The 72,089-nt window shown below is 46.2% G+C and overlaps 1 protein-coding gene across 1 annotated transcript; it reads left to right on the forward strand.

Annotated features, from left to right (window-relative positions):
• The first annotated feature begins 13,351 nt into the window (after nt 1–13,351).
• Nucleotides 13,352–50,469, forward strand: Kcnk9 (potassium two pore domain channel subfamily K member 9). The gene is made up of 3 exons (XM_051202561.1): nt 13,352–13,967; nt 43,965–44,876; nt 50,011–50,469. The coding sequence occupies exons 1-2, from the start codon at nt 13,685–13,687 to the stop codon at nt 44,831–44,833; spliced, it is 1,152 nt and encodes a 383-aa protein (XP_051058518.1). The 5' UTR covers nt 13,352–13,684; the 3' UTR covers nt 44,834–44,876; nt 50,011–50,469.
• The last annotated feature ends 21,620 nt before the right edge of the window (nt 50,470–72,089 follow it).

The raw sequence follows: 72,089 nt of genomic DNA on the forward strand, positions 1-72,089 counted from the left end.
TTTTAGAGTCTTCCCTTAGCACTTTTGCTACAGTTGGAGGCAAGTCTACTCTTATTCATCTTGGTTGAATTCTTCCACATGCCAAGGTCTGCTTCTCACTCCATCCTCCTCCCTGGCTGCTATGTGTCTCACATGTTTCTGGGTCTTCATATGTGGATATAGGTCACATGCAGGGGTGTGAACCCTCAGTATTCCCCCATTAGCTTCCTGGTGTATGTGAGACCAGAAGACAGGATGCTTTTATAGAGGTCACATTGTATAGCCCAGACCTGGCCGTGTGACATGCTATAGTCATTGAACATATTCAGAGCAGATTCATTGGTGTTTGGGGGTAGAAACTTCCAGAAACAATGTCAGATCTGTCACTTTCCCTTTCCCAGTTGGGGATAGCAAAGGCCAGAGGGAGTCTAGCATGGAGCTAGGGGGTGTTTCCATGAGCACAGCCACCTGCTGACACACAGACAAAAAAATGCATCTTTGCCTCATTAAGCCACTTATTTTTTTCTTTTAATCAATTTTTGCTACTGTTGCATCATCTATCCATGTTGGCGACTGAGACCAGTTAGGATACAGTCTGTTCTTTTTCACAAGTCTCTATTCTCCTGTCTGGCTCTGAGCCCATCCAACATTGTATACATTATTCACAGGATCCCAGGACCCAGATTGCATTGCTAGATATTCTTGGGGGAGGTTGCTGAGACGAATAAGCACTAGTGAGGATGCATGGGAGAGAAAACAAGGAGGCCATTGGAAGAGGCCAATGATGTGGGTACCATTCCATGGTAGAAAGTGTCTGGTTCCTGAGCCTTGATGTGAATCTTTTTCCTGCCAGCTTTCCATGGTGTTCTTAGAGAGAGAGAGAATTCATAGCTGAGAGAGACCCATGTTGGGTTGCTTGCAGGTCAGTATAGATGTCCCCCACCCCCAGTCCTGAGTAAGCCCTTTCATAGCTTCTGAACTAAACTCTTTTTGAAGTGTCCTTGGCATCAGCTGACTTCAGGGAGTGAAAAATCAGTGTTTTCCAAAGCTGAGACCCCACTTTTGAGATGGTGTCATCAGATTTCCCTGGTTGGGGTTTTATGCAAAAATCATTAATTTTGTAACTAGGATTATCTTTTGAGACAAACCTTCCCTGTTTAGTCCAGGCTGGTTTCAAACTGTTGATCCTCTTGTCTCAGCCTTCCAGGCACCATCATGACTGGCTAGTGATTCATAAAAGTTTTTTTTTTAAAGGGGCCAGAGATTTCAAGCACCAAGTTGTGGAGCGTTTGGGAGACCTGGAGTCACTCTGTGACATGAGTTATCTTGTGTCTACCAGGCCTGACCTAGGTAATGGAACCTAATCATCATAAGCAGCTGCTATGACTTCAGTAGTTCTGGTGGCTATGGTCCCTGTGACTGGCACCATGGAGGTCAGGGTGGTTGGGGATACCCAGCTGTGACACACTACCTCCAGCATATTTAGAGCCATCTGAGTTAGAACCACCAATTTGTAGAACCCTTTGTGCTTCTCGGTCGTAAATACTGTCACAGAGCTCTTCGGGCCTGGCCCATGTTGTTAAGACTAAGGAATGTGGGTGCTGAGATGTGATAGTCACCCAGAGAGGTGCCCGTATCTTGGTCACCCTCCCCCAGGTGCTGCATTTGTGGGCATTGGTGTATGTAGATTATGTAGATAGATCCAGGCTCCTCCCTATGCTAACTGTGAACTGTGCTATCTAGTCTTGAAAAGGCCTGGCCTCTGACCCTTTCTTTTACCACTTTCTGAGGATGCCCACATCCTGGCTCCATCTACTTCATGCTCCTCCGTAAGCATGCTGGGTGCCTGCTCAGAGTATTTGCAATGGGTTATCCCTCTCTGGTCGATGCCCTTTCTCCTGATCTACAGATAGATGTCACTCAAGTTTCAATTCAAGTACTTTCTGCTCAGGGGAATTCTTTCACTAGCTTACCTGTCACTATACATACCACACACAAACTCCATCTTCCTCGGGACTTTTAGGAATTACCCAATTGGAAAGCTCAGTTACTGTCCACAGTGCCATGAGAACTCCTTTCCCATAAAGGCAGATAAGTACCCTCCGATAGATTCTGGGGGTGGGGGGATGTGTTGTTGAACCGCTTAGTTACCCCCAGGGGACCTCAGGGCAACTTGGGGGCAGTTGCATTCGACTTTGGGCAGATCTGGGCTTCTGTGTGCTATGTTATCCTGGTTTGTCGAAGGGAGGAGACCCAACTGGCAATTGGTTTCTGGCCAGATGAGAAAAAGTGACGAAGCTTCCGCAAGTTCTTGCCATTAGCAGACATCTTCTTAGGCTCTGATTACAGCAACTCCAGGAGCTCGGCAACCTACAGCCTGGGAACCACAGGCTGACATTCTCTATGCTGAGGAGCTCTCTGGGACAGCCTAAGATGCATTCTGGCTGCCCTCGTGTGATCCCTCATGTCTTCAACTCCTGAATCTATGATTACCCTCCACCTTGTATCATCCATAGGCGACACCTGAGGCAGAGAACAGCTCAAAGATGCGGGCAGTAGTGCAGGGGTGGGGTTTGGGGGGGGAGGGTCCCGGGCCCCTGGAAGAACCTGGAGGCAGGAATCAATGCAGAGGCCTGGCTGTGGAGGAATGCTGTTTACTGGCTTTCTCCATTTCTTTTCCTATTCAGCGGAGGGTCATCTTCCCAGGGCTGGCACCACCCACAATGAGCAGGACCCTCCCACATTAATAAACAATCAAGAAAGTATCTCACTGGTTTGCCCATAGGTCATTTTCTCAGTTGAGTTTCTTTCCTGTTTAATGACTCTGTGTCAACTTGATGAAACAGAAACAAAGCAAAGTCAGGATGGGATCTCTACCTTGACTAGAGTCCTCCACCCCCACCCAACCTCCATGAAGCCTCCAAACCTCCTTCCTCTTCATCCCAGAGAGGCCCAGCCCATCCCTGTTGTTTTGCCATAGAGAAAGTGAGAAAGGGGGAATCTTCCTTTGCCAAATCACAGGAGGGGCAGGGGACAGGTGGAGACCATGGCTGGGGCCTGACACAAAAGCCTTGGTTGCCCCACAGCCTGAGTGGACTCTGAAGCCCTATTCAGGGAGATGCTTTGAGGACAGGCATGGATCCTCTGGCGGGGTGGGGGAGTCCCATGTCTGTCTTTCCTGCTGGCCCTTCCCAGATGTTATCATCTAGTGGCCTTAGCTCATTGAGGGGATCCGATTTCATCTCCAAGTTAAAGACCAGGAAACTTGATTGTTGTGTTGTCTTCTTTGGGTCTCCTAGTAACTTCCCAATAAATTGTTTTTAGGTTATTTTTTTAAATCTTAAATGATGTTTTTATTAATTGAGAATTTCTTTTTTAAAAATCTGATGAGATTTTTTTTCTCACATAATATATTCCGATTACAGTTTCCCCTTCCTCTACTCCTCCTAGCTCCACCTCACCTCTCCTCCCGTCGGGATCTACCCCCTTTCTGTCTCTCATTAGAAAACAAAATATCAGCTGGGCGGTGGTGGTGCGCACATTTAATCCCAGCACTCGGGAGGCAGAGGCAGGCAGATATCTGTGAGTTCCAGGCCAGCTGGGTCTACAGAGAAATCATGTCTCAAAAACCAAAAGAAAGAAAAGAAGGAAGGAAGGAAGGAAGAAAACAAAATGTCTTCTATGGGATAATAATAATAAAATAAAATATAATAAGATTTTTAAAAAAAAAAAGGAAAACCTAACCCATCAGAATTGGACAATACAAACAGAAGGAAAAGAGCCCAAGAAAAGGAACAAGAAATTCACTTATTTGCACACTTATGGGCCCCATAAAAACAATAAACTGGGACCATAATATATACACAAAGGACCTGTAGAGTAAAATAAGGGAAGGAAAAAAAAGATTAAAAATGAAAAACCCTGACAGGACGTTATGAGCTAAAGAACCTTCAAAGAAACTGTTGAGTTCATGGGCTATTAGCCATCTACTGCCCTTAACAGTAGTTTGTTTCCCGAGCGAGACTCCCTTGAAGGGAATTCAGGTTTGTTTCATTTGCAAGTGGTTCTCAGTGAGAGAGGGACAGGGGCTGTGGCTACTACTCCTGTCAGCTCTAGGACCCCATGTGGTGCAGACCAGTGCAGGCTTTGTGAATGCTGCCCCATTCTCTGTGAGTTCATATGTGAGTCAGTGTGGCTCTCCCTAGGGATTCCCTGAGCCCTGAGGGGATGGGTATCTCCCTATTAGTGTCTCTCACTCTATTCAACATCTAGCTGTGGGGCTCTCTATTGAGCTTCTCTAGTGATGACCGGGCAAGGCACTGGTCTATGAGTATAGCAGAATGTCATTAGGAGTCATTCTATTGCTATGTTGTTTCTTTTCTTTTTTTCTAGAACAGTAGTATTTGGCTCTCTGGATTATCCTGCTTAACCAAGCAGTGTCAGGCACTGGTTCCATCTCATGTAGTGGGCCTCCATTCAAATCAGACATTGGTGGGCACGAGCACATCTTGCAGGCAGGATACTATTGGAAATCAAAGGGTTTGTGGCTGGGCTAGTGTTTACATTTCTTGTGTAGCATTCCTCTACCAAAGATGCTAACACATGGGCGGGGCGGGGGGGGGAGCACTGTGGAGGCCTCAGCTTGACTTCTTTATTTGTCTTCAGCAATGGGGCCTTGCTGTAAGCTTGTGGAGAGCAACCTACAGTCTTGGCAAAGGCCTACAAGATTTTGTGGTTCCTGTGAGACCATTTTGGTCCACAACTCGACTAGATATAATTCAATCCCAGTACAGGGAGGTTTCATTTAGATTGCCTTCATATATATGGAAGCTTCTACTGTATTATGTTTCCATACTCTTCCCTTTCCCTCTCTATGTGAGCCTCCCATTCCAGTCATCTACCTCCCATCAACTCATAATTAATAATTATTCTTCTCTCTTCTCTAGGGAGCTATATCTGCCTCCTTCCACCAGTCTGTTACTTGATACCTAACCTCAGTGGTTCTATGGCTTATAGCTTGGTTACTATTGATTGACCTAACAGCTACTACCCACATATAAGTGAATACATTTCATATTTGTCTTTCTAGGTCTGGGTTACCTCACTCAGGATGATCTTTTTTTTTCTAGTACCACTAATTTGCCTGCAAATTTCATTTTTCAATGGCTGAATAATACTCAACTGCTGCTTTGTCTGAAAGACGATGTCCTTTGCCATATACAAGGTTTTCAGTTTCATTATTAATTGTTGGTCTTAGTGCCTGTGCTATAGATGTTCAGTTCAGAAAGTCTTTCTGTGTGCCAATGAGTTCAAGGCTTTCCCACCTTATGTTGAGGTTTTGTTTTGTTTTGTTTTTTTTTAAATCAATCTTGACTTGAATTTTGTGCAGGGTTATAAGTATGTATACATTTGCACCATTCTTCTACATACAGATGTCCAGCTTGACCAGCACCATATTTGAAGATGTTGTCTTCTTTCCAATATGTATTTATGGCTTTATTTTAAATTAAAAAGTCATGTGTTCAAGGTGTGTGGATTTATGTCTGAGTCTTCAATTCCATTCCGTTGATTACCATGTTTGTTTTTGTGCCAATACCATGCTTTTTTTTTTTAAGCCATAATAGCTTTGAAATTGGGGATTATGATATCTCCAGCAGTTTTTTTTTTTTTTGTTTTTTTTTTTTTTTTTTTTTTTTTTGTTATTGAGGACTGTTTTAGTTACACTGGGTTTTTATGTTTCCATATGAAGCTGAAAATAGTCCTTTTAAAATCTGTGAAGAATTGTGTTGGAGTTTTGATGAGGATTGCAATGAATCTATGGAATGCTTTAGGTAAGATGGCCATTTTTTTTTCTACATTAATTCTATTGCTCCATGAGCATTGGAGATCTTTCCAACTTTTGATAACTTCTTCCTTTTCTTTCTGCAGTGAATTGAAGTTGTTTATCATACAAGTCTTTTGCTTGCCTGGTTAAATCTACCCCAAGGCATTTTGTATTATTTGAGGTTATTGTAAAAGGTCTTGTTTCCATGATTTCTTGAATCTCTAGGGTGAAGCTTGCTTTATCATGGCAGATGATCTGATCTCTCTCTGTCTCTTTCTCTCTTTCCCTCCCTCCTGTCTTTCTTCCTTCCTTTCTTCCTCCCTCCCTCCCTCTTTCCCTTCCTCCCTCCCTCTCTTCCTTCCTTCCTCCCTTACCTTGCTTCCTTTCTTCCTTCCTTTCTACCTGTCTTTCTTTCTTTTTCTTTCTCTCTTGCTTGATTTCTTTTTATGTGTTCTTGGACGTGGTTTGCAAGTATTTTATTGAGATTTTTTGCATCTATGTTCATAAGGGAGATTGGTCAGTAATTCTCTTCCTTGATTGATCTTTATGTGGTTTAGTATTAGGGTAACTGTGGTCTTGTAAGATGAATAGGGAATTATTTCTTCTGTTTCTATTTTATAGAATAATTTGAGGACTATTGGCATTAAGTCTTCTTTTAAAGACCAGTAGAATTCTGTGCAAAATTGCAAAATCCATTTGGCTTTGGGCTTTTTTTTTTTTTGGGGGGGGGAGACTTATAATGACTGCCTCTATTTCATTAGTGCTTATAACTTAAATTGCTATCTGCTATTAATTTAAATTTGGTAATAGTATATATCAAGAAAATTATCCATTTCTTTTAGATTTTTCCATTTTGGTGGAATATAGGATTTTTAAAGATGTCATTATTCTCTGGATTTCTTATGTCTCTATTGTTAATTCCCCCTGTCATTTATAATTGTGTTAATTTGAATATTTTCTCTCCACATGGGTAATTCATTTAGATAAGAGTTTGTCAATATTATTGATTTTCTCAAGGAGTCAACACTTTGTTCCATTGATTCTTTGCATTATTTGTTTCTATTTTATTGATTTCAGCCCTGAGTTTGATTATTCCTTGCCATCTACCCTTTTGGGTGCAATTTCTTCTTTTTATTCTAGAGCTTTCAGGTGTACTGTTAAGTTATTAGTACAAGATAGCTCCAGTTTTTTAATATAGGTACTTAGTCCTATGAATTTGCCTTTTAGAACTTCATTGTGTCCCATAGGTTTGGGTATATTGTATATTAATTTTCATTTAATTCTAGAAAGTCTTTGATTTCTTTCTTAATTTTGGCCTTGACCCATTTTTCAATCAGTAAAGTGTTGTTCATTTTCCATGAGTTTATAAGCTCTATGCTGCTTCTGTTGCTTTTGATATCCATTTTTCATCTGTGGTAGCCAGATAGGATGCAGGGTGTTTGTTTGTTTGTTTTTTTTTTATCTCTTAAGACTTGCTTTATGTCCAATGAAGTGATCAATTTGGGAGAAAGTTTCATAAGGTGTAGAAAAGAAGGTATACTCCTTTGTGTTTGGGTGGAATGTTCTGTAAATGTTGGGTCCATTGAATCTATAACATCAGTTAGCCCCAGAATATCTGTTTAATTTTTGTCTGGATGCCCTGTCCATTGATGAGAGTAGAATATTGAAGCTTCCCACTATCAGTGTGTGAGGGTCAGTATGTGATTTAAGCTTAATAAACGTATGAACTTGGGTGCCATTTGTGTTTGTTGCAATGTCCTCTGTGCTACCACGGATCCTGGTTTGAACCAACAGGTATGCTAACTCTAAGATGAACTCCCCAGAACCCAGACTACCTCCTTCCCTGCCTGCAGCCCTTAACCTGGGGCAGTGGCTTCTGAAATGGGCTCCCAGGACCAGGTGCTGCTTCACCCCTTGGCGTTTCCATCACTGAGTGAGTTGGAAAACCCTGATCACAGTAATGCAGTGTGGGATGGCAATGCTTGTTAGACCAAAGCCCCCCCCCCCAAGAAGCCCCAGGTTCCAGTGTTCAACCCAGCGTTGGTGAGAAAGTCTAGCTGCAAAACACACTGGTTCCTATGCTGAGAAGAGTCTGGGAAGTACCCGGTAAGCTTCCTGCCTCACACTGGGGGTGGTTTTCTGTGGAACCTGACACTGATGGAAGGGTGAACTGTGCAAACTGCATGGCTTTAAGAGCTAGACAAAGGCTGGAACTGCTCTTGGGGCTCTGTTGCTTTGCCTGTTGGTAGAAAAACAACTTGAAGATGGGAAGGCTTATTTTGGCTCACAGTCCCAGGGTAGATAGTTATCGTCAAAAGGGCAGCATGGTGGCAGAAGCTTGAGGTGTCTAGGCATAGTCTAGCAGGGATGATTGCTAATGCTCAGCTCATTGTCTCCCTTTCGGTGAGCCCAGGACTCCAGCCCCAAGAGTGCTGCTGTTCACAACTAAGGTGGGTGGGTCTCCCTATATCAATCAACGTAACCTAGGTAACCTCTCACAGGTGTGCCCACAGGCCAGTCCAGTCTAGATTCTATCAGGTTGACAGTCAATATTAACCATCACAGGGCTCCCCAGTGGGAGGACTCCATCCACACCGCTCCTCCTTCAAGGTAAGGCTGTGAGAAAACTCAGCCTCACCCATGGAAAGTGGTGATGGTTCTTACCCTCTGCGCGCATTCAAAGACAAAGATGGAGATGGGATAGTGACAAAGCATTTGGCACTGCCAAGGATTCAGGGTGTTCAGGGAGCCATTGACAGACATCTCTGACTTCTTCCCTGGGGCTAGCAGGTGGCATAGAGCACTGTACCCTCCCCCACCCCTTTCCTTCCTCCAGCTGCAGCCCCTGTGGCCACACACACTGTAGGGAAGTGAAGGGGTACTGGCTGGGGACTTGTGTCCTCCCTTCCTTATTCATTGTGGGGCTAGGGTATGCTGAGCCGCTGGCCTCTGGGAAAGGGTTGGAAGAAGGGCTGCAGACATGCCCACTGTGTGTACGGAACAGAGCAGAACAAACAAGTAGGCGGCTGAGTCATAAAACCACGGTGTGTTTTATTAGCTAATAAGATGCATTTGCTTTTATTAAAGAGAGAAGCAACTTGCCAGGAGGTCTAGGGACTGACTCCTGAAGGGGCACAGGGAAGGCTGTCTGCCCACTCACCCTGTCCATCATAGCCATGTCCTTAAAGCCTTCTCTCCCCCCCCCCCCCAGCTCTTCCCTGAACTGCTTAGTCATGCCTAGGGCTAGTCAAGAAGCCCCGAGATCACACTCATCAGTCCATAGCCCTACCCAGGGAGGAGAGCACTCATGGCCTCAAGTGAGGGCGGGTGGGACAACGCCACACGATGGCGGGAAGAATTTCTGAGCTTAATTGGCAATTATCCAAATGATAATTTTCTAGCATTAAAGATATTTTTCTAGCATTAAAAAAAAAATCCCTGGGCTCAGTACCCAACCCTGGGAGTTGGGACCCTCAGAACCACGCCTGGAGCAGAGAGGCAGGTGTTATAGACATTCTTGTGATTTTTGGGCACAAGCTGTAGTGGTAGCTGAGCATCTCTCTCTCTCTCTCTCTCTCTCTCTCTCTCTCTCTCTATTTATCTATTTATTTTTAATTTCATTTTCTAACCACAGTTCCCTCACCCCTCCTCGTGCCCCCCTCCCCTGCCTCCTCCAAGCCCACCTCCCCATCCATCCCTCCCACAGCTGTCGGTCTAGAGTTCACAAGTTCCCACAAGCTTGGTTCAGCTGTCTCTATAGATTTCTCCATCATGACCTCCCTTGCTCATGTATTCCCTCCTTCCTGTCTTCAGCTGGATTCCCAGAGCTCTGCCAGGTGCTTGGGCTGTGGATCTCTGCATCTGGTTCTGTCAGTTATTGGATGAAGGCTCTATGATGACAGTTGGGGTATTCACCAATCTGATTACAGGGAAAGACTAGTTCAGGCCCAGTCTCCACTATTCTGAGCATCTTTCTTGAGAACGGGTGATACAGGCAGAATAGTCCACTGGCAGTCAAAAGACATTCAAAGACCGGGTTGTGGGGTGTGGACAAGGAACGTGGGATGCAAAACACCTGGGTTCCTGGAGGGAAAGCTGGAAAAGAGTCTGGGGATAGTTGGTTCTAGATGAGAGTAATCTGGTGGTCTTGGACTGGAGCCCTTTCCCTCACCTATCAAACAAGGGTTTTGGCATAATTTCAAGCTTAAATTCCCTTCCGTTTTTCCGAAGGACTGCAAGTAACTGAAGCTCCCTAAACCGAACACAAACGCCTCCACATAAAGCCTGGAATCGGTCCTCGGAGCTCAGCCCATTCCCCCATCCCCACCCCTGCACTTACTGTCCTTTGGGGACAGCCTGAACTTCACTGCAGTCTGTTTGGCTCCAAAGAGGGCAGATCTGTGGGTCGGAGTCCAGCGCCCCCTGGTGGCACCGAGATCCACAAGCCCTATGGGAGTTCTAGGAGGCTCGACGGCAGCGGTGACTCAGGGTGCCTGGGCTGCCAGAGCTGCGGGAGGCCTGATTCCGTTGTGGGTTGACCCACAGCTCAATTAATTACCAGTTGTTGGGAATCCTAGTCGCTCATCTGTAGTGACTCACCCCGCGGGCAGCCACGCTCACTTGCTAAGCACGGTGGTGGGTTGGTGGGACACACACACACACACACACACACACACACACACACACACACACACACTCGGATTCTAAAATGAATTTTGGAGAGCACCAGCTCTGGTGCAGCTCCCCAGTCGGGTCCCTGAAGACCCCAGGGAGACACCCCTGTGCTGTGGTGCACCCACAAACCTTTGAATTTGGGTGAAGAGCTTTTTACCTGGGAGCCTGTACGAGGCCCTGAATCCATAGGGCTGAGTCTGGGTAGACAGAGACCGGGCTATGGTCAGGGAGTCTGAAGAACATGGGGTTTCTATATCCTCGAACTCAACAGTTGGGTCTGATTCACAGACTCTATGGTCAGCTTCTAGCTCTGGCCTCTTAGCTATTGCCGGGGGGGGGGGGGTCACAGGATTCCAACATCTGCACTTCTTCCTTGGCTGGAAACAGAGAAGATAGCCTAGCGGAAGAAAGCAAGTCCTGGGGGGGGGGTCTCAAGAAATTGTTTTACTTGCCCGTTGGCAACAACGCTGCTCTAGGGGCGCTTTGCGAGAGAGACAACCTCTGGGCGACCTACAGTGAGACGGGTGGTTGGGGGATCTGGAAAGTCTAAACAGAGAAATCTGGGCTTCTTTCCTGTATGCTAAGACTAACTGATTCTTGGCGGGATCCTCCTGTCCCATCCCCAAGCCTGAACTTAAAGGGTGAACTTCCCGGGGGCTTGCTCTCCTCTGCCAGGGAAACAAGAAGTGATTAGAAAAACAAAACAAACAAATAAACAAACAAAAACAAAAAACAAAACAGGGAGGTTACCGGCAGCGAGGGTGAATGCGAATTCCCGTCCTTCCTTTCGTGAGGTGTGTGTGTGTGTGTGTGTGTGTGTGTGTGTGGTCTGCACTATTCGCCAGAGCTCTAGAGAAAAATAGCTGGGGTTGGCAGGCGCAGGACCACCGGAGATGCATCTGGCATCCCACCATGGGGACTGAGGAGAATGTCAAGCCACAACACTCCTCGAGGCAGTAGGGTGCTGCTGTGCCCTGTGGCTGCGGCAGCTGGAAGTGTGTGTGTGTGTGTGTGTGTGTGTGTGTGTGTGTGTTCGTGCCTGTGGTTAAGTGGGGAGATTGCTGCAGCACTCCCAAGGGCTCTTAGCCCCTTTCCCTCCTATCCCCCACTCTCTCGTTTCTCCGTTAAGACCCCAATCCGCCTCCACTGGCTGAATTCGTTCCTCATCTTCAGCTGCGGGTTTTTCAAACTCTTTTGCTAAGGCTGTATGAGCTCTTAGGTGAGCGGTGCTAGAAGAACCCCAAGCATTCGTGTTTATCCACCCATTCCAGCCAAAACCCACTAGCGGCTGGGTTCCTGCAGCCGCACCCTGGCGGCACCCAATTCTACCCCTACACCCCCCCCCAGGACCCCGCCTCTGGCCACCTCTCCTGGGCTCCATAGCAAGCACCCTGCGCAAGCAACATTAGGTCTGCTGCAGGAGCTGCCAGGCCAGCTGGCTGGGGACCAGGCGGGAGGTGGAGCGACCCGGAGGCTGCAGAAGTACGGGGGTGGAGGGGGGGGTAGGGCGGGAGGGAGGAAGGGAGAGAAGAGAGGAGAAGAGAGGAGGGAGGGAAGCCGGTCCTCCGGAGTAGCCTGCCCCCCCTCTCCCTCCCACCGGAGCGGGGCCGTCAAACGCAAACACGCGCGCACGCACACCCGCGAATACATACACCCCGGCTCCCTCCGGCGCGCACGCACAGCGCCTCAGGCAGACCAGAGCGGCGGCTGCCTCTCTGGACTCCTGGACGCCAGAGTCTCGGGATCCTCCCGTGGCTGATGTGCCTTTGCCGGTCCTTCCCCATCCCTACCCTTCAGTTCCTCTAAGCCCGCGGGACCACTCCCGCCGCCGCCGCCACCTCTCCCGCCGTCCCCGGAGGAGCTGGCCGCCGCCACGCAGTTCCCTCGTCGCCCCCGAGGTAGCCCCGTCGCAGCTCCTGTCTCGGGCTTCGCCCTGTTCCTGAGCTTCGCAGGCTGAGTAAAACAAACTTCGCAGACCGGCTGTCGCGCGGCGGGCACCCCGCGTGCCCCGCGCGCCCAGGTGGGCACAGGGCGTTCGGACTCTGGGGCATCGGGCTGCCTCTCCCGTTGCACCTGCTAGATAGACTCTCTTCCTGCTTGCAGGGGATTCTAGAGACATCTTCATTTAGCAAACTTTTCTGTTCCCCCAACCCAAGGGGGTGAGGAAAGCTAGAGGGAGAAGTTGGTCCCCGCGGGGCAACTGCCACCCTGGAGGCGATTAGCTGGGCCCCGCTAGCCGGGGAACGCATCCGTAGAGATGCAGAACCACTCCCCGGGTCGCCCTCTGTCCCGGCTTCTGATCCTGCCCCAGCCCAGCCCTCGGGCTCGAGGGGCCAGGGGCCGAGGACCACTCAGCCTTCGCGGAACGAGCGTGGGCCATCCATCCTCACGACCATCCGCACTGGGGCAAGCCGCTTAACCCAGGCCTGGCGTAGGGTGTCCCGGGCCCAGGATCACTGGCCTCCACGCGCTAGCGATGCCATAAACATGCCCACCCTCTTGCCTATCCCAGTGGTGATCACCACGCCCGCGGACCCCGTTGAGTTCGCGGAAACAACTGCACTGGGTGGGCCCGCTACGCCCGCAGAGCCCGTTGTGACCGAGGAACCCGGTGCGCCTGCAGAACCCTCTGCGCCCGCGGAGCCCGCGGAACCCGCTGCTCCTCCCGCGGAGCCCGCGGAACCCGCTGCTCCTCCCGCGGAACCCGCTGCTCCTCCCGTGGAGCCCGCTGCTCCCGCGGAGCCCGCTGTCCCCGCTGCTCCCGCGGAGCCCGCTGCTCCCGATGCTCCCGCGGAGCCCGCTGCTCCGGCGGAGCCCGCTGAGCCCGCGGATCACGCGGAGCCCGTTGCTCCCGCTGAGCCGGCTGAGCCCGCGGAGCCCGCTGCGCCCGCAGAGTCTGCTGCGCCCGCAGAGTCCGCCGAGCCTGCCGAGCCCGGGGCATCCGCTGAGCCCGGGGCGTCCGCTGAGCCTGCGAAACCCGCAGAGATCAGGGAGTCCGTTGTGGACATCGAGCCCGCGGCACCTGAAGGTGTTGAAGTTCGGGACAGTGAGGACCCCGAAGATGATGTCGTTTCCAGCATCACCTGCGGCGTCTGCTGTTACCACAGCTTACAACTTCGAATCCATCGCAGAGGAGGTTGCGTCCGTGCGGCTCTGCATTGGGATGGTGTGGCTCTTTTCCCCTTTGGCGGCTCCTTCTTCGCAGCCATGAAGAGACAGAACGTGCGTACCCTCTCCCTGATCGCCTGTACCTTCACCTACTTGCTGGTGGGTGCAGCAGTGTTCGATGCCCTCGAGTCCGACCATGAGATGCGCGAGGAGGAGAAACTTAAAGCCGAAGAGGTTCGCATCAGAGGCAAGTACAACATCAGCTCTGATGACTACCAGCAGCTGGAGCTGGTGATCCTGCAGTCTGAGCCCCATCGCTCCGGTGTCCAGTGGAAATTCGCGGGTTCCTTCTACTTTGCCATCACCGTCATCACAACTATAGGTAAAGCATGGGCGTGCCGCCACTGGGCTCCTGGGGGGTGTGCGGGGGGAGTCCTGGGGTGGTAGTGTGTGCTGTGTAAGGGTGGGTGTGGGGCTCCCAGGATCAAAACAGCTCTGTTTCACCCCTCAGGGGATGATTTCACTCCTCCAAGGGATCCTATCTTGTGTCCCACACTGCTCTGGTGTGTGAGCCAGGCTTGTGAACTCCCAGAGTCAGAGTGTTGTTGTCTTGAGGGTGGAGGCACCACTTTTGCGAAGAGTGGAGTGCTAAGAATAATTCCACAGCCGACACCCACCCACCGCAACGCCCCTGTGCGGGCTGTGCTTCCCTGAGTGGGTTCCAAGACTTACACTTACTACCTCTTGGAGAATTTGGGACAGAGCTGGCTGGGTGACAAAGGGCTGCTTATGGGCTGTAGGTAGTGGTGGTACTGATCATTCCTCACCCCGGGGGTTTTAGGGAGGCAAGATTTCGGCACCCATTATTCTCCCTTTGAGTCGTGGAGCGTGTTAGGACCCAGGAGAAGAGTTTCCTCCTCTTCATTGGGATGGGGTTGGCAGCAGGTGACCTGCAATGCGGTCCTGGTGGGTTGAGAAGGACAGTGCTTGTTTGTGGACTGTGAGTGTGGACCAATGGAGTCTGGATTCGGTTTGAAAACGGGGAGTTTAACTCTCTGAAAAAGTCTGTGTGTTAAAAGATGGGGTTGCCTATATATTCCCAAGCTCAGGGCACTGCTCTGAGCAGTCTCTGGTGGATCCTGTGGCTGTACCCTACTGAGGGGGTGGCAGGAAGGGGGTTAGAAGACCCCTCTAGATTTCCACCTGTGGGAATCTGAGTGCCACACTCCATCCCAGGTGATGTGGTAGATAGCATTTTGGCAGGAGGCAGACTGGTGTCTGTGGCTGCCCACCTGCCCTGTCATGGCAGCATGCCCAAGACCATCTCCTTGGTCCTGTGAAGCCAGAATGTTGACTCAAAGGTGGTCTCTTTTGCCCCTGATCAGAACCCATCTTCCTTTCCTGGACCTACCTCCAATTTTCCCATGATACTTTTTTTTTTTCTCCCAGAAAAGCTCTTTGTTGAGGGAAAAAAAAAAAAAAAAAAAAAAGACAAGATTTCAAGGTGTCACATACAACAGGGCACACCAGCCCAGGACAGCCTGTCTTTTCTTCTTGCTTGAAAGGACTTTTTAAGAGTTGCCTTTTAAAAAATATGTGCTAAATCGGTGCAGGGTTTTACATTTGGGGGAAGAAAGTCACCCTTCTGTTGTCCACATAACCAGTTTTGCCCCTGCTGGCCCCCAACCCCCCCCATTCAGGTGGCAGAAGAGACCAGCAGGTCACTGCGTCATTTCCATCTTTGGACTGTGGTGGTGGTATACTGATGTGCAAGTCATTGGTTCTAGTAGCAGGTATATTTGCTGGAAGGCGAGAATATGCCTGTGATACAGACAGAGGGGAGAAATCTCATGGTCCCTTACAAGTGGCTTTTGTGATCTAGCTCTGAAACAGGGGGTTTTGCTTTTCAGCCTGGTCCCCTGTAGTAAAACCAGCACTGTGTCCCCAGATGCGGGTGACACAGTGAGAGCTGGGGTTAAAAATGAGCAGAGTCATGCTGCAGCATTCCTTAAAAAACAGTTGAGGTTGAGGAAGCTCTCATTGGGGTATGCTTCATTTATGGATATGATTGGCAGTTCTGGGAATAAGCTCCTAATATTTGAAACCTCACAGGAAATGGTGTCAAGGGACGAAGGGCTAAAAGCAACTGTTGTCTTAGCCCCCTGACAAGGGGGCTCTCATAAGTACAGGATTAGGGCCACTGAGAAAGAAATATGTTAATTTTTCTCATTTCCTTTATTGAGTTTTCTAGTGATTTGAAGAAAAGATTGGAAACACACACACATACATACCACATGGAAATGCATACATACATCTACACTCTCATGCATAATCATATGCATGCATATATTCACATACATGCACATGCATGTATACATCCACACTCTCATGCATGTCCACATGCATGCACAATACATGCAGACAGACACAAATCCATACTCTCACATACATGTACACATATGCACACACATACATACACATTTGTACACATGCACACACAAATGCACACATACACACACATGTAAACATACATACACATCTACACATACATGCACATGTACACACATGCACATATACACTTACTTGCATTCACATATACACACATGCAGGCACATGCATGCAGGTAGATATGCATCCAGACACGCACACTCATATACACACATATCCACCTGCACCCACACGCTTACGTGCATGCACTCATACACACCTGCCTACATGCACACACATACACGTACATATATGCACAGACAGAAACACATGTCCTAAGGGAGCTGTGCTCAAGTGGGGAGAGTGGAATCTGGAGCCTGCACACAGTAAGGCTACATGGATGCCATTTTCTGACCTCCCACCTGTAGAAGAGCTATTATATAATAACCATTGGCAAGTGGCCTTTCCTTGTAGGCTGTGAGCATAAAGGGTCCCACCCCAGCTCTGGACATTGCCGCATTTAGTAAGTGCTGAATCCATGCTCTTGCTTTTGACTGACTGAGCCTCTTGCTGTCTGGTCCCTGAAGCACCAGCATCTGTAGGAAACAGAGCACCTTTGCAGTTACTTTGTTTCCTTTTCTTTTTTTAAAAGACATGCAAATGAAAGTGCTTTTGTGCCAAGGGTAAGAGCCAGCCCCAAGCCATGCCCTCAAAGGAATGGTCTTCTACTGGGCAATGACATCAGCAGAAGTGGTTTATTTCTGGTGTGTGTGTGTGTGCATATCAGTTTTGCACCCGAGACTCTGTGGCTATGGCAGGAGTCCTGGAACTGGCTAATAAAGGCTGCTTCCTAGATTCAGTTACTAGATTACTCTGTGAAGTGGATTTTCAAAATGTATATAATTACTACTTCGTTTTGAATCTGTGACTGTGCCTTTCTCAAAGGCTTTGGAGGCCATTTTGACTCATCCTGTGCATAACAACTGCTCTCTTACTTAGGTCTGGTCCTGCTGCCCATTCTTTCCAGTGGCTTTCAGGTGGCTGCCACTTGTAGCTCTCCTTAAGGGGGCTTTACTGTTTGGTTTTCAACTTGGGCTTATAGCCCGCTGACCAGATCGGCTGTAGAGTTGAAATGTGCCCTCCCCAGACCTATTGATGCAGGTGGGAGAAGCAGGCGGTGCTGGGGAGGGGCGCTCTGCAAGGCCATAGGAGGTTTATCAGAATAACTGGTACAAACTGAATACCTCCCACAGTGGGAGGTTCATGCTAATACTGCCCCACAGTCAGCCTCTTTGCACAACATACCAGAAATGGGGGGGTTTCCATCACACTTGGTTTTGTTCAACCTAACATCTGTGGTCTAGGCTGGCTACCTTCAGGATCATTAAAAAGGAGGATACACCAGATGCCATGAAGTGTGGAGGACGATTTAAAGGCTGGTTTGCCGGGGGGGTGGGGGGTGGGGTGGGGTGGGGGGGTGGAGGGTTGGCAGGGGGAGGAGGTTGGCTTGTGGGCTTTCTTCTCCTGCTACTGTTTTGGGTGAGTTCCTGACTCTCTGGGCCCATCTGAAGCTGAGGTTGCTGCCATAGGAGTGGAGGTGATTTAGGACCGGGGTCTACAGGTGGCGGTGGGGCCCCACTGACAGAAGCTCTAGGGATCCTGCCCTGTTTTAGACAGACATCAAACTCCTTCCTCCTTTCACAAGATGGACAGCATTCGTCACAGGTTTTGCAGGGGGTGCATGATTTCAGGTTTTTGTCAAGCATCTGCTTTGACTTGCTTTTGCTGCCCGCTTTGATACTCTGGGGACAGTATAGATGGCAAGATAAGGCAGAAGGTGCTGGAAAACCAGATAGTTGGTTGTAGTTGAGTGTGAAGCTCAGGTACAACTAAGCTCAGGGAAAGCCTTTACCTGTTCTGTGTCAGCAGCACACACACACACACACACACACACACACACACACACAACAGAGATGGACACACACAGACAAACACACACAGACAGACATACACAGACATACACACACACAGACACACACAGGCAGACATACAGACACACAAGACAAACACACCCACACACAGAGACACACAGAGACAAACACACACACATAAACACACACAAAGAGACACATACACAGACACATACACAGGCACATACACACACACATACACACACACAGACACACACACAGACACACACAGACACATATACACACAGGCACAATACAGACACACACACACAGACACACACACACACAGGCACACACACAGACACACATAAACAGACACAGGCACACACACAGACACACACACAGACACACACACAAACACATCCACACACAGGCACACACAGAGATGAACATACAGAGATAAACACACACAGACAGACATACACACACAGGCACACACACACACACACACAGAGATGGATATACCGAGACAAACACAGACACACACACACACACAGACAAACACACACGCAGATACATACACACACAAGCACACACAGAGATGGACAAAAAGAGACAAACACACACAGACATACACACACAGACACATACACATAGGCACACATACAAACACACACACAGGCACACACAGTCAAACATACCTGCACACAGAGACACACATACACACAGATACACAGGCACACACACACACACACACAGACACACACACACAGATAAACACATATGCACACAGAGACACACACACAGACAAACTCACATACAGATACACACAAACAGGCACATACACACAGACACACACACAGGCACACACAAAGATGGAGACACAGAGATAAACACACACAGAAAGACATACACATGGACATACACACAAACACATACACACACAGACAAACACACTCGCACACAGAGACACACACACACAGAGACAAACACGCACAGAGACACACACCCATATACAGACATGTACACACAGGTACATACACAGACATGCACACACACACACACAGACACACACCCATATACAAACACATACACACAAACACACACACAGACACACACCCATATACAGACACGTACACACAGGCACAGACACACATATGCACACACATAGACACACACACAGAGATACACAGAGATCGAGACACAGAAATAACACACACAGACATACACACAGAGGAACACACACATAGGCAGACACTCAGAGATGGACATACAGAGATAAACATACACAGAGATATACACACACACACAGATGGATATACACAGGTAAACACACACACACTGACATACACACATAGACATACACAAGCACACACACAGAGAAATATATACAGAGATGGAGACACAGAGATGACACACACACACAGGCATACACACATACACAAACACACCCATACATAGACACACACACACACACACACAGAGACAGACACACATAGGCATATACACAAACACACACAGACACATACACAGAGACACACACAGAGATGAAGACAGATATAACTACACACAGAGAGACATACACACACAGGTACATATACACACACAGACACGTACACACACAGGCACATACACAGACACGTACACACACAGGCACATACACAGACACGTACACACACAAGCACATACACAGACATTCACACACAGACACACACACATACAGACACACACACATACAGACATACACACACAGACACACACAGACAAACACACATACACACAGAGACACACACACAAACACACATACACAGACACACACAGAGACACACACAGGCACACACAAAGATGGAGACACAGAGATAAACACACACAGAAAGACATACACATAGGCACACACACACAAACACATATACACACAGACAAACACACCCGCACACAGAGACACACACACACACACAGACACGTACACACACAGGCACACATACAGACAGACAGACACACACAGGTACATACACACACAGACACACATAGGCACACACTCATATAGACCCACACATAGACACATACACAGAGATGGACACACAGAGATAAACATGCATACAGACATAGACACATACACACACACAGACAAACATACCCTCACACAAAGACACACAGAGACAAACACACACAGACACTCACAAGCACACACACACACACAGGTACACACACATACACAGACACACACAGAGATGGACATATAGACATAAACACACACACAGACAGACATACCCCCACACAGAGACAAACATACACACACAGACACACATACCCACACAGAGACAAACACACACACATAGTCACACATAGTCACACATAGTCACACACAGGCACACACACACACACACACACACACACACACACACACACATACACACACACAGTGAGAGCGGAGTAAGAGAGAGAGCATCCTCACCCAACATAGAAACCACCCACCTCACAGACTTAGTAGACTTAGCGGAGGAGGTTGTACCCTCTCTGAGGAGCAGAAGGGATGTGGAGGGGGGAGTGAGGGGAGCAGGAGGAGAGGAGGGAGGGGGAACTGGGATTGGAATGTATGTAAAAATTACATTAATAAAAAAAATCAAATAAAACCCACCCACCTCTCCGAGTCCCCCAAGTCCTGCATTACCCTGCTGTCCTCCAGCCAACCTCAGCTTTGTGGACTCTGATTATTCTTCTTCAGGTCTAAACTTCCTCTGTGCCCTGAACCTACAGTGTCCAGAACCATACATGCCGTACAGCAGGCATGTAACAGGGCTGCAAAACAGCCAGGCATCAGACTGGCTGATTCCTCAGGAACCCTGGAGCTCAAACTCCCTCCCTCCCTCCCTCGCTCCCTCCCTCCCTCCCTCCCTCCCTCCCTCCCTCCCTCCCTCCCTCATGAGCTTGTGGGAACCTTGTCCTGCTTGACAGGCGAGGAAACTGAGGCAAATTAGGCGATGCACGCCAAGGTTGAGTGCATCGAGAGGCCATATATGCAGATAGATAGGGTCTCCTTACTGCAGGCTCTAGCTGGAAATCATTCCAGGGGGGGCATGGTGGGCCTGTGTGCCCCACCTTTCCCTCGCCATTTGGGGAGCCTGCTGAGCCACATCCAGGTGATGGGTATCCTTGGAAGCAAGAGGGTTGGGGCTCTTCGTTTCTTGGCTGGTGGCTATCACCCTGAAGACACAGGCAGTGCCCCCGTAGACAGATCTGTTTTCCCAGGTCCTTCCAAGTCCTGGCCCCGGCCCCTCCTCATTCAGCTCAAGGCTCTCTAGCAAGATGGCGTGGGGGAGATCAGGGAAGCAGGGCTGTAGATTTAGGGTAGCATGACAGACACTTCTCCCTAGACATTCATGGACACTCCAGCTTAGTGCTCCGAGACAAGAGATGGGGGCAAGGGCCCCCAGGCACTGGTCATACGCACTCGCTCCGTCCTGGCTCACCTGACCTAGGGAGCCCAGAGAGGGCAGGGTAGGAGCAGGTGAATTGGGCTACGGTGTTTCCATGTACTTGCCACGGACGCCTCTATCCATGCATATGCACACACACTTGTGTGCCCATTCGCTTTGTAAACACAGAGCCACTCAACCGCTCTGCCACCCACCACTCTACCATTAATTAAATCTTTGGCGGGCTTGCCATTTATTGCCTCACCCAACACTGCCATCCACTTCCCACGTGCCACCGTCCTCACCCACCTGTCATCCATCCTCCATTGGCCGGTCTCCATCTAGTCCTTCACGCACTTGGACATTTATTTTATCACCCAGCATTGCACCACTCAGCCCTGCAAATGCCTGCCATTCAACTTCTCCTATTGGTGCACACTGCAGTCCTTGCATTTTTATGTTTTTGGATTGGGCATCTGATTTTGTGTCCACTCATCTTCTGTGAAGCTGTCATTCATTCCCCCCGTCCAACGCACTATCACTGGTTTCTACGCAAATGTGTCCATTCATTCCCTGGCCAGCCACTGTGTCACTCAGTCCTTGTACGTCGTTTCCCATCAGCCACTGCTTCATTCACTGCTCCACAGGGACCTCTCACTGTCCCTCATTCTTCCATGAAATTCCTCTGTCTGACGGGGTTATCACCGTGTTCCTTATAACCTGCCATCAATCGCCAACCTTGCATTTTTCAGCCCACTGAACACCTGTCGTTCACGCCCCATCAACTGCTGCATCACCCAGTTTATTTATTTTTTAACACATATACAATTCTTTCACCCATCTACCATTATATTGCGTCACCCGGACCTCCATGCCGTTGTCATTCATTCGCGCACCTGACGTTGCATCTGTCACAAGGTTACTGGGTGCCTATTACCCATTTCTCTAAATTGCCGTTGTGTGGTGAGGTCCTCAGTAGAACCAGCTTCCACCCCTGTCCCGCCCACACGCCGCTCACTTCTGCATTCACTCAGTGCTGCTCCACGCACCTGTCCACGCCCCCCCCCCACACTTCTTTATCCCTACCGGGTTCTCACTCACCTTCCTCCCTGCCATTGTCTCTTTCGTTCCGTTCCGTTCTCCACTCACCCGTCACTCACCCCTCAGCTTGCCTTGTGGAACTAAGTTCTCCACATACCTGCCACTTTCCCGGATCTACCACTGCCTTGGTTTCCCATGGCCTCGCATAGTTTCCCTCGGGCACGTCGGCACTCACTCATCGCCCCCCCCCATCTCCCGCTGTAGCCATGTCCTCTCCGTCACCACACACACACTGGCCATCCGTCCAGGTAGCTGTCACTCAACCCCTACCTGCCATTGCACCTCTCAGTTCTTCAACTCCCTGTCATTCATTTCTTCCATCCACCCACGGATCACCGATCCTTGCCAGTCGTTTCCCATGGGAGACTAGATAGCGCCGATCTCCGTGCACTCCGCCTTCACTCCCCCGACTTACACTGCACCTCTCTAAGCTAGCCGTTCATTCCCTCGTCTGTCAGAAATTGTTCAGTTCTTGCCTGCCTGCCTGCCAGCCATCTTCATTCCTGCCGTTGTGTTGCTCATTTCTTCAAGTACTAGTCATTCCGTTTCCATCTGCCAGTGTCCACGCAGTTCATCCTCTCAGCCGCCCTTCCTTCTCTATATACAACTCTACCACCACTTGTTTCGTACCTACCCCAGTTCCGCTGAGCTTCCATGTACCTGTTATTCATTCTCCTCACGCCATTTTGTCACTCAAAGCTTCCAGTGTCTCTGCCGTTTATTCCTCTACCCACCGCAGCTCCTGTTAGTCACCTACACGCCTCCTGTCATTCTTCTGCTACCTGTAATTGCATCGTTCATCCCTCAACGCACCCTCCACTCAGTCCTCTATGCACGGTTGTATCATTTAATCCTACACGTACCGGTCGTCTGTCCCCAGATGCACCATGTTACTCATTCCTCAACGCATCTGTCACTCACTCCTTTGTACCCCGTTACTCTCTCAGTTCACCTTGCAGCCGGTCATTCGTTCTTCTAAGAACCGCTACACCACCAGCCCGCACTGTGCATCATCTGTTCCCCTACACCACAGCATCACTCATCCCCAAACACCCCATCGCCACAACATCAGCGAGCCCTCTGTGTACCCATCGTTAACGATCCGATTCACCATGGTGTCAATCAATCCTCCACGCCGCCACCGTCATTCATCTCCCGTGTTCCTTGACACTGCATACTCACTCTGGCCCCTGCCATTTATTACCCTATACGGTCTCCGCGCCCCTGCCGCTCATTCTGAGAGCCAGTGATTGCACTCCATCCTCCACGCTCCTCACCCACCCATGTACCACATGTCACTCAGTTCTCCGGGCACTCATCCTTTCATGCGCTGCTTGTTTACATGGTTCTCCATGAAACCACAGCTCATTGGCCGCCAGCGGTTGCATCATTCAGCCGTCCACCATTTTCTTACTCCTCCGTCTGCCGTGGCCTCACCAGGCCCTCCGTGCACCTGTAATTTAGACCTTCCTCTGCCGCTACATCAGACTGCTGTGCACTGTCCACTTACATTTCCACTCACCGTATCAAGAAACAACATACGTGACATTTATTCTTCCCCTCTGACACTGTCACACGCGTGTGCTAGCCATTTCCTCAAGGGGCCCGGTGTCACTCAAGTCTTTACTCACCCGTCATTCTTCCACCCCGATGCCTCGTTTCACTGGGTCCTTGAATCTGCGCTCGTTACATTGCGCAACTCAAGGTCTGCGACCACTCCCCACCTATCAGGGAACTACTAAGCCTTCCTGTCCCCGCGGTCCGTTTATCCTCATTTTCCTGCGCACTTGTCATTCATTTCTCCTCGCCACTGTATCGCTGGCTCTGTCATTCATCCCTCTCTCCGCTGGTGCGCCACTCAGCACACGAGTCACCCGCCATTGTTTCCTACACCTGACATTGTATCTCCCTCTCCTTCATTTCCACACCAGCCATTGTGTGTACGAATTCACTCATTCTCCTGTCTTCCACTTTCTCTCTCCTTCCTCCATAAATGAATCACTAGCTCTCCTGTGGTGTTTTCTCATCCCTTCACGATCCTGCCATTTCTTCTCCTTCCCATCCTTTTCCATCCTTGTGACACGCCTTCTTCCCGCTAACTTGTCTTCACCCGCCATCTACCGTTTATTATGTTACTCATTCCTCACTTGTACCCACCATTGCATCACAAGTCCTCCTTGCAGCTTTCATTCGTTCCCCGTCTGCCTTTGTATGGTCCTGTCTCTCAAATACCGGATTCTTCCTCTACGCCCGTCATCCATTTCCTTATCTGAGACTAAATCACTAAGTTCTCCCATGGCATTCCTTCCCTCGTTTGTAACTTTATCATGCTTTCAGGTACCCGTCACTCTTCTGACGGTCACCTCTGTATCATTTAGCCCTCCATATGTTCACTCTTCCATCACCATTCAATTACTCTGTTCACCACGATCCTGAGTCTATGGCGCACCCAAGTAATCTCCTTCTCAACTTGAGGTGGTATTTGGGTCACTCACTTGTAGTGATTTTGAGTGGGGTATGATGGGCTGCTGATGCAGTACAGGGAAGGCTAAGAAGAGCCTGGAGTCTTAGCATAAAGAGGCAATGAGGATTGGGAGGCTGATTTAAGGAGGCATCCATACTGGGAGGTCCTGGAGTTAAGCTGACACACCAGGGAGATGAGGAAGTCTAGTAGCCGAGAAGCTTAGTATGGTGCTTGTTGGGGATGATGTTCAGGCCAGGGGAACCTAAACATAAAATAAGTAGAAGCTAGCATATGTTATTCTATGAAACGGCTATTTCATCACTGGGAATGAGAAGTAGTGAATGATAGTAGAGAACGCTTACAGAATATACAAAAGCAACAACACCTCCTCATTCTTGCTATTGTTCATGTGTGCTGCTAGAATCATCCAGTGATTATACATAGCTGCTTATAGTGTAGAACCCAAGAAACAATGAATTAAGAGAACAGTAGTTTTCTTTCTAAGTTAGGAAGTCTGGGTAACTAGCTTAGCTAGCTTAGCTCACATACTCTGAGTAACATATGGAGCATTAGCTAACAACATTTGTTCATTTGTCATAGTAGGTTACCTTGTATTTGCTTTTCTGTTTATAAACACTTGTTTTGCTTTATTTAGTTGCCCCCTTCCCCAGCTTCATGTGCTTTTCAGTAGGCTTTTTCCTTTCCCTTAAAATACCAAAGGCTATGTATTGTCCTCTGTTTACCACTTTGGCTGAATCTTATGGCCAGTTATTTGCAAAGAATTTGTGAGATTTTTTTTTTCCCATGCAATCAATCTGCAAACGATTTTTAAATGAGCTTTTTATTGTCATCAATTATCTAGAAATAACTTATGGGTTTATTTTTTAAATTCAAGAGTTAAACGAGTGAGTTTTAAATTCATACAGCATACATGCATATGAAAGCTTGTTAGCAGAGAGATAAAAATCATGAGCTTTGGATCTGATTACCATTGACTGTCCTTTGTTGAGCAACCTTGGGCATGTGATTTGACTTCTCTATGCTTTGCCCTTTGCTATCTATAAAATGTGGAGGATAATAACTACAAAAAAATTTTTTTTTGCGCATTCTAAACATTTAGGGCAGCTAACACATGATGGGTGTCACAATCTATAAGCTCATTTCAAACACTCAGTTTCTATATTTTAAATTTTGAGGGAGTTTTGATTTGTTGCTAAAGGATTTACCTTTAGCCGAGTCCTATTTGAAAAGAGCATTTATTTCTCTGTCGTAGGTAATGTTCTACATAATCCTGGTAATTCAAACTCAAGTGTATTTTCTTTCTCAAGGGTTGGAAAACAGTGAGTTTAGCACAAGGTGTATCAGGCTATCATGTTAACTTGCATGCCTAATTGGCACACGTGATCTGCCCAGTTCCCCACCACCCCAGAACCACCACAATTAGGTGCCATCACTCACATATTTCAGTGTCCCTGGGTCCTTGCTTTATACTGCTATTGCTGTTGAAAGTCTGCTGGGCTCCTGATCCACTGGAGTCCTATTCGGTGCTTTGCTAGAGTGGTTTATCATTGTCTCCTTCACTTTGTGCACTTTGAAGCTATATGGTTAGATGCATGCAGGTTCATGTTTGTTGTTTATTTTTTTTTTCTTGGAAGAGATAGCAAGCTTCTTTATTGTGTGATGCTTTTTTTGTCTGGGCCTCCCTTTCCATCCTAATGATTTCTTTCACTAGCATTTGTTATATAAATGTTAATTTTTTAAAAATACTTTTTCTTCTAGGAAGATTTTGACATGGCTTGTAACAAAAGATACAAACATAGGTGAAAAGCCAGTGTGGTAATGTGAGGATCCATGCACACTCACTTCTGTAGGGATGTTTTAGAGGTTCATGTTTTCTTGGCTAGAAGGGACAAAAAGGAAGCAAGTGTTCTAGGTGCCGCCGTCACGGAGAACAAATGTCACTGAGCTGCACAGGTATGTAGTCTCGACGTTGCATTCATATTCAGAACATGGAGGAAATGAAGACCACACCGAACTCTGGCTCTGCAGAGGCTGCTGTGGCCTTGGAATACCCAGGTGAGTGATGGTGATACTCAAGTCTCCAGGGTCCATTGCCCAGGGTCATGTTGGGCTTCAGCTCCTTTAATGTTTCTGCTTTGTCTTTCCTGACATGTTCCTGTGTTCTTACAGGAAGGATGAGGAAGATTTGGAAGGGTTATTCTGGCCAAGATTACCCTAACACTTTTCTAGAAGACCCACACAACATTTCCCCCTCTATATCCTAGTGGGTCACCTGGTTGCATTTGCCTTCTCTTTTTGGGCTTTAGACTTGTGAGTGTGAAGTGAGTTTGGTCACAGGTTTGGCTATTAAGTATGAAGGCTGACGATGGAACCCTGGGGCTTTCTCCCAAAGACAAGCCACCAGCTACTGCTTTGATAACCTCAGGGACCCCATTACAGTGCGAATTGGTGATGGAGCCCCAAATCAGTGCTGGGAGGGGAGCGCCCCTCAGAGTGCAGGAGAAGGAGGTGTGAACGAGAGGAAGCTGGCATCAGGGGAGGACTTCTTGGAGTGGAGGGGAGGAGGATGATCAGGAAGAAGCTGGTGGTGGCCGGGAGCACCTGAGATTAGAGGGGAGGAGGTGAGGGGTTGGGTGAACCTGTCTCTGGCTAATTTCCTTTCCTCCTATTCTCTGGACATCTGCTCTATACCCCATCCTTCAGGACAGGACTCAAAAGCCAACAGGGTATCAGTGGTCCCATCGTCTTAAGTACCTGCCCTTAGAAACAGCAGTATTTCCTTATAAAGCAGGATGCTAGGCACCCTATTTCCCCAATGCATTCTCCTTCCTATAGGTAGCATTTGCCATCAGTGCTAGAATGGCAAGGGAGCTGCTGTACTCCCTTTGGTCTCCGCTGTTCCTGGCTGAAGTTTTCCCTTACCCCACACTCTGGAGGCCCAGCCATTGGGAAGAATTTTCATCTCTGGCTTTTTGCTCCCCAGCTTAGCCTAGATCCATTCTGGGCATTTTGCAAGGCTCTTGCCTGTTTTATTTTATTTTATTTTTTTTCCCCTTTGGCTTCCTTTGGGGATGATATAAGCATTTGTTTAAAGGGCTGGCGAGGGAGGAGGGCCACAGGCATTACGCAACACTGTATTATTCTGACAGTGTTCCACACCTGGCCTCCTTCTAGTTGTATGCATCAGTGGTGGCTCAAGGCTGGGGTTGACACACATCAAGTCACTATCCTGCTTGAAAGCCATCGGTGGCTCTTTGTGACCCCCGTGATTGCTTACCATGACCGTGGAAGTCCAACTTTTTGCTGACATGTAGCCTTGACTGTCACTCCACTCCCCTGCCCCATGCAGACTGAGTCACACACCCTTCTCCTGCACATCCTTTATTTGCTGTTAGATGCCTTCCTTTTGTGTGTCTGCAGCCCTAGGGCTCCTTCCAGCTAAGCATCTGTCAACCTATGTTACATTAGTTTTTCCCAAGCCAGACTTTGTCCCCTGCCCTCAGCGCCTCTGGCCAGGGACCATGTTATTACCTGCCAGTGGCTGGCTTGTCCACCCACCAGTGTCTAGCACCAAGCAGGCCCTCAGAACGTTTGTTGAATGAACATAGGCATGTAAATGGGACGGCTTTCATGAGAGCTATATTTAACTGTTCTAGAATATGCTCTGGGTCTCACAGCAGAAAAGCAAATCCTTGAAAAACAGCAGCCCATGAATCTGAACAGCAGGTGTTTACAAGAAGCAGTGGGTGGTCTAGCAGGAGGCTGTCTGTTTCCCAGGAGGCCCAGGTTCATCCTGTACCCATCTGGCTCTCTGTGTGGCCCAAGGTGTCTGCTGGCTTCACTCTTTTCTCTTTGAGCCTCAGGACGCCTGGCTTCTCAGGTTCTGCTGGAACTTTCAGAAGGGGGAATCCTAGGAAAGGGTCCCTTTCCCCACTAGGACTCCTCTTTCTGAGCTCTTAGCACAGTGCTGCCTAACTGTCCCGTTGTTAGCTGTCCATCTGTCAGTTCAATCCCAGGGTCAGTGCCCTGACATCTCTACCAAGTAGGAAGAAATCTATGGGGGTCAGGCAGCACTAGGTTGCTGGGGACCACACATTCATGGAGGGTTGACTATGCAGAGTCCCTAGCAAGGCTGACTCCAACAAGCTTCTAGGATTCTGGCTCTGAGGGGAGAAAGCAGTCAGTGCTATATATCAGGTGCAGACCCTCTGCGTGGTGAGAACTTCCTCCATCAGCAGCCCTCACTTAGCTCCCAGACAAGCCTTCAGGTCCATCAGGAAATCTGCAGGGCCAGGTCCAAACATAAGCCACGCTTCCTCCTTCCCTTTTTTCCCGCCCGTGTTCCTAGCTGTGATGAAGTGGGTAGGGATGGGTGCTTCCAAGAGGCTCTGAGGGATCTGATGAGACAGTGTGGATGAGGCACTTGTCTGGTCTCTGGGTCAGAGCCAGGCAGAAAGACAGCGAATGGCTCATTATTGTTCATATCATTGCCTGCAGTAGAACACGCTGCAGTACCAAGAGTAGTGAGACAGACATGAATGGCACACGTGTGTGTGTGTGTGTGGGGAGATGGATGCTTTTCACGCTTCCCCTCTTCCAGCTCCTTAGAGTGGCTATATTCTAGGTTAGGGTTGTAGAAAACAGGGCAGGAGACCGGCAGGGTGCTCTAGAGATAGTGTCTGGCAGAGGCTCTTGACCACAGCTAGGCTGCCTTCCTCTCTGTCACCCTCAGGACTTAGACATTGCAACTTCAGGCTACTGCTTCCCACTGCTGCTGTCCAATGCTGAGCCTGAGTTGTTCTTGGCTGGTCTATGCAGAGGTACTGCCAGCAGGAAGGGAAGCTGCCAGTCCCTGCTAGTCTCAGGCACAACTCCCAGGTCCCTGCAGTTGGGGGACCAGGTGGCTCAAAGGAAGAGATCAGTGGGGTAGGGTCTGTGCCTGGGAGTGTCTGATGTTAGCAAGCGATGACACTCACTTCTTCCATATGGCTGTGACGTCATAGGGTGGTAATGGGAAAGGCCAGGAAATGGGCATGAGACACGCACTTGCTTCCAAGCAGGGGTCAACTTGGGTAAGGCAAGGACATGGGGGGGGGGCTTGGTTCAAGCTATAGTAACGAGCTTATACATAGCAACAGTTTATGTCCCATGGTTCTGGGGGCTGCAAGGCCAAGAGCAGAAGGTCCTCTTCCAAGATAGAGATAAAGACAGAGTTGACATCTCACCACCCAAAGGCACTATAAGCAAAAACAAGGCTGTCCTCTGTGTTGGTCAGGCGATGATTTGGACCTGTATTTCTTCATCTTTAAGTGCCTAGGAAGATTTGCTGGCCATGGCCTCTTGGGCCTCACACTAGTCTGAACAGGCAAAACTTAGCTAGTGGTGAGTGGGTTGAACCTAGGATTGGTTAATCACAGCACATGGATACCCTAAAGCTGAGGAGAATGGAGATGGAGCATGGAGGATTCAGATGCCATCGAGCCTCAGTCCCTTGCCCGTGTCATGCCCTTGTATGGCAGGGGACTTCCCAGTCACTGGACTCACCAGGCTTTGTCTCTACCCTTGCCCCTTTCCCTGGAGATTCAGTGGAGCTCGAGAGCCAACAGACCAGCTGTGGACAGCGGGATCTCTTACATGGAGTGTCCAGAGTCTGGGCCACCCCTCTGCCTTCCTTCTCTAAAGACAGTTCTCAGACCCAGGGTGTTGCCATGGGGATTGTGAGCTGGAGTCTATTTTGAGATCATGTTAGAGTGTGATTTTTTAGTTCTGTCTGGGCTGCCTGTTAGTTTCACTGTTTGTCCAATGACTAGCTAGAGAGTTTGGAACGGGTTTTTCTCTACTCCTTGATGTGTGTGTGTGGGGGGCAGGTGACAAGCATCCAGGCTAACCAGTACATACCTGCTAGTGGTACATAAGTATCCCCATGACCAAGGGATGGTGAGGTGGGGGATGCCTTCCTGCAGGAGGTGTCCTCAGCCAAGATTCAGCACTCTTAGCTGCTCACTCAGGTGACTGCTGCTGGCTGGTCCTGTCTACAGATGGCAAGGGAGTGGCAGATGCCCCAGAAGACAGGGGGAAGGGCCTTAGCAGAGAGAGTAGCATAGCAAAGGTCAGAAGTGGAGGTTCTGGTGACATCTAGGAGTAGGGGCTGGTTTAGGGGAAGCAGGGAGGCGGGGGCTGGCAGGTGGAGGTTGCTAGGCTCCAAATTTAGGCTCTCACCATCTCCTAGTTGATTTTATTATCTGCTCAGACTAGTCCTAGGTTCTAGGTGAGGCTAATTAACCTACACTCAGAAGTCATCTGCAGCACCCCCCCCCATGCTCATGAGAAATATACAGGAGCCAGGGTCACTGAAGGTGAAGCAGGGGTCTGGTTTCAACTTTATTTGCCTACCTTCTTCCTTCCTGTTTCCATTCTGTAGATGAGGAAACTGAGGCTCAAAGGGCCCCAGGGACTTTTCCAAGGTCCCATGTCATTGGCTTGCCTTTCACTCGCTGTAGGTAGTAATCTACCATTCTCTCTTCAGAGAGACCCTCCTTGGTGACCCAGGGTGGCTGCTCTCACCAGGAGGAGCTTTGGGATGGCTCTCCAGGTGCACAGTGTGATGTGGGGGCTGGCTGTATTTCCTTGCAATCAAGCGTGTACAACTTTCCTCAGATTCTTCTTTCTGAGCCTCAGTTTACTTACAAGAGATATGAATATTTGTCATAGGAAAGATTTCTCAAATACTAAAGATCATAAGGTCCCCAACACATCTTGGCTCCAAAAGCCCTCCAAAAGCAATGACATACTCTGGTATTCTCTTCCCTGGACCTGCTGGGAGTCATAGAACCTATTCCTCATCTGTCCCTCCAGCCCAGCTCAGGGCCTGGGAAATCTGCCGAGTCAGGTTTGAACGCAGGAGAGCCAGCCTTGAGAGGCTATTTTGGGAGTCAGGGAAGGAGTGAGTGCTTTGCTTTGTTTGCTCCTCGTGACTACCAGAGGTGGTGGAGCCCTGCACACCTGTCCTAGTGAGCAGGGAAGGAGATAGACTGATCTACTGCCTGACAGCCAGAGGCCACATGAGTCTAACCCTCACCCCTTACCGCTGTCAGCTTGCCCACCAGCGTTTTTGAGAGGAGAATGGAGGAGAGCAGGATACTCAGATTCTGACATGTTAGGCTAGTCCCAGATCTTCTACCTATCACCTGCCCATCTATTTCCAGAAAGCCTTTGTTTCACCCTCATCTATTTGTTTACCCATTTCCTCCTCCCCTTTGCTTATTTGAACTATTAGTTAGTCATCTATCTATTCACCTATCTGCCCATGCATCCCCCATTCATATTCCATATATCCATTTACCTGGGTACCTTCCATTATCTATCCATCAATCCATCTCCCATCACACATTCCATGTGCAAATCCATTCATCTCTTCATTATCCACTACCTATCTATCTGTCTATCCATTATCTACCTATCCATTTTCTAACTGGATCCCATGCATCTATGAATCTATCATTCATAAGTCATGCATTCATTATTTTTCCATTATTTGCCCACTCATCATTCATTTTTACATTTATTTTCCATCCATCCATCCATCCATCATCTACTTATCTGTCTGTCCACTATTCATCTATCTGTTCTCCATATATTCCTCAACTACACATGAATCTCTTGCCTTTCTATTCCATACATCTACCTGCCCATCCGTTGTTCATCTATGTATCCATTCTTCTATCCACTCTCTATCCTCTATCAAACTTTCAACTATCCATCCATTTCCCTATTCATTTTTATCCCCATCCTTATTCCATGCATCATTCATTCATTCATTCATCAATTCATCTTCTACTCATCATCCATTCACCCATTTATCCATCCACTGGCTCACCCCATCCATTTTCAAGTAACCATCCTTTCATCCATCATCTATCTACTCTTTTGCCCCAATACAGTAATCTGTGTTTCCCGTTGCACTGAGCCCCACAGTAGATGGTAGACAAGTTACAGTGATAATCTGGTTTCTCTGGTAGAGACCACCACTGGCAATGATTTTGGCACTTACAATCAACTATGTGACTCTTGTAGTATTTCTAGATGCTTGGAAAGATTTGAGCATGGTGCTGTAACAAGAGATGGTGGTGGTGGTGGATCAAATTGATACCCAAACAAAAGACTCTTAGAAAAGACCAAGTTTCAGCTCAAGAGCTACCGAGAAGTCTTTCTGTCGTCTCCTGTCACTCCAGCTGAGGAAAGAGCTTTGGGGCATGGCCTGAAGGGGGAAGAGCTCTGTGGTCTTAGAGGGACCATCCGGAAAGCCAGGGATCTGAGGCTTACTGAGGGGTATGGGGCAAAATGGTTGGTGAAAAAGGGAAGGGGTATGAGGGGTAGCTAGACAATGTCAGGTCCAGGGATAGGAGAATGTCTGCTTGCTTGTCTATTGGACGTATCTGTCTGTTGGACACAGTTGATGGCCCAGCCTCCTGGCAGGATCTGGACGTGCTATGAGGCTGGCTTCTTTTCTGGAAGCTCTGTTCCTTGAGCACTGAAGAGAGGGAAGCTCAATGCTATGGGCCCTGGGCACCCAAGGTTTTGGAAGCTTATGCAGTTCATGTAAATATTAGAAACAGTCCCATCCTTCCCTGCTATATGCAGGGCATCTGGGTCAATCTCAGCCACCCTGAGCTTACTCTTAACCTTCTGGTGGTTTCTTCAGGCACAGCATATTCACCCTCCCACAACACAGGGCAGGAAACCGGAAATCTGTTTCCCAAGGGAATTAATTGTTCAGGGGACTCTGGGGTAGGCACATCTAGGCCTATATCTAGCTTATCATGTGTCCTCTATGCCATTGTCTTGCTACTCTGGGTGACAGGAGAGTACTTGAAGCTTAGTTTTCCCCTTTCTGCTCTCAGGTTCTAGGACTTGGGCATTAGGCAAGTCTTTGTATAGCACAGCAAAAGGCACGCGTTCTCTCACAGCATGGAACAGACAGGTACTAGACAATCAGGCGTTTGTTACTCGAGAGTGGAGCTGGCTGGCACAGGGGTATGAACTCAGCATAGGCCTCTGTGTGCTGTAGAAGATGGGTTTTCCTGAGCTGATAATGCAGCCTTGTGTTTGCAGAGTGCTTTATAGGTTTTGAAAGTATGTCTTCATAAGTCTTTGGATCTGAGGTTTGAGTGTTGATTAAACAAGAATTTGTATATAGTGGATAAGTCAAGACTGGTCCAGGCCCTGGGATGAGGGAGGGAACCTCAATCTTCCTTAGACTCAAAGCAAATAGAACAAAAGGAAATTTCCTGTTTTCATTATGTTATGGTAAAAGAAAATGGACATAAAATATTTTCATGATGTTTGCCATTCCCAGTTATGTACTTGAGATATAATACACTTTAACAGAGTGACCCCCTGCCCTTTTGGAAACCACAGGGCTGGTAGTTTTGACTCCACTGATATATCCATTAGTAGCTAGTGTGTGTTGGGCATGATGATAGACATTGGGGCCATTATTTCTGCATCCCATCATATGGATATCATGTGAGTAGCTAAAGAATGTGTTTATGGAGATAACAGATGGGGATCCTACAAATGTCACGAGACACAGCAGTAATCCATCCTCATAATGCACCCATATATGTAGGCATCTGGCTTAATCCCCAGTTCTCTCCTGAAATATCAAATTCTGATGCTAACATGAGTCTAGAGTAGGAGCCCATACCAGGCTCTGCCAAACTTGGCAGCATCAGACTATTAGAGAGTCCCTGGTGAACGCTGAGGTCTGGGCAGCAAGATTATGACAGGGCTCAGACCTTGCTACATATAGGTTAGAGCTCCTGGCCACTACTAGTCAGTAGCATTTGGCAGTACCAATGCATTGTATACTTAGGATCCCCAAAAGACCTGTAAGTCCCATATACTTCAATTTGGAAGATAGACACGTTGCCATTTAGTTAGCCCTCAACTCTCAGTATGAGGCTATCATTCTGGGAGAACATTAAGGCAGACAGCCTTAGTAGAATCTCCTTCTATGATGCTGGGATGGGGTCACAGTACGAGGCATTCCCAGACCAAGGACAGAGCGGGGGAGATCCCATTACACATATGTAGTCTGCTATTCTTCCTTAGACAGGGTTAGCTTATGATGGCTCAATTTTGCTATAGAAAAAATGTAATGTATGTTTAGCAAAAATTCAAATTCTGAATTTTTGTCTTCCCTGGAGTTAGTGCTTATATGGTCTAGACAGTGGGGGATGCTGCAGCTCCCTCAAGACACATGGCAACAACTCTGTCCTTTGACAGAGTGGTGTGCTGCTCTGCTGCTGCTCGGCAGGTGTATTCAATGCGCTTTTGACTTTCACTATTTTTGACTCACACCACGTTCATTTGGAGGCAACTCCATCATTATTGTAGGGCATCTGCGTTCTACAAAGAACCAAATTCTGGTGGTGTGGTGAGATGTTGAGGATAGAACATGGGTTTGGAGATGGGAGACCTAGAATGAAAACTCCTGGGAACAATGCGCTTCCGAAGTCAAGCCCGGCAACTCCATGTTCCGGTTTGAGTTTAGGCAAAAGTGCATAATGTATCAGTATTGGAAAGCACTCCTTTCAAGTGGTATTTAGCTTTCAGAATTGAGCAACCATTACCTCTGTCTAGTTCTGCGCATTTCATACCTAAAGCAACATCTTTTTAAGTCTGCTCATGTCTTTGGACCTAAAGTGATTCTTTAGTAGACAGCAGCAAATCCTTGGAACATAGCTTTTGTTTTGTTTTTGTCTATCTGCCAACTTCCAACTGCGTATTGGAGTGTGTGGTTAATTTACATTTAATGTACTTACTGATCTGGAAGGTGTTAAGTCTGCCAGTATTCTGCTTGGGTTCTGTGTTGCTTTGTCCCTTCATTGCTCCACTACTGGTTTCTTTCGTGATAAGTAGATATTTCCCAGCGCATCATTTTGATTCTTGTGTTGTTTCTTTTATGCTTTGAATCAGTCTCTGGAAATAACAATGGGCATCTTTAAGAACAGCTAGTTGGAGTTGATATTGTTATTATATTACAACTTCAGTGGTTTACAAAAGGGTTTTTTTTCCCTAACATAGATCCATTCCTTCTCTCATTGTACAGTATTAGGGCGCCTATTTGTCATTCCTTTATTATTAAGTAGCTGCCTTCGACACTACTTTATAATTATTACTTTGTAAGCTAAGTAGTTGAATTTTACATGGAAGGAGGAAGATTACGAATAATAGGGTCTGATGGTCTTGCATATTTACATATGTAGTTACCTTTGTTGAGACTCTTTAATTCTTTTTATGAATCCGAGTTACTAAGTTCTTTCGTTTTGATCAGAAGGACTTAAAAAATATTCGCTGTAGTATAAATTGTTAGCAATGAATACTTTTAGTTTTTCCCTTTGCTGTTTTTTGTTTACATGAGAATATCTTAATGTCTTTGTTTTTTTAGCCATGCCAATTCACTGTCCGAGAACATCTTAATTTTTGTGAATCTGCAGAATAGTTTAAGGTAGTGTAAAATCCTTGGCCATCACTTTCTTTCTGTGCATTGGCCACGCCATCCCATTGCCCCCTAGACTCTGTTTTGGGATGAGAAGTCACTGATGAACCTTATTGTGGAGTCATTCTAACAATGAATCGCTTCCCTCGTTTGCTTTTAACGTTGCATTATCACCTTGCACTCATAGTAGCTTAAACATGATGCGTCTGAATCGCTTCCCTCGTTTGCTTTTAACGTTGCATTATCACCTTGCACTCATAGTAGCTTAAACATGATGCGTCTAGGCATGGGTCTCTTGAAGATCATCCCTTTTGGCATTTGTTAAGCGTCTCAGATGTTGAGATTAACATTTTCATCAAGGCTTGGAAGGTCTTGTTCATTACTTGTTTAGGTAATCCTTTCTGCCATTCTCTTCTAACCCTCCCAGGAAACAAACATTAATCTTTTAGTGTAGAGCACGTGTGTTTCTATCCTTTTCAGCTTCTTTCCCTAGGGAACATGTTGCACACCTGCAGACTCTAGTCCTGGTTGCATCCGTCCACCCATGTACATACCACCTTGAGAAGAGCTGAGGCTTTGGGGTCAGAGAACCCAGGGTGGCCCTCTTACTGTCACCGCTTATGATTTATTGGAGCTGGGAAAATACTTGCCCTCCCCAAGTACATCTTCCTCTAGGAAGTAAAGTTATCAACTACAGCTGTGGGTGTGCCACTGTAGAACAGATCTCCCTGGTATTAGGATCCAGTCCAGCTCACTTGCTGGCTCTTACCTGGTTTCTCATCTTTGCTTTTGAAGTAAAACCTCCCAGGCCAGGAACAGTGTGCTTTTGGCTAAAATACAAATGGCTTTTAGCAACAGAAGCAAATTAGAGTCCAACACATTCCCCCATTTAGTCTATTTAGGTGAAGAAGTTGTGGCGCCTCTACTTAGAGCTGATGAATTAAAAATGATGCTTATGAAGAATGTTTTTGGCAAGAGACTAGTGTTAGCATTTCCTTATAATTGCTTACGTGCAGTTTTTCTCAAAGCCATGGAAAATACATTGAAGAATAGAATTTGGGAAACATAGGAGAGGTTCCCAGGTCTCAGTGAAAAGATGGAGAGTAGATGTTCCTGAATTTTCATCTCTCCTGTGTCTTCTCTTGTTTCTATTATGTGAATTTCTCCAGTGAGAAATTATTATTCCTATAGCAAGCAACTCTCAAAGGGGGAAAGTCTAAAAATCAGAAAGGAAACTAAAAGGAATTGGCTGGGAGTCCAGAAGATGATCAGGATTGGATGGGTGGGGATAGTTTCACTTCTTTTCCTGTTTGGGTTTTGGTGTCTCCATCCCTGTCTGGTTAGGTGACTTGCCCAGCCATACAGCTGAGATAAGGAAGAAGACCACTAAGACTAGGATCATCCATCTTTGACTGTTACCACGCAGTAATTATGGCAACCACACACCCCCTGGCAGTGCCTGCCTGTGCCCTTTGCTCGTGGTGTCTCACAATGCTGGTTGATGGGAATCGGTTGTGACAGATGCACAAGTGTCCACCCCAGCAACTGTCATCCTTGCCTTTGAAGGGAGGGTATCAAGGGCAATGCTCCACTTGGGCATGGTTCTCTCACTGTGAAGCTTCATCAAGAAGCTCAAATAGGTAGATTCTTGTCTTTGGGGACCTTGGTGGCCCCCTGGAATCCATCCAACTCCCCGTACCATCACAGCCCACAAAGGCATGCTGCATCATACGCCAGCATGCAGTAAGACCGTGAGCCGAAGTCCTCATTTGGAGATATGGAAATCCACTTCTCTTGTGGCTCTGGGGAGAGGGACACAACTGCTTAACAGAGATCAGTGTGAATAATCCAGGCTGCTTCCATAATGGACGGCTGTAGAGATAGAAGTCAGAGGCCAGAGATCATGTGGAATGTGAAGGCTGTCACTCAAACAGCTCAGGCTTTTTCCTGTCAAGGTCACAGGGTTTCTTTTACCTCTGATCATCCCTAAGTCTTGCTTCACCATAACGGACCCAAAACCATTTGAGCTGACACCATTAGCCTAGGGAGGGAAACAGCATGCACTTCCTCCTGCTGAACCATGCCAACCCAAGTCTCAGCGGCTGCCAACTAGTATGGTTTTATCTTATTTTATTTTATTTTATCACAGACTTCTCAAACATCAGCCAAACATGAGTCCTTGATTTTCTTGTAGAGATTTCTGAATGGTGGAGAGTACAGGAAAGACATGGTAGAAAGTGAAGAAGGCCTTGTGTGGCTGCAATGGGAGGGCCAATAGGAAGGCACCCCGTTTGCACTGTGGGTGTGGCTCACAGTAGGGGCTTAGGATCAAGGCCTAGATCAGTTTGGCATGGGAACTTAGAAAATCACTATGCTAAATGCCCAACGTCATGGGCATGGCCTCATCCATGCTGAGGAGAATACTGACTACCTGGGAAGGTTAAAAATTCATCTGGGGTTACTTTGCACCCTCTTTCCCCAAGGAGATAAGTTGCTGAGTGTAAAAAGGTTTTTAGCTCAGCTCCTGGTACCATGTGCTCTCAATAAACACTGTTCATTACTGTTCTTATATTTTATCTGTGCCCAAATGATGTTGACTGATGGTACTTTCAAAGAGAAAACCCCACTGTGGAATATTAGTTTTGTCAGTGAAAAAAGTTTGGTGAGTTTCCCCTGTGATCCTTGAACATATCCGGTGAGGGAACCTGGGCAGATGGGATCTGTGCCTGCGATTCATGATTTGCATTGATAGATGGCCCGCCAGAGGGCACCCTTGTACCTCTGGTGGGTGGCTGAGGACCCGCATAGGCCAAAGCTTCCACCATCCCGCCACCCCGTGGGCTCTTTGTGGACAGCATTTCCAGAGCTGCTTTTAAAAGCAAGCTTGTGTGGAGGAAGATAGGGAGCCCCAGCTATTCTTAAAAGTAAGGAGATGCTGTGGATCCAAGCCTGAGATATTTGGAGGCTGGAGTGTGTCCCATCCTAGGCAACTTTATGTGTGGCTTGGGGTTTACATCACAGTGTAGGCGTTGACAGGTGCCTCAGGGGTTAACACGCTGCCCTACGAGACAGGGTTTTTGAGACATTTTATGGACGGAAGCCATCTCAGCCCTTTCCTTTGCCCACATTCCAGGAAAAAAAAATCACTTACAAGTAACAAAACGTATTTGGTGTTCCTTTGCACCTTTAAGACACAAGGTTAAAAGAAACTGACCAGGAAGCCGACCACATTCCTCTGGGGTACCAGAGACATACATAGAGGGGTGCACACTTTTTCATTATATAAAACAGTCTGCCAAGCTTCCCTCTGCAAAACACAGAGGGCTCTGTGAATAAGACTGCTTAGCATGTGGTAACAGACACCTCTCTCTTCCAAAGGAAAGGCTAAATCCAGGAGAGCAAACTAAAAACCGCCACACAACTTAAAGAGATTGTGTCTCTTCACGTCCTCTTTACAGGAGAGGGAAGTGAGGTCTAGAGAATTTTGGGAGCTCTCAGCAGGAGGAATGGGAGGCTGGCTGCATTGTGGGCAGAAGTGGGAATTATCCCAGAAGCACAAGGGGCTGAGGTTAGCTCCCTCCCCAGCACATCTCAAAGCCACCCTGAGTCATCCTTCATTGGGGATTTGTGCTTTAATCCCTACTGTGATAAAACTCTGTCTGTCATTCCTTTCCAGTATCAAATTCCCCAATACCGCTGCCTTCTCCATGCTGGGCAGCTGGAGGAGGTAGCATGGCACCCTCACCTGGCACCAGGCACCAGGCCCTGGACAGTCACAGTAAACATGATAAACAAAAGAATGAGGCTGGGGGATGGAGGATCCTGACTGTTGTCTCTAAGGTGGCAGTCTGGGCTCAAGCCCAACTGGCCTGCTTCAAGTGCCAACCTTGACTACGAGGCCAGTCTGCATGCATTGTCGTGAGAATTCAAAGATGGCTTCGGAATGCTTGCAGTAGCAGCTCATGCCTGCCCTCCAAACACTTGGGTGACAATTCGAGGCAAAGCTATGTAGTGAGTTCCAGGCCAGACTGACTATACTAGAGAGTGAGAGGGACCTTGCCTAAATGAAAAATAAACAAATAAACAAATAAGTAAAGGCTTCTGTTGGAGGCTTCGGAAGCACCCTTTGAACTAGACTTGAACATGAGCGACAGATGGAGGGGGGGCGAGACCTAGCTCACAGCTTTTGACCTGTATGGTGCTGTGTTGATTTCCTCCGTTAAATATACCACATGTAGAACTGCTAGGTGCTTACTGAAGTTCCCAAGAGCCCCCTGTCTTTCCACCCCATCTGGCTTTGATGTCTGGTATGCAGGTGAGCTCCTCGGAGGAGTAGGACTCCTGCCTGGGTGTTTTATATTTACTACACATGATTCACTCCCCTCCCCCCTTGCCGAAGACCCAGATTTCCTCCTGGTGTCTTCTTTTGGGTAGAGTCTCCTCCTCTGATAAGTGTCCTGTGAAGATCTGATGGTGTTGAATTCTCCACCCTTGAAAAGGTTGTCTCCTTTGGACATGGATTTTCCCCCTCCTTTTTAAATTTAAATTAGAAACAATTTATTTTACATATCAATACCAGTTCCCTCTCCCTCCCATACTTCCACACCTCCCACTGGCTCCATCCCTCCCCCATCCCACTCCCCAGGGAGGGGGAGGCCTTCCACAGGGAATCAAAGTCTGTCACATCAGTTGGGGCAGGGCCTAGGCCCTCCCCTTGTATTTAGGTTGGGAGAGTGTCCCTCCATGAGGAATAGGCTCCCAAAGTCCATTTGTGCACTAGGAATAAACACTAGTGCCAGAGGCCTCATAAACTGCCCAGAACTCCTAACTGTCACCCACACTCAGGAGGCCTGGTTTGGTCCTATGCTGGTTCCCCAGCTATCAGACTGGGGTCCATGAGCTCCCCCTTATTCAGGGCAGCTGGTTCTGTGGATTTCTCCAACCTGGTCTTGACCCCTTTTCTTATCACTCCTCCCTTTCTGTAACTGGAATCCAGGAGTTCACCTCAGTGCTTAGCTGTGAATATCTGCTTCTGGTTTCATGAGCTACAGGATGAAGGCTCTGTTATGGCATTTAAGGCAGTCATCACTCTCATTATAGGGGAAGGGCATTTAAGGTAGCCCCTCCATTATTGCTTAGATTCTTAGTTAGGGTCTTTCTTGTGGATTTCTAGACATTTTCTTAACGTCTGATTTCTCTCTAAACCTATATAATGGCTCCCTCTATTAAGGCATCTCTTTTACTTGCTCTCTTCTATCCATCCCTCAACTCAATTTTCCTGATCCCTCATGTTTTCCTCTTCCCCTCTTGGCTGTAGAATTCTTAGTTAATGGTTTTCCTCCCTTGACTCTGCACTGACATGGCTCCAATTGCTTCTTGACCTCTACTGCTTATGATTAGAAGAAGTCAGTAGTCTAAGTGGTGTTGTTTCCATAGTATTTGTATCATTTTTTCTCTCTGCTTGCCTTCTTCCAGCAGGCCTCTCTAGCTCTCTTATCACTTAGCTGATATGTGCCTTTTTTTTAAAAAACCGTATTTAGAGTTTGCAGAGATTATTGAATTTGTCAATCTGTTTTTTTACAAAATGTGGTCGATTTGAGCCATCATTTCTTCCGTTTTCATTTTATCTTTCTTTCCTAGAACATCTTTTTGATATCTCCAGGTTCCTGAGGCTTTGTACCTTGTGTCTTTCAAACTTTTTCTCTCTTCATTCTTCACAATGGCTGACTTCTATCAAACTATACATTGCAGTCCTTCTCTGCTTTTCTGTCTCCCAGCTCTTAACCTCTCTGGCCTGGTTCTAACTTTGTGCCATGTCATTTATTTTACCTTGCAAGGGATGATGGGTATGTGAGGCAACAGAGTTCAGTGCTGGCTGGGATAGAGGGGTTGGGGGCCATAGAGAATGAAGCCAGGTCTTCTGGAGAGACCATGAACTGTAGCAGACAAGTGAATATGGACTGCAAACGGGGAGGAGGGAGACTTGAGTTTGGTAGGTTCCTATTATGTTCCTGGTCTCAGAAGATCTGCCAACAATCCATCTGGAAACATCATCATTCCACATGTCAGCTGACAGAGATTCTCCGGGGAATAACATAATACAGGTGATGAGGTAATCATGAGCATGTGGCTTGGGGAAACAAAAATGTCACCTTCCTTGACGGGGCAGGGTTAGGAGATGAGTTCTAGCCTTAAAACACTGTTCATGGTGTACTTTTTTTTTCTTTCTGGGCAATATTGAACTAGAACCAATAGGTACTAAGGTCTTTGAGTGCTATGTGTTCCCTCTATACCAAGGTTACTTTTGATACAAGATTACAGCCCATTACCAGACCAGCTTTTCACCTTTGAGGCACTGACTAGGTGTGGCAGATAGCAATGAACAAAGTGAACAAAATCAAGTTCCCCCAGCTCCGCCATGGCTTCTTGGCTTCTCCCAATTTAAATACTTGTTTTTAGCTTCGTTCTCTCAACATACGAGGCTCAACCCCCCCCCCCCCGCCCCCGTTCTGAAGATGTCAGGTTAGTTACCCTGCTAAGTCAATCACTGCCTTTCTTGTTTGTGGGCTTGGAGTCACTAGCCTAATTGACTAGGGTCATTCTACAGTTAGGCAGAGGGGGCGTCAGCTGGCACACAGTGTCTGCTCTTTCAGAGTTCACCCTTTATGTGGATCCGTGGTAGGGAGGTTCCGTTTTCTCTCTTGAGCTTCTGTACTTTGGTAATTTTCTTAGTGGTACATATGCTGTTCCTCTAAGAACATGGCCGTGCCTCAGCCTCTTAGACATCAAACCACAGCCTCAGCCTCTTAGACATCAAACCACAGCCTCAGCCTCTTAGATATCAACCTATTACAAGAGATAATTTTTTCAAGGAAGTCTTCTTTGCCTTCCAGGTGGTTTGGTAGTTAAGGCTAATAAACATCACTTATTCACAATGTTCTTACTCATTGTGGTGCTTGGGGTTTGGGGTATTTTCAGATCTGGGGATATTTGTATCTATATGATGAACTATTCCGGAGAAGTACTCCAGTGTAAATGCAAGCACTTTAGATCCAGCTCAAAGTTTCACTGTATGGGACCTTCTATTTGTCACATCATGCTAATACTCCAAAAGTTTCGAGAGTGCAACTCTGATGTTTCTATGGAAAACATGCTATAACCCCAGCACTTGGAAGGTGGAGGATCCAGGGTAGAAGGGAGAGGAGATCAAGAGTTCAGGGGCAGCCTCATCTACACGAGTTTGAAGTTAGCTTGGATTGCACGAGACAGTCACAAAATGGAAGTTTTGGGTTCTGTTGAAATTTATATTTTACATTTTGAGATTAGAGTTGCTTAATCTGCACGCCAAATCCCTTTGTACTGACCCTTCTGCAAACCCCTCCTACCCCAGTGCTCATGGGACTTTTGAACTGGTACTTCTGCCTTTCTATGCCCTAGTCTCCTCACTGTTAGAAACGCTTGACGTTCCCATCTTTATTCCCGAACCTCACAGAACTTTTCCTGACTACTGTCCCCATTCTTCTTTTCCTTCCCGTAGGCTATGGGCACGCTGCACCCGGCACAGACGCTGGCAAGGCCTTCTGCATGTTCTATGCTGTGTTGGGCATCCCCCTGACGCTGGTCATGTTCCAGAGCCTGGGCGAGCGCATGAACACCTTCGTGCGCTGCCTGCTGAAGCGTTTCAAGAAGTGCTGTGGCATGCGCAACACTGATGTTTCTATGGAAAACATGGTCACCGTCGGCTTCTTCTCCTGCATGGGCACCCTGTGCCTTGGGGCAGCTGCCTTCTCCCACTGCGAGGACTGGAGCTTCTTTCACGCCTACTACTACTGCTTCATTACACTGACTACTATTGGATTTGGCGACTTTGTGGCCCTGCAGTCCAAAGGTGCCCTGCAGAGGAAGCCTTTCTACGTGGCCTTCAGCTTCATGTATATCCTGGTGGGGTTGACCGTCATCGGTGCCTTTCTCAATCTTGTGGTCCTGCGATTCCTGACCATGAACACTGATGAGGAGCTGCTGGAGGGAGAAGTTGCGCAGATACTTGCTGGAAACCCAAACAGCGTGATCATCCGTATTCCAAACGGCCGCCATAGGTTCAATGCTCAGTCCTTCCTGAAGAGATACGGCAGGACCCTGTGCTTTCTCTGCTTCCCACGCGGTATCTGCATCCATGATGATGATGATGATGATGTCCTTGAAGATGTTGCTGTCGTTGCTCCTGCTTCTGCTGCGGGTACCAGGAATGTCCAGGCTACTGTCCACTCCATTTCCTGCAGAATTCAAGAGCTCTCCCCAAACACACTGAAGCACACCTGTTTCCAGACCCCATTTGGCACCATCATTCACGGGATACACGCCTGCGAAGAGAATCACAGGCTGGCCCTCCGTCGCAAGTCCATCTAAGTGTGGGAGGGAAGTAGGCAGAAGAGTCATTTGTCATGCAGATGTAAGTTCCATTGGCCCAACTCCTCTTCTCCCTCCTTATTTATTATTACTCTTTTTTGTGATTATAGTCACCATCATTCCTTTCTTCCCTCCTTTCCTGGTTTCATTTCTTTCCCACCTTTCCAGCCAGGCAGAGCTGTCCAAAGGGGAAATAGAGGCCCAAATCCTCTCTGAAACTCGCATCTGAGCATGAAGCATGGATTCCTTGCTTTCTCCCCAGCAGACCTATACCTTACATTTCTCCCTACCCTGCCTCCTCTCTCTGGGATGGCTTTCCTAGCACAGGTATGAGAACAAGGTCACCAAGACAGAGCTGAGAGGATGATGCCCAACCCGAAGCCTTTGACTGCCTCCCTGTAGTGATGTCTTTGACCTAACTCCTCTGTTCTTCCCCAAGGACTGGGTGGCTGTATGTGCGAATGTGCAAAATGAGTATGTGTGCTTCTGTGTGCAGGTGTGTTGTGCGACAAGGTGGAAAGTATCAGGTATGCACGTCCCTTCTCACTCATACAGTTTCACCAGCAGTCTCCTTGAGGCTGCTTCCAAACAAACTAAACCCTGCGAGGTTCATCGCCTTGCCAAATTGAGCACATCCCATAAAAGCACTTTTGGACCCACGACATATCACATGGCCATAGTTTCAAATGGCTGGCTTCTGAATGCCATTCACTGTTCTTTAGGGTGTAGGTGGGCAAGACCACAGGGATCAGGTTAGCTTTCCAGTTTAAAGTTACATCTTGAGAAGCACGTACTTTGTGGAACTGGTATGCATCATTGAACACAAGGAAGCAAAGGTTGCAAAGGAGTAAGCCAAAAGCCACCAGCGTCAGCTTACTCGAGACGTTTTTAATCTCAGCATCTCCAGTTCCAACAGTTCCAACTGCGGCTGTAGTTGTCGGGGTAAACAAGAACATTGTTGGGACCCAAGAGTATCTATTTTATTATTCCCCTCTTTCCTAACGATGATGACTATGACGGTGATGAGTCTGAAGTCTCTACCCGCATGGATAAGAGTCCTAGTTTTGGAATGCTTGGATGAGAATGGGTATCAGAGTGGCAATGTGGTTTCTTTTCCTAATAACAAAGTGACAGGGTATTCCTTGTTTAAATATATATACATATATATATATGGAGAGAGAGAGATATATATATATTTTAGGGAAGATTCTCTAAATACAATTGCTCTATAAATAGGGAGAAGTTCATGTTGGTCTCAGGAAGAGTTTAGAGGCTGTATCTTGGCCTACTGGGAAATTGCCTATCTCAGGAGATGCTTTTGTCTATCTAGGTAGTGGAGAAATTCTTCCCCACTCTCAAATGAAGGGTAACCCCTTAGGGGACAGCTTAGGCTAGAGTATATGGCACATGGTATGTAGGCGCTTTCAATCGCGGGGGCAGCTCAGCCTCTAATTCCCCTCATTGCCATCCTGTCATCTCCTCACTCATCCTTCCACCCCTTCTTTGTACACTGGAAGTCCCTGGCTTTTGGATGGGAATGGGCTTTGGCTCCACTACGCACGCACCAGGAACGCACTTACTGGTCTTGAAGATTTCTTAAAGGACACAGCATCCAAATGCCACCAGTCCCAAGCATGTGTGCCACTGGGCTGAAACCAGGAGCATCCAGGACTCCTCTGGAAAGTCAATGCATGCACTAAATGCTACAACCCCTGTTGAAATCCCCCCCTTCGTCTAGGATACGGGACCTTCGAAAGGAGTCTGTGAACCTTACACTCTCTTGGCCAAAGCTGACATAAACAAACTCCAAGGTCTTTATCAGATCACTTGTTTGAGATTTTGTCCTACGGAATGCCCTGCACAGGGTTCTCGTCTGTCCAGAGAATAGGAACAATCACTCTTCTTGAATGCTTTTTTGCTCTGCAAAGAGATTGTTGACTCTTTTGGGTCACAGGCATGACAATCCTGATGCCTATATGCAGAGCACTTCATGCCTCGGAGGAGGCTTCCTGGAACACATGTAGGAATCCCCCTGGAAACTGTTGTAAGATTTGCCCTCAAATGGGGGGCAGGTTGTGTGATCACCTCTCATCTATATATGGCGCTGAGGCACTGTGAGACCCAAGGGTCCACTCTCAGACCCTACTCAGAAGGATCTAGAAGGTGGACTCCCCGACACCAAGGTTTCCTGGCTCAGCCTTCCAGTGGAGGACGGACCCTGCCCTGTGTCTCCACAGGGCCAGTTGTTAAGCCCAGGAGTCAAATCACAGGGACATAGGCTCAGCCTATCTTCAGAGCTGGCTTCCCACTCATGTATCTGTGAAAAGTGGCAGGGAGATCCCCTCTTCCTGTAGAAGTATAGACAACACCTTCTGTATTCTCACATAGCTGACCCACCCCCACTTTCTGCAAGATAAAGATTTGTAGAGTGAATTTGTTCTTGTAACCCCTCCCAAGTCTTCAGCTATTTATTGCCAGTTCAGCCTTGGGAGGAAGGGCACCAAGTTGTCTCTTTCAAGCCCAACATAAGAGTGTAGAGGGAGGGAATGAATCTTGGCTTACCTTCCTGTGAGTGGATCTTCTCAAATGACCCATTTTTTTTTTTTTCCTTAGAAGGGAACCTGGTGAGATTATTCTTTGGGCACATCCAGTGATGTGTTCCCTTGGGGTGAGGGCAGGGAGAAGTCAAGTTCTAAAGAACTTTCCTCTTGGAAAGATGGGAGTGGGTCACTCCCATGAAGAACCCATTAGTAGAGGCCGAGAGCCTCCAGGCAGAGGGATCCACCACTGGTTCCCTCATTTTAGGAAGAGGAGACTGAGATTCAGGAGGGTCAACATACGTAAGGTCATGTGTCCAGAATATAGGTCTTCACACTTTGTTTTGCTATTGTCCTGGCTGCTTTGTTGATGTTCTGCACAGCATTCCAAAGATATCCTCCTCTTGGACTGTGTTATGTCTCTGGCCAAGGTCTTTCTCCCTCTCTCATTTAACTTGACAACTTCTTTCAGCCAAGTGATTGTTGTAACCTTCCCTCCAGTTAACCAAACCCCTTCAATAGCAAGAAAGATAACCTCATGTTAGGTTGTTTGCATAAGGGATTCAGCTTCAGGAACTGGAGCCTGGCTTGCTGTCCAGTTCCTGGAAGTTACTTTGCCTTGTATATACTTAATAAGATATCTGACTCACTTGAACTCTTCACTAAGTGATCTCCATCTTTATTTCATCGAGGACAGAAAGAAGTAGACAGTGCTATGGAGTAACCCAGGGCTCTGGGCTTGCCGATTGCTAGTGTTGATCCCATTTTTTACCCTTAAAGGTACCCATCCCAGGAAGAAGGTGCTGTCTCACCCATTAGCCTATTAGACTTTGAACATCAGAGGGAATCACCCTCTCTGACTTTTGAGATTCTCTGTGAGGCTCAAACTGGAACCAGATCCATGCTTTCTGGTTGTTCCACTTAGCCTGGAGGCCAGGGCAGCAGTTCCTAAGACCAGAAATCCCATGCTCAAAAATGCAGTCTATCACTCTCTTGGGAAGGCGGTGAGAGCCATGACAGGTGATTTACTGACTGGAGTGCCAGCACTCAACATGGTCATCGTAGATGGACACACCTGTGTGTTTCCTGTGCTCCTGATGGAGACAACATCTGGAGAGCACACAGGTGAGATGAGATAGGTCATTGTTTTAATCAGTTTCATCCTGATATGAAAGCTATATGGATCTTGAGTCCCAGTGCCAAACTATTTTAGCCTGAATCTAGAGGAATGAGGGCTCCTTGGAAACTTCCTTGTCTGTGTGCTCTGAGAGAAAGAGAGAGATCAGAAAATGATCACCCATCATGGGGGGCTCCCAGCCTCATCTCCACATGCTCTTTCTAAAACACTGAGTCCTAATTCAGACTCATTGAGAGTGTCACAGAGGTAAGAGATCTGAGATTTATGCTAGAATGTGTCCATCCTGCCAGCTCCAAGCTTGCTGTTAATTGCGGCTTAGTCCTGAAAGTGGCTATGACTTTCACACACATCTGAGATGGAGTTTCCTCCAGAGTCAAGGTCTTTTCAGGACCTGAGAAGCATCCTAGGTGAGGAAAGAGTAGTAGGACAGGGAATGGTTCTTCGGTCTTGCGTCACTGGCCTCTTGGAAGTCATTTCACTCCTTGAGCCTCTGTAGCTTTCTCTTCGACATGATGACACAGTGAGGGTCGAGATCTAGGAGGCACTTAGCACAAGATGAGCTTTTCGCACAAGGACCTTTGACTTGGATGATCTGGTCACATTTGAAGACTGACCCAGCCAAAATTGTGGTGGGAGATGGAGAGCTGGGAAGGCAAAGAGACACAGTGCAGGCATAGAGCATTGATCATTATGTGGAACAAGGTGTAATGCATCATGGTTCCCTACAGTGCTGGGCTTATATTGACTTTCTGTGGTCCATCTTGACCACATGTTGGTAGAGGTTGCTGCTTCAGGAAAACAAGTCCATGATCAGGATCTCCAGACACCAATTTTGAAAAAAAATCCAAGGGTGACAGAAAAGTTGATAAAACAACACCATGGGCTTTCTAGACCTTTTACCCAGAACCCCAGCCTCAGTACCTACCCCCTTCAACACTGAGATGGTTGGAAGATAAGGTCATGATGTCTACAGCTTTTAGGTAGTTCAGCCAAAGATAACATTGTATATTTCCCATGAAAAGTGCATTCTCTCACATAGTAGTGCCATTGTCACACCTAAGAAACTTAGTATAGGAACATCTAATATAGGAATATAATCTGTATAATTCCCCAAGTGTCCCTAAAATGTCCTACTGAGCTTGTTTGTGAATCCAAGACACTATCCAAGATCACACCCCACACCTGCTTGTCTTGCTCCCTAAACCCCCAATTGAGGGCATCTCCCTCACTGTGTTTGTGTCTCTTGATAATTGGTATTTTTGAGGACTCCAGGCCCGTAGTCTTGTAGAGTGCTTATGACCTGCTGTTGTTGTCTGCTTGTTCCCTTGGTTTGAAGAACTGTTGACAAAAAAAAAAAAAAAAAAAAAAAAAAAAAAAAAAATGTAGTTAATGTTGTTTAGCCCTGATTTATGCATTTGATGTTTGTCTCTCTGGGGACCTCTGTGGTTACTGCTTTTGTTGTGAATAAATAAGTCATAATAAATATTGTTTTCCTCTGTTAGGGGACCTAACTGCATCTTCAAGAGAGGCGTCCATGGATGCTGGGTCTCACTGTGAAGCCCAAGCAGGCTTCGGATTTCTGACCTCTCCCGGGGACCTCTTCCACGTGGGGCGAGTGTCAGCACCCTTTCCCCTAAAGACCTGTGGGAACGGCCCAGTATACCTAGACAGAAGGCACAGAGACATGGTCCTTGTAGGGTCCCTTGCCTGCAAATCTATTGGGCCACCTTGGCACCTAGCAGCAACCTCATGAGTGGCGATGACCACCAAACTCTCTCCCCATTCAATACCATAGAAGTGTGACTTATTGTCATGTCACTGCCCTGGCCATCAAGGGCTACATATGTTACCTCTGTCTTTGAGATACTTGCTCTGTTATGTTCTAGAGCACAGTCCTTTCCCTTCCAACCCATGAGATGTACCTGCTATGGCCATGTGACCTCTTCTTGTCCTCCTGGAGGGGCTCCATGTTGCTTAGCAGCATGGAGGTAAAGATGGAACATATTGGTCCTCCCTTCAAAGTCTTTCCTGCCCTTTTTGCTTCCCCCGTGGACTTAACATTGTCCTCTGTGTTCCTCTATGTTTGTTTCTCATGGCTGAACATAATGAGAAGCAAATTTCCCATGGGTCAGCCTCCTTAGGGACAGAGAGTTAGAAAGCACTCACGGGGTGGGGGTGGGGGGGAGAAGCCCAAGAATAAAGCAGGTCCAAGCATGAGTTATTTGGCTGAAGTAGACATGGGGTATTCCAATGCAAATCCCTGGAAGCAACCCAAATCCTGGTTTGCATTGCATTGCGTTGCTCAATAGTCAATTGCATGCGCCTGGGGGGTTGAGTGCGCCATTAGCAATAAGATCATGGGATATCCACAGCAAAGCACTACAGCTTTGGTGAGTGGGTACATCTTCAGACTACAGAAGCATGCTGGGATGTTTCTCCCTGTAGTGGGTGGGTCTGGTGATTTGAATATCACAAGGGAATCAGGTGGGGGGCAGTGTCAATTTCTCGAGGGATGTAGGGTGGTTGGGGAGATCATGCGCAATGGTCTCTGGGACCCTGAGAGAGACAAGAATGCCCACTTCTTGGTCCCTCTCCCCTCCTCCCCCAAGCGGTATGGTGTGGTGACAGCTGCTTGGGGCCAGCCTCGGTCATTCACAGATGGGTGGTGGATTTACCCTTCCGTGTCATGTCTCAATTTCCCCACTCTCGCACTGGGGTTCTAGGCAGCTCCCACTGCACAGGGTGCTTACGAGAAGTACAATACGTGCGAATGTTTACTGAGCACCTGCCTCGCCCTTGGGAAAGTATGTGCCCGTGGTTTGCCCATCTCCCTTCAGATCAACTAGTTGTTGTTGGGATTCAACAACAACTGCAACTGTAACCCCAGCCCCGTTCTGGTGCAACACTGTACAGATGAACCATCACGCCCTGTTGTGCGACCATGCCCTGCTGCTGGCAGTGGCGTTGGTGCAGGGCAGGAGGGCAGCCAGAGCTCTTCTGTTCAGCAGGTGGCTGACAAGGCTCAGGAAAGCTGCAAGACTGGATCTCCAAGCCAGGTGTCTGAGGATCACAGAGGGCTGGTACTGAAGTGGGGTGGAGGGGAGGACTCAAACACAGACAATCATACAGGGGCACAGCTCAAAAAAAAAAAAAAAAAAAAAAAAGGAGGGAGGGGGTGTGACCTGTGAAGAAGTCACATGGGTGGGGCTCACCCTGGGGAGGAGGCTTTGCATGGATTCCTAATGGAGTGGAGAAACTTCCAGGAATGTACCTGGTGCCAGGAATAAACCTCCTTTTCCTTCATTAGTAACAGATGCTAAGAGATGGGTACCATGTGCTGTTTAAGCCCGCAACTGTCATTATTAACCTTGTAGACATTTGTCTTCAGGTATCATCTTCATATCAATGGATCCTGAAGGACACACCTGGGACCTACGGTATTGAGTTCTCTGGCATAAAGGGTGGCCAGCAGGCCCATGCACATGGCAGAAAGTGACTGCCACCTGCACAGGACAAAGGGATTCTGCTGGACCCCTCCAGTAACACTGTGTGACCCTGTCAGGTGACCCTTCCTGAGAGGTAGACCTGAGGGTGACTTTGAACATAGAAATGCTCAGTTATGTCCTTCTAGCCAAGAATGGTTCTGGAAGGGTAAAGGTAGAGCCTCATCCTGCAGATGCTGATGTAACCGACCTTCTAAGAACATGGGGCTGGAAAATTGACCCCAAATGGTACCTTGGTTTTGTCTGAAATTGTGTGGAGACACGAAGGTGGACAGTGGGAGGGATGGGCTTTCTTTCTTTCACTGTATCTTCATCACGGTGACAGCCAACGTGAAGGGCTATGTTGGGGGACAGCTTATGGTCTGGAGGGATGTGGAAGAAGAGGACGGAGCTTGAGTTACATGGTACATTTGGATTTATAGTTTCCCATTTGCTCTTGGGTCCTGGCCTCTTTGGAGGCTCCAATCCAGTTCAGGGGAGGCTTGGTATCCAGAGAACATGCTCAATTTGGAGTGTGAGGTGGGGTGAGGGAGGGTCTTGTGAACTTTAGGCACAACTTTAGATCTGAAAACAGTTGGCTTGCCTTTTTCAGATTGCTGGGCAGTGGGTAGAGGGGGACCCTGGGCATCTTTTTAAGAACCAGCCCTGACTTCCCTTTCTTCCTTATATACAGTTGGGTCATAGGGCCTTGACAAGTCATTTCTCATCCTCCTCTACAGCGGATGGAATGGCTGGCCCAGAAGCGGTGTCTCTTGGGCACACACTGGTACAGAGGAGATGAAATTCCTATCACTGCACCCTAGCTCTTTGCTGGCATTTGGTAGAAGAGGTCAGAGGAGAGACTAGGTCAAGTCCTTTCAAGATGGTGTGAGACTCCCAAGAATGGCCCAACTGCCCTCTCTTAGGGACTTCTCCTTTCCCAGGTTGTGTTGCATTATGGACTTTTCACCAAAGAACTGGTCTGTACCAAGTTTTATCACCAAACCAGTGGGTTTTGTTTTTGTTTTTTTCTTTATTTCCCTTGAACAATGGCAAGGCTATGGATGGGACATTTCACAGTCAACCAAAGCCCTCCTTCTCTTAATGGCTCCTTACCTTTCTTCACCTAGGGAGGGTGGCACAGTCCCACCCCCTGGTCCCACTGTCACTCAGAGATCAGGCGGAGCAACTCTGCTAGAGAGCTCCATGGGCAAGGCCCTCCCTGGCCTCACGAGTTCAGTGGACCACACGCTTCCAAGATGTGTGAGCTCTTACTGCCCATTTGGGGAGCCGAGAAAGGAGCTATGGCTGCCCCTTGGCAGTTGTTTTCATTTTTATTTTCCAAGCTGCAACTTTGAAGAGTTGGGTAGAAAAATAAAAATCAGACGAAACGGGGAAAAATGCAGTGAGTGGGAACCCAATGAAGCAGAACCCACAATTAACAAGATTTCTCTGTAATTGGATGGCTCCTCGGAGAAGAACATATCCCAGAAAAGGGCTAATTATACGATTCTTTGTTCAGGCCACAAATAGCATTTTGACAGCTGGTTTGGGGTTGGGAAGGCCCTTCTGAGGTCATCTTAGCCCCGTCCTCTGCCTTATCAGAAACCTCCACCACGCAGACACTGTGCTGAGGGCATACCCTGTGAATTCTGCTGAACAAAGTTTGCATCAGAAGTCACGTAGTTCCCACTGGGGGGAATCTAAGAAACTTCGTTATTCCCCCATACATTGAGAGATAGGTTTACAATCACACAGAAGATGAGGATGTCAAAGGCAATGAACTGAATTTTTTACCACACAGTTGATAAAGACGGGAAGAAGACTGTCTAGCCTATTCCTAGGAGGTTAAGAAACGGTAGAACATTCCCCTCATAGCTGTACTCGCTTAACCTCATCTCAGTGAGTATCTGTGTACCTTGTGACAGCAAAACAAAACCAGCCCAAAAGCAAAGAGACAAAACACCTGTTATTTGTGACCCCAGGTATAGTCACGGAGCTTGAATTAGTGTCAAATGCACCTCTGTCAAAACAACTGGTTTGTGTACACAGGTTTTATGGTGGGGAGTGGGGGGGTGTGGGAAGGTGGGGACTTGGGGATATGGGCCCTCATGTAGTGTGTGTGTGCGCGCGTGAGAGAGAGAGAGAGAGAGAGAGAGAGAGAGAGAGAGAGAGAGAGAGAGAGAGAGAATACATGAACATAATGAGCAGATTCACTGGGTACCTTTAGATCTAATGCTTTCTCTTTTGTCCTTGAATGTTTTCGTGTGGTGAAGTACATTTTGAGTACCCAGGTTTGTTTTTGAAAGTGAGTCTGCCAAAGGCTGGGTAGAATGCCCCTGTGGGAAGGGCGGTGAAACCCTTGAGAGTTCCACGGGAAATGAGGTTGAAGGACTCTCTGGGCATTGTCGCATTCCAGGAGGGTGGCACAGTGTGTCGGGAGCCCCGGGGTGGTGTATCTGGAGCCCTGGTGGGAACCCACCTTTTTGCCCTAGGGGTGGTGGATATATTTGCATGACAGGTTCAACACAGAATCCAGACCTTTGGCGGAAACCTTCAACGGAAGAGGCAAGAGCAGCGCGGCGACCCCTGCCCAGCTACGGAGTCGTCTACACTCCTGCCTGTGCCCTGTGTCAGCCTTCAGGAGAGAGAGCAGCTTCACCAAAGGCCTTAGAACCCCACCCCTCAGTTGTATCAGATGCATTTATTATGTAGCTTTACCTGAAACCTGAAAAGACAAACCTGTATCACTAATGTTTACACATCTTAGTAGCCGTCTAGCTCATGTAACATATGTATCTTATGCAAGGACTGTACCTTTTCTTCTTTCTTTTATAACAACAAATGCAGTTAAGAAAGCTGTGCATATTTTACATGTCTTTGCAGGAAAACCATCAGCTGTTGTAGAGTTGTAAACTGTTGCACTTTTCTATTCGTTTTTGTTGTTGTTTGTTTGTTTGTTTTTTTTTATTAAAGTCTCTGGCATGTTTGCATGGTGTTCTAGTCTTCCTTCCTCGAGCAGTCGACTAGGGGTGGGGGCACCCTCCCTGATGATATGCCATTCATGCTTCTATTTCCCTCACTGAGTCAAGACTCCTAGGTTCGCATTTTGGAGACCAAGCAGTATGTTTTTCCCTCCACTCAATGGCAGCTGAGCACCCAGGCTCCTTGCTGGTGCAGGGGGATGAGGGGGACTTGGGGCGGGGGGCTACGGGGCTGGGGGCGGGGCTTGGGAGGGCCTGGGGGGTGGGGGGCGGGGCTGCGGGGGCTGTGGGTCACCCAGCCAATTCACTTGTTTTTATCCCTCTCACTCATGCCTTCCCAATGACTCCAGCTGACACCACCAATGGCCTTTCCCCCACGTTTCTACTTGCTTTCTATCAGCACTTTGAGCCTCGTTTACACGCAGATGAATTCTTCCCCTATGCATTAGGACATCAAAGGCGATTCCCTTTCCAGTGGCTTCTGTGGATAAACTTGAGGATTCTCTTGAATCCTTCCCATTCCAAATCTGACCCCCAGAAAACTGTCGGCTCTGCTTTTATTAGACTTCTACCATCTGACCCCATTTCTCTCCACCACCTTAGTCTCCTATGGTGACAGAAGCGACAGAAACCCTTGTGCCACCAAATTGCATCTTCTTCCTGACACTGTAATGCCAAGGATATGGGAGTTTATATTTTCACCAGGCTGGCAAGGTATGTTTGTGATGGTCTGAGACACATCCAACAGACAATATTCCCAGATAGACCTACCACTCACTCTGGTCCCTAAAGAGGGCAGTTTTATATACTGTGGGATGAGAGACTTAAGGTGACAAAGTGGCTCTGGAATTCACAGCGGCATGAAGGCCGTGCGGCATCCTAGCTTTTGGTCTCCCTCTGAACAAATGGAAATTCCATAATCAAAAAAAAAAAAAAAAAATTAGGGGAGGTTTTAGTAAGATGATGAATTAAATACAGCCACAAAGATAATTACATCAAAGAAAAGCCTAAATGCTTGGAGACGGATATATACAACGGTCTGTAGCCAGAAAGCTGAGGTGAAGCACCCCAGGGAGGAGCTCTGTCAAAGTGATCAGCCTTATGGCCACAGGCAGCCGTTGATGGGCCTTGAAGGAAGAGCTAGACCCATTAACTCCCGTGATAGCCATCATGGATACCATGGCAGGGTTCTTGGAAGGAGAAACCTTTCGGTTTTCTTCAGTTGGGGGAGGGTGAGAACTCAGCTCCCCAAGAGTTTCAATGTCAGAGCACATTGTGTGGTCATCTCTATCCTGGGAACGAGACTATAGGGTCATGGCCTGATGAGAGAGGGAGGGGAAGAGAGAGACTGAAGAACCAGCAATCACACCAATAGGTCTCCTCAGGGAGGACAAGGGCCAGGACCTTGTGCCAGGTTGTAGGCAGGTGCTTTCCATGGGTGAATGCAGCTCCATAACTAGTCTGTAAGCTGCGCATCTCAGCCCCCTCCACAGTAAGGGATGCACATGGACCCTAAAGGCCACATATACCACCATGCCTTATTAGGTTCCCTTCCACCATACTACCGATCAAACCCCAAATCCACTGAGGAGGGGCAGGGAGAAGCACTTCCTGGTCCCCTCAGTGGGGACCGTTATATGACTCATTCTGGCCAATGAGTCTTGGGTGAAGTAACTCGGTTATGTCCTAGATAGAATATTAAGTAGCAGCACAAAAACTTCTAGAACTTTCCTTTGTTAAATAGACAAGAAGGTTTTAAGAGTGGCAGCTAAGCCTAGGTCCTGAAGCAAGGTGACCTTGCCATTTAAGGACACACACACATTGAGGACAGAATGTCTTCAAAACACTGTGCCTTTGGGCATCTTGGAGGGTCACAAGTGACCCATGCTTGTTCCTGACAACTTTGAGCTGGTGCATACCCAACTAAGGGGGAAATCCAGACGCCATACACCACAGGACTTGAGAATCTTACTACAACATCCAAAACCTTGAGCAGAAACAAATAGTATACAGATAAAGTAAAGATAAATTATTAGTCATCGGACAAGCATGTCCTTAGGCTACAGATGTAGTGGGTAGGACACTTACAGGATGTTAGCAGAAGGCAGAAGTTAGCCTCTTCTCTGTAAGAGGGGGGCAGTCTTTGCTGCCCCATCAAAAAGCCCCAGACTTCCCCATCAAAAAGCCCCAAACATATTGAAATTTGACCCTTTTTGCTAATTTTGAAAGTAAAAAAGAATAGGAATAACATGTTTTATACTCCTTTTATGTGTTTACAATGAGATCTTTGGTTTACTTGTAACACACTTTTTGTAGGTACTACCACATAGACTCCCCCCAAAATGGGCAGCGAGCTTTATCCAGACAGCATCCATAAGTGACACTGTTCTGCTATACAGAAGATGAATCTGCAGATGGCGCCGAGGGCGGGCAGGGGTTGGCTTCCATCTCCGCACACTGGTGTTGGTATCAGTTGCCCATCGCTGGCGGACTTTCAAAGTCATTTCATAAGATCAGAATCCAGCTCATAAGGGAACACCCAAGACTCTTTCCCCAAGCTTTCCTCCTTCTGACCACCCCAACTGCCAGCTTGTAACCAACTGCATGTTCCCGAGAAAGTCAGGCTAAAGGAGGAAAAGCTTATTGTGACTCGTGGCTTCAGAGGGTTCAGCCTGCAGCCACTTGCTTCCTGTTTCTGGATGGCAGTGAGGTAGAACGGCATGGCAGGAGTGTGCAGTGGAGCATCTGCTTCCCTCATGGTGGCCAAGAAGCACGAGAAGGGGGAGGAAGAGATCAAGAACCCTTCAAAGGCACACACGCACTTACTCTTCCCTTCCCGCCTATAATACTGGGCATTGTCTCTCTAATACATCAGCTTCTGGGGAGCATTTCAATCCAAACAACAGTCTACGTTCAATGGATTATGTGTAATAAAATATTATACTTAATCCAGAGAAAGGCTGGTCCCATTGGCTTGGCAGTATCCATAGGTATCTGCCTCAGCAGCCACAAGTTTGGTCAGAAAATCTCCCAAAGAATTACAGGGAAATGCATTCCCTTGAGCTTTCCTTGTTACTCACCCTCTCTGGGTCTGTTGACCATAGGATGATTATCTTTTACTTTACAGCTAATACCCACTTATAAGTGAGTACATACTATGCTTGTCTTTCTGGGTCTGGAATCCTTCCCTTAGGATGATTTTTATTTTTTTCAAGTTCCATCCATTTGCCTGAAAACTTCCTGATGTCATTGCAGTTGAGTAATATTCCATTGTGCAAATGTACCACGTTTTCTTTATCTACTCTTTGGTGGAGGGACACCTAGCTTGTTTCCAGTTTCTGGCAATTATAAATAAAGTGTCTATGCACATAGTTGAACAAGTGTCCTTGTGATAGGATGGATTGTTCTTTGGTTATTGGTAGTGGTATAGCTAGGTCTTGAGGTAGATCTTTTCCCAGTTTTCTGAGAAACTGCCACACTGGTTTCTAAAGTGGTTATGCAAGTTTGGGGTTGGAAATAGAAGGGATCACCCCGGCTAAGGGGGCAGGGAGAAAACACTGGAAGAAATGACTGGAATTGAGAAGAATTTTGGGGAGAGGTAAAAACCCAGTGTGCAAAGGAAACTTCATGGGCTCTACGAGAGTGACCCTAGCAAAGACCCCTGGCAGTGGGGACAAGGAGCCCAAATCGGCCATCTTCAGTTGCTAGGCAACACCTTAGGCACAGGCACTGGGACACCAACCCAGCCATACAACCTTTGACCTACAGTGGGTCCTGCCTGCAGCCTTCTGGGGCCAGAACCTAGCAGAATTGTCAAAGAGACCAGAGAGACTTCATCCAGTGACTGATGGGAGCAGACTCAGAGTCCCACAGCCAAACATTAGGTGAAGCTTGGGGATAAAGGATCAAGAGGAACCAGAGGAGTCAGGGACGCCAAGAAAACATGGCCCACAGAATCAGTTGTCTGAGACTCACGGGTCTTGGAGAGATCAGGGAGCCTGTAGGGTCTGACCTAGATCCCCTACATATATGTTATAACTGTTCTTGTGGGCCTCCTAATAGTGGAAGCAGGGTCGTTGCTGACTCTTTTGCCTACTTTAGGGACCCTTTCGCTTACTGGGTTGCCTTGTTCAGCCTTGATGTGATGGTACGTACCTGGTCTTATTGTAGCATGTTATGCTGCATTTTTGTTGATGTCACCAGAAGACCTGCTGTTTTCTGAGGGGAGATGGAGGAAGCATGGATCTGAGGGAGAGGGGAAATTGGGGGCGAGAGATTGGAGGAGGAGAAGGAGGGGGAACTGTGGTTGGGATATAATAATATGAGAGAATAATAATAAGTTATCAAGGATGCGAATAATGAGACTGGAAAAAAGACTGGGGGGTTATGAGTAATTACTATTCTTGTGGAGGACTCAGGATTGGTTAGTTGCCAAGAGGTTTACAATTGCCTGAAAACTCCAGTCCCAGGGGATCTGATACCCCTTTTGGTATTCAGTGGGCACTTGCATGTATATAGTGCATATTCATACACCAAGACAAGTAACACACATAAAACAATAAATATTTCTTTAGAAATCTTTTAAAGCATATAAATGCTAGGGAGATGGCTTACTTACAAGCCTGAGGACCTGAATTTGGATTCCTAGAATCCATGTCGTTCTTAGCTACATAGTAAGTTCAAGGGCAAAGTGGATGGGGTGTATCAGCTCATCTGCAATCCAGAGGCAAGTGATCCCCTGGGCAAGCTGGCTAGCTTTGTGTTTGAGAGACCCTGCCTCAGTGAACAAGGCAGAAGAGGGAATGTTATTGACGTTGACTCCTGACATCAACTGCTGGCCTCTATACACATGCAGAATGTGTATGAACCACACATAAACACATGGAAATGAAAAAACTTGGAAGTTTTAAAGAACAAAAATAACAAGAGCATCACTGTTCTAATACAAAATTACTCTCTTCTGAGTGTAAGCATGCCTGCAGCTTGTGTCTGTGTGTTGGGCCATTGTGACTGTCCACCATCTAATTTTTCTACCCAGCCAGATCCACACCATCACTCCAGGCTTGAACTAGGAAACACATATGTTTCTTATACCCTCAAGGTTCCCAAAGTAATTTTATATATTACAGAAAGGGTGGGTCTCTGAGTGTTTTAGGCAAAAGTCCAGGTTGAAATTTATGCTAAATAACATTGTATTTGAATATATCTATTTTATTTAGGAATCATACAGCTATCCCAATGAGTATTTGTTATTTGCATTTTTTTTAGTTTTAGTCCAATGTTTTTAGTTACAAAAAACAAAAGCAAAACAACAACAACAACAAAAACCAACCATCCAACCAACCAAACAAACAAAAAACTTGGAACTACCATAAAATGGACAAACTACAAAACAATGTCAGAATGCAATTTCATCATCGTAATGGCTTGATTTAAACACAGATTTGAGCCAGGTTGTGGTGATACACACCTGTAATCCCAACCCTTGGGGGTTAGAAACAAGAGGACTAGGAATTTGGGGTCATCTTTGGCTACATAATGAGTTTTAGGCTAACTTAGACTATGTAAGACCATGTTTAACTAATCGCTCAGTCAAGTGGAACACAGATTATGTTTTTCACAGAAAAGGGAATTCTTGTTTTTCACAGAAATAGAAATGTCAACTCTTTGATCAACAGACCTGTATTGGTTTAAGAAGAACATATTCCAAGTAGAATAAAAATAATACATTTTAATTTACCTAATACTGATAAATCAGAATATAAAGTTAGTTCTTATTAAGACAAAATTTGGGTTTGAGTGGATAGTAATTACCTAAATTAAACCTTTAGGAATATTTTGAAATATAACACTAGAGAGTGAATGTTTTCAGTGTAAAGTGTATAATTAGTGGTTTAGTATATTCATAGAGTGGTGTAAAATGGCCACAAGCTAACTTTGTAACATTCTGTCACCACCTGCAACAGCCTTGGGCAACTCCTAATCTCCTTTCTGATTCTAGTGATCTTTTTCTTGTGGACAGTTCATATAAACACGCTTGTACCATATGCATGCATACATACATACATACATACATACATACATATATCCAATTCTGTCCCTCCCCCCCTTTAAAAAAGATTTATTTTATGTGCATGGATATTAGTACATGCACTATCTTTTGAAGCCAGAAGAGGCTGTCTGATGCCCTGGAACTGGAATTTTACAGGTGGGTGCTAGCAACCTTGTGGGTGTTGGGAATCAAACCCAGGTCTGTTGAAAGAGCAGCCAGTCCTCTTAACTGCTGAGCAGTCGAACTAGGCCTCAGATTCTTTTAAGGTTAACCTATGTACTGGAGCTGGTGTGAGGACTTTCATTCTCATTGTCTGACAACATTCCCTTCTGGACGACCAAGCTATTTCCCCTTTGTAGCTGTCGTGAACAAAGCCACCCTGAACAGCAGTATAGAATATGCATATAAATATATTTTCACTTCTTTCATGAAGCAACCAGGAGAACTGCTGGGTCATTAAGATTTTGAGAAGCCACTAGCCTCCCTTCCGACATGGCTATGCTCAATCTCATATTTCCCTTATCATTTGTACCAGTCCCTGGTGGCTGTCCTATTACTTCCATGTGACCTTGAGTCTACATGTCTTTGATGACTGCTTTGGATCATTGTGTGTGTGTGTGTGTGTGTGTGTGTGTGTGTGTGTACTGGTCATGTGGACAATATGGACAACAGCTGGAAGAAATGTCTAAGTCCTTGGCCTAGTTTTAATTGTCTTGCCTTTTCATTGCCAAGTCTTAAGAGGCTTCATTGACTTGGGGCCTGGGTTTTCTTGTTGGACCTTGTGGTTTGCAGGGTTCTCCACAGGCTGCCAGTTCTCTCTGCACTTTCTTTGAGTCGGCCTTTGTAGGAATACCTTTTACATTGAGTACATTAGAAGTATTACATTTCAATTTTCTGATTTTCCTGGAAAATTTGAGGTAGAGTCTATTCATATGCGTGCTTCTTTATCTCTGTAAGTCAATTAGAAGAGAGCTCATTGACTTCAAGGGACACTGTAATCTAATTTATTAATCCCATCTGGACACAGAACATGCTAAAGGATTTTCTGAATTGCAGACATGGCTGTTGATAGGAAGAACGCAAAGCCTTCAGTTTACAATGTCAGCCACTATAGAAGGGGAAATGGAAATATCAAGTGGTCCATACAGCCCAGAAGTTGCTCACTATCCTGGTTGGCACAAAAATACTCACAGAATCCAAAGGAGACACACAGAAAGACTGAAGAGTCAAACCATCATCATCTGTCAACCAACAGATGAGACCTTCATCAACTATTCACCTGTTTGCAATGACCACTAGTGTTGGCATTCAGGCATTGGTGCCACTAACTCCTCTTCTGAACTCTGACCTAAATAAAGCTCCATAGGAAACCTTGCTTCCTAGATTTTGTCTTCACTGGGCCCCTCTCAAAGTCTAGCTTGAGCTTTGTGCCCTTTAGATATAAATGGTGTCCCTTGTTTCTACTGATGGGATGCTGATTGAATGTGATGGTGGTGAGTGCTCTTTTGAACATCTTAGTATGTTGTTTATAATTGTCTATAAGCCCTTCCACCTGCTTGTGGGCTAGGATGTGTTTGTGGTAATTGTTTTCATGTAACTGTTTTTAGTTTTCATGTAACTGTTTTTATTTTATGTCCTAAGAAAAAACTGAATAACAAAATCTGTGTCCATTTCATTTAAACATATTGTCAAAGCTATTGAGAAGTCTTGGCATTTGCTTCATTTAAAGATGTGTGCATGAGTATAGATATACACGTAAGTGTGTATGTATATATAAACATTTTAAATGCTTAACATTTTTAATTTTATTAAATTTAATAATTAATTTATTAAATAATTAAATTAATTAAATAAATAATTAATAATTAATAATAAATTAAATAATTAAATTTAAGAAATTTAATTAAATTAAATTAATATTTTAATTTATATATATGACCATTTTTGTCTGCATGTGTGTATATGTACCATGTATCTTCCATGTGCCTGTAGAGGCCAGAAGAGGGTGTTAGATCTCCTGGAACTGGAATTACAGATGGTTCTAAGCCACCATGTGGGTGTCAAAACCAAACTTGGGTCCTCTGCAAGAACAGTAAGTACTCTAAGCTAATGAGCCATTGCTCTAGCCTCCTAAGATACATTTTTAGTGGCTAAAACCCAGTTTTTCAGGGTCCTTATTTTTGTCAAGCCAAGATAAGATGTAATTTTAAAGTTTGGAAAGATGGTCATTAAAGAAGGGCATAGTGGTATACACTTTTACTCCTAGCCCTTGGTAGACAGAAGTAGGCAGGTAGAGTCTACATAGCGAGTTCTATGACACTTAAACCTCTATAGAGAAATCCTGTCTCATCCCCCTGCCCTGAAAAATACAAAAGCCTGGTTCACCCATTTAAAGACATACAAAGGCTATTTGGAGGGTTACCAGTGATGCTAATGAGCCTAATTATGATATAAATATATTTTTTCTTTCACACTGACTTAACTCTGTGCCTTCAGATGTAACAGTTTGCCTGTGTTTATGACTGTTAGCTATTTGCAATACAATGTATGTGCTCCATGATTTTAGCCACAGCTTTCCAAGACTTCATTTAAAATATAATTGTTTTATTAAAAAATAAAAAGACTCGGTAAATAAAAACAAGACAGTGGGTGGCCCCATGTTCACACACTAATTGGACCTACTGGGTTATTAAAGAGAAAGCAGACATAGGAGAGGGTGGATGGAGAGAAATCTTGGGGGATGGAGAGGGCAAATAGGGGTGGATGATGTATTTTTTTTTCAAGAAACTTTTATTTTTAAAGACAGAGGGAATAAGTTAATAAGGATATAAATGCATATGTGTTTTTAAGTTAGGTGGTGATGGCATACAACTTTAATCCCAGCACTCAGGAGGCAGAAGCAGGCAGATCTCTTGAGTTTGAGGCCAGCCTGGTCTACTGTCTACAGAGGGACTGACTGATAAGCTAGCCAGGGCTACACGGAGAAACCCGGTCTCAAAAAATGAAACATAAAAAAAAAAAAAAAAAAAAAAAAAAGAAAAGTGTTTTGATAAAAAGTTTAAAGAAAAAGGAAATAATTTTTTTTGTGATAAAATAAGATTTATCCTAAGATAAAGAATTGATCCAAAATGGGAATAGACAAACAAGGACACAACTGGAATATCATATTACACTGTAAAAGTATTATGCAATGTAAAATGTAGATAACCTAGGTATAAGAAAGTTAATTCTAGGGTTGGAGAGATTGCTCAGCTGTTAAAGGCTAGGCTCACCACGAACGATTAAGGAAGTTGATTCCAATTGAGGATCATTAACTGAAAGTTCCCAACAAAAGCTGCACCCACAGTAAGTAAGTAGCTAAGGTCGAGGAACAACCTCAGAATGTTACAGGCCTAATGCCAAATTATCTTGGGATCTAAAAGTTTTTTTTAAGCAGCATATATTGTCTTCCTCTGTATGTGATCTAACATCCTGTGACAGAATTCCTGTGCTGGGGGAGTCTAGAAGCTTCCCTCAGTCGAAACACTCCTCTGAATCAGTGAAAGATACCAAATTCTTCAGAAGACACTCCAGCCAAACAGATCAATGGTGACTCATCAGGATGTTCTGAGGCACCCACTGTTCTGGGTCATAGTTTTTCTTGGAGTGCCCCTTATTATATTAAATATATGCATAACAGCTTGCCTACTTCCTTTGGGATTAAAAAAAAATGCATGCTGGGGCTTCCTTTCCTATTGGCCAACAGTGCTTTATTCATTAACCAGTATGAGAAACATATATACATAATGGCATCTCCCATCATCTCCTCTTTTCTGTCTAAATAAAAAGAAGGGTTTTAACCTTATAGCAAAATATATAACACAACAGTTATCCAATAAGAATCATAGTTAACAATATTTAGTCCATTAACATTTAGTAAGATTTAAGAAAATATTTCATCATCTATTCTATCTTTGTGAGTCTAAAGTCCTATATGTAACTTATCTTTAAGCCTAACTAAGGAAAACTATAACCATAACTGTCTCCTTCATGTTTAATAAGTACAACATGCCTGTGTGTAAAGAACACAATCTCCAATGTAATTGTCTAGCCAACTGTATCAAATGTTGTGAGCAGGGCACTTTGAAAGATGGCATGCAGGCTTGGGCCCAGTGTTGTGCCCAAACTCTGAACCCCCACATCACCAAGAGACCCAATCCTATGCAAAAGCAAAGAGTCTTTAATTAATTAATGAGTTAGCTGTATTAACTCAGGTCCTCTGTCCATCTGTCTGACACAGCGGATGGAGCAGGAAGGACCTGGAGGGACTGATGGACAGGGAATATATTGGGGTAGAGCAAGCAGAGTGTCTGGGGTCTGCAACAGTCTCAGGATTGGTGCACTTCCAAGCTTGGGCAACCTGCCCTGAGTTGATTGGTCAACTGTACCTGTAGGAATGGTTGCTATGCTCAGAGGCTCTCCTGGGTAGTTGCCATGCGCTGTACTCCACTGTGGAAGGCACATCCAGAGCCTGCCTGCTAACTTCTGATTGGTTCCTTGCCACATGGAGGGCATCTGGCTTCCTAGTGACTGGGGCAAGGTTGGGCAAGGCGGGAAGCTCAGCGCATCTCACTGAGTCAGAGATCTACCTCTCGCTGGGTCTTTTCTGCATCCTGTTAGGGCTGGCAAAGCAGGGGGCTAGATGAAGGTCCGGTCCCTTCAGTAAACTTATCTTTTTCTTGGTTGACATGATGACACAAACTCTTTTCTCCAATTGTGATGAAATGTAAGACTTCTTTATGCATTCCTGGCAGAACCCTGTCTCTGAAAAGAAGCACTTAGCCAGGGATAACTGGCAGACTTTCCTACGCCAAAACTGATGTCAAGAAATGAAAATGATGACCAGAACCACATTCCCGAGATTACAGCACCGAAGGCCAAGGCCAGAATCTATATCCCAAATTCGAATCTAAGAGCATTTGCCCAGTTCGGTTCCCTGTGCCCCATACAGATGGATAGTCTGCACAAAGAGCTTCCTAGTGTGAATAGTGTTGAAAATTAAACACATCAGTGTGGGGATATCAGGGCTCCGAAAGTATCTCAGGAATAAAGGCCAGATATAGAAAGCCACTGCGCAAAGATGCTGTCCATGTTCTGAAATATCTGTGTCTGTGGTCTGTGGGTACACACTCCAGGCTAAATGCCCCCAGCCAGGCACAGTGCCGTACACCTATAATCTCAGCACTGGGGGAGCTGAAGCGGGAGGACTTTAAGTTTCAGGCAAGCCTGGGCTACATTGCCAGTTCAATTCCAGCTTGAACTCTATAGTGACATTAGGTCTCAAAAAAAGAAATGCAAGAAAGGAATGAAACTATCCATCCTCCCTCTCTACCCACCCTCCCCTTCCCTATCCATCCTCCCCTCCCCTTCCCCACCCACCCACCCATCCACCTATTTATCCATCCAGATTAGTCTGGTTGTATCCGTATGACATAGAAACCTCTAATAGTCTGGAGAGTGTGAGAGGATTACAATTATTTATTAAAACTTTCAGATTTTCTGCTTTCCACTTTAAAGTGTAATTTTCAGTATTATATGGATTTGTCTGCTTCATGCCTCACTACAGTTCAGTAAAAAATTAACAAGCTCTATAGCTTGCAAGTTAAGGAAATCGGCCCCACAGAAATAGCTCAGGTGGTGAAGTGCCATTTGCAGGTACAGGGGTCGGAGTCTAACTCAGTACCCAGATAAAAACAGCCAGGCAAGGTGGTATGCACTTGAAATCCCAGCACCCGGGATGCAGAGACAGGCAAATCCCAGGATTCACTAGCCAGCCTAACCTAATTGGCAATTTTGAGGCTAGGTGAGAGACCTAGAAAAAAGAAAAAAAGAAGGAAAAGACAATTAAGGAAATCAGTCTGTTTATTTCCATGTATTTATTCTCTTGGGTGCTGGGAGAAAGAAATATTAGGCAGGTACACACCACACACACACACACACACACACACACACACACACACACACACACACGCTTACCACCTGTGTTTAGTCTGAATGCAAACACATAGAAAATGAGCTGGTGTAGATGATACATTTTACCATTTAAGAAATAAAGTATTTAGTCAGGTGTTAGTGGCACACACCTTTAATCCCAGCACTGGAGAGGCAGAGGCTGGTGGGTCTCTGTGAGTTCTAGGCCAGCCTGATCTACAGAGCGAGTTCCAGGACAGGTTCCAAAGCAATACAGAGAAACCCTGTCTCAAAAAAAAAAAAAAAAAAAAAAAAAAAAAAAAAAGAAAAAGACAGTACTTCTCAATCAAGCTGGTTCCTGAAACAAACTGCACTTACAGAACTTTCCTCCCAGCAACTTGTAAAACTGGGGACATGAAGGTTTGGGACAGTAATGGGGTTGGTGAAAATTTCTCCTTCATGTTGGATTACTCCATTTTAAACACGTTAAGAGGAAAGCACCTGCTTCAGTAGATATGAAAATCTGTCACCAAATTGCACAGATGATTTCCTCTAGACCTTCAAATTAACTGTCGTGGAATTGCAAAGTAATTTAATAAGCTCCCATCGAGCGGCAAACATGACCACATTGAAATACAAAAATATCCTCCCTCCTCCAGGATCTAGAGCCTTGCTTACACTAGGCAAGTGCTCAAGCCATATCTTCCTTTAAAAACTCATCTGTTATTTTTCTCGTATGCAAGTGCATGTATGTGCAAGTAGAGGGTGGACAACACTGGGCAGTATACACCTTTAAAATTTTGAGACATTGTTTCTTATTGCCTTGGGGCCTGACAAATAGCTTAGGTTGGTTGACTAGTCAAGAAGTGTCAGTAATCCTGTCTTTGTTTCCTTAGTTTTGGGATTATAAGTATACATTTCTTGGCTTTTATTTTTATCTTTTTTTTTCTTATTAACATAGGTTTTGGGGTTGAACTGATTGAGCTATCTCCTCAGCCCCCAATCTCATTTTCTCTATGCATTTTCTTCAGTGTGCTTTTACTTAAACACTTAAGTATTTTACACATAATTTAGAATGTTCAGGCAAGAAAGGAATAGGAATGAAAAGTCCTGGGGTAGGGAAAGAGGCTTTGGAAGATCCCAGTGTTGCCAAGACATATTGGTATGAGGAGAGAGATGGAAATCACGTGCAGACAAGGATTTGGGGTTTTATCCCAAGGACAAAGGAAGACTCAGAAAAGTCATGTGTCAAAAGAAATGAGTGTGCCCATTACGTATAATGGCTGGATAGCTACTGAAACCAAATTGTATTCACTGACATTTAAGCTATGCTGTCTTAAAACACCATGAAGCATGCTGGCCCATATACTTAAAAAAAAAGAAAACTTTTTTATAAACTCAAGATCAATATCTCATAATTAAAACTTTTATCTGTGTCATTGCAACTATTGTTAAACCCGTATTAAGTGGCCACGTTTTACACCTGGAAACCATGCAGATAGAGGTGAGTTTGTCCCCCTTCCTGAAGAGGGCTGGCATTGTCAGGGGACGTTATCTTGGAAGTAGGTGCCCAATGTGTCATTTCTGTTTCAAGTGTGATCTTGTTGGTTGCACTCTGTTTGCACAAATCTTCTTCTGAGGCCACATTTCCCCAGAATCTTCCTGGCAGTTTGCTGGTTTAGCCCCCCCCCCCCCAGCAAGGTATGGAAGGAAAGGAGAGAAAGCCATTGTTCTCACTGAAGCAGGTGGTGGAGTGGAATACTAAGTAAGCTTTAATAAAGGATCAGCTTGATTCAACAAAGTCTCTGCAGGGAGCTCTTCTCTTCCTGAGTCATCAGACTTGACGTGGCTTCTAGTTGGAAACAACAGCCATTTGTGATGGTTGCTTGCTTGCTATTACTGACCCAAAGGGCAGCAGTAACTTTGGGGTTCTCTGGAGGGAAGACTTAGGGCTGGCATTGCCCCCTTAACCTCCTCTAGCTTCTCCGTTGCTTTCAAAATGCCTAGCGCCCTGTTTTAAGTGTTTGTGTACTTGAAATACCAGAGTGGCTCCTGTCTACCCCCACCCACCTCACCGTCCCCACCCTCCAACTCCCCTCAGTGACTCCCCCCACCCACACACAGCATTTATCCCCTACTTGAGAATTTGAAAGTGTTTGCTTCTCTTATGTAGATATGTAAATCTTTAAAATTGGGCTAAATGGGTAGACTTAGAATACATATTACCCAAGATCATCCAAATTCAGAAAGAAAAAAAAATATGCATATTTCCACTCATGTGGATTCTGACCTTTAACACACTCATGCACATAGGTACATGTACATGTGAGTACATGCGAGCACTGTATGACATTGAGAAAGGGATCTTGGGACATTAAGGTTTGGTGACGAAAAGGACAGAATCAAGTCAAAGGACACGGGCTATGAAAGAGGTGCAGGGTCTCAGGTGCTGTGTATCTGTGGTGTGAAATCACAGCAGGCTTCTGTGGCTGGAGACAGCTATGGGTGAAGAAGGCAGATGTGTCAATGCTGGGGACAGTCGCCCCCTTCTGCTCTGGTAGGTTTTTGGAATTCTTACTGCTAGGAACTGGGACTAACTAAAAAAAAAAAAAAAAAATTTGAAACCAGAGGAACCAAGTAGAATTTAGTATACAAAACAGGGGAATAAGATTATAATTGTGCCATCATCCTTTGGCAGATAATGACTGCCATGCAATTTCAGGTTTGAGTCTGAGTCAAAACATAAAGATGTGGACACATGCAAATGTCCACGTAGCCTTTCTTGTAAGTGCTGGAAAGCAAGGCAGGTATGGACCATCAGGATGGGATGTTAGTATTAGTATTAGTGAAACAAAGGGGAGTTTGACAGTGTGATTGATAGATGGGGCATAAAAGGTTATGAAATGGACACGTCAACACCTACAGCCTTCTAGTATTTGGTTTATCTCTTCCACATTTTCTTAAGGAAGTTCTAGCATACAGAACTTCTAGCCACTTCACCAGGTGAAGCCAATATATGGATGAAGCAATGGGATGGATTCTCAGTCAGTCATGATTCCTCAGTATTATTTGGGAGTTAGTGATTAATTTGAAAACTCTAGTATCCTGAGCATCAAAATGGTGATATTAAAATGGGTCTGAGCATCAAAATGGTGATATTAAAATGGGTCTGTCTTCTACATGTGGATGCTAAACGTTATTTCCTATCCCAAGGGCCCGCAGTTTGGGTTTGGTTTTATAACATGAATCCTACACTATCAGAAATGAGAAATTCTATTAAAGAAGCCTTAGAAGCAAGCACTCTGATTCTCTTAAGAATGCCTTGCATTGACGATGTGAAAACCCACATCTATCATTTTAGGTCACCGAGCTATTTAAGTGCCATTGCAGGCATCTAGGCTTACCGTTTTGGGTGGATAGATACGATAACACCAATAATCATGGAATTCAGAATACAAAAAGAAACAGGAAAATGCTTTATAAGTATCTCAAGCAGAAATGATTTAATACAAGGAACCACACACCTACACAACCACCCGAGTCAACAAAGGAACCAACTCCAACTTGGAGGCACACTGCAGAGAGCCCGGGTGGCACCTGTTAGGTCCTTAAGGCAGCTACTAGAGATGTCACAGCTCTTCTCTGGGCCTGAGGCAGGTTGTCAGGGGAACCGAGTACAGTGAAGCTTCCACTTGGCAAATCAATACTCTGGAGATAAAGAAACGGATCAGTTTTAGTTTGCTTTGAGGCTCAGCATGAGTATTTCTCATTAAAAACATGTAAATTTTATCTAGGGCTCCAGAGGTAAGGAACCTCGGCAGATACAGTTACTAGACTTCCAGTTCCTATGCACAGGGGAGACAGTTAATTTTCACTGTTTCCAGTTAAGGGAACACAAAGATATTCTGGAGTCTGTAGGATTTAAAATGCAGAAGTTCTGAAATGGTTTGGGATTTAAAAAAAAAAAAGGCAGGAAAGTGGAAGAGGAAGGGATTTTTTTTTAAAACACTAAAGAACTCAGTTCTTAAATTTTGATTCATCTTGATATGTATGGAGATAATTGGGTGAAATTTGTGCTCAGCATTTGTGAAGTTCTGAAAGTAATTGTTTGGAAAGACGTCTTCTCAACAATCAATTATCACACTTAATTGGAGACATGAAATTTCCATTGCTAAATCTGCCAGGTGCTCATTTTAGAGACTCCTATTTAGAATATGTTTATGACATGGCCAAGTTGAGTGTTTGATAAACCTTACTAATTTCTTAATTATTCACTTAGAAAAATTAGTGATTTATGGTTTATCAGTGCCTCAGAGCAAAATGTACTCTGCAGAAATGTCAATAAGGTAGGGTTTAATTTATATCCATAATTCTATTTATTCTTAATTTAATTTTCCATTAAAGATGATGAATTCTCTTAGATAGCAATCAGGCCAGAATTAAGTATGGGCTTAAAATCAAGAGCTAAAAGCTTTGAGTTCAGTACAAAAAAAAATATTTGCAAGTTGTACAAACTTTTTTTTATAAATTATTTGTCAGATATAGGGTTGGTGAAGATCTTTTCCCATTCTGTGGGCTGCCATTTTGTCTTGTTTACTGTGTCTTTTGCCTTACAGAAGCTTCTCAGTTTCAGGAGGTCCCATTTATTAACTGGCGATCTCAGTGTCTCTGCTACTTGCATTATATTCAGGAAGTTGTCTCCTGTGCCAATTCATTCAAGGGTACCTCCCACTTACTCTTCTAAGAGGTTTAACGTGGCTGGATTTATGTTGAGGCCTTTGATCCATTTGAACTTAAGTTTTGTGCGTGGCAGCAGATATGGATCTATCTGCAATCTTCTACATATCTAAATGCAGTTGTGCCAGCACCATTTGTTGAAGATGCTTCCTTTTTCCCCCATTGTATAGGTTTAGCTTCTTCATCAAAAATCAGATGTTTGTAGGTTTGTGGGTTAATATCAGGGTCTTCAATTCGATTCCATTGGCCTACCTGTCTGTTTTTGTGCCAATACCAAGCTGTTTTCATTACTATACTTCTATAGTAAAGCTTAAAGTCAGGGATGGTGATGCCTCTAGAAGTTCCTTTATTGTACAAGGTTGTTTTGGCTATCCTGG

The sequence above is a fragment of the Phodopus roborovskii genome, unplaced genomic scaffold (genome assembly GCF_943737965.1).
Source record: "Phodopus roborovskii unplaced genomic scaffold, PHOROB, whole genome shotgun sequence".
Taxonomy (NCBI): Eukaryota; Metazoa; Chordata; class Mammalia; order Rodentia; family Cricetidae; genus Phodopus; species Phodopus roborovskii.

Excerpts from the sequence above, each read along its gene's own strand:
- Kcnk9 (XM_051202561.1), top strand. The coding sequence starts at position 13,685 with ATGAAGAGACAGAACGTGCGTACCCTCTCCCTGATCGCCTGTACCTTC. Across the intron at positions 13,968-43,964 it reads CACCGTCATCACAACTATAG|GCTATGGGCACGCTGCACCC; the intron begins GTAAAGCATGGG and ends TCCTTCCCGTAG.